The following is a 72,089-nucleotide window of genomic DNA, read 5'->3' on the forward strand; positions in this document are numbered from 1 at the left end:
TCCTTACAACTATGGCTGTTGATCACAGTGCTTCCAGGCAAACCTAAAAACATATTTATCCCCTATTTTAAAGTTTAAAATATAAAGAATGTTGATAATTCACCAAATGTCTTATTTTTCTTAAATCTAAACTTATTTTGTGCATCTATCCACTCCATTATGTCTTCTTGTAAAGTCACGCCCAAACATTCACACATTGAAATACAGAGTGTGTCATAAATTACTTTAAAAAATTATTCTTCATTTTGCAGTTAGAACAGTATGTTGAATTTTTAAAACTATCTATGAGCTTTAGTTCAGGAAAGTACAAGGGATGGTAACAAATACTTGTTATGCAAAGTGGGTGAATCTGATGGGGTCCAGTACCACTGTTTTAAGTCCTGGAAGCTTTTCTTTGACTGGATCCCTCTTGTTGCTGCAAAATGTTGTTTTCCATTTTCAGTTATTTCCCCCTTTTCTTTGAAGATAGAAAAGAGCTATTCAGACCACCTTAAATTTTTCTTCATCTTTTTCAAGTCCCAAAGTGTAAATGGGGTGATACCTTGTGCTCACCAGGTTTGGTATTCCAAAGCCTTTCTGGCTGTAAGTATAATTTTGCATGGCTCAAAGTTAAAATCTACAGTCCCAGGGAACCAGCCAAAAGATGGCAGCAGCTCTTCTGCAGTCTTTTCACTGCGGCCTCTCGAGTGCCCCTGACCAGCTGTGGGACTGGTCCTGCTTCATGATCTGTGGGGCCCCGTGTGTCTCCACCCCCAGAACTGGGGCCTGCTGCACTCTGCATTCCAGCCGTCACACTAATTCACCAAACTAATTAGGCTAAAGGCCCATAAAGGCAGAAATCTGTTGGAGTTTAGTCTCATTCATTTCTTTCAGAAAAACTTGCAAGGAAGCTCCTGTCTGCTTTTGGAACGGGGACAGAATCTCAAAGGTTTGGCATGAGAAACAGTTGAAGGTGCCAACCTTCCAGGCCAAAGATTCTAGTCACAAAGACTCCCAATTCAACCTTTTCCCTTGAGGCAAACTTCAAAGTATGCAGGACCCAAAAAAACACACACCCCTCATATAATGAAAATAAGCCAAGGGATAACACACTTAGCTGAGACTTGCTGAAAACACTTTTCTCCCACCATACCTCAATTCTCTCTGCCTCCAGACTGCCTCGTGGTACTTAATTACTTGTAAGGAGGACAAAGGCAGGTTTCCTAATGCTTACTTGCTTCGTTCCACTTGGGCCTGCAACGTTTTTTGTTTTGTTTTTTACTTGTGTTTTTAAAAAACTTGTTAAACAAAGCTATAGCTTCCTATGTGCCAGATACTGCTCTAAGCACTTTAAAATATTAAATCATTTAATTCTCATAACAACCCTGTGAGATAGACACTTTTCTTATTTTTATTTCATAGATGAGGAACTGTGCAAACACTGTTGCCTATTTTCCTTTAGTGGTGGTTTTCCCCCTTTGTTTTATTGTATTCTCTTCCCTTCCCTTCCCTTCCCTTCCCTTCCCTTCCCTTCCCTTCCCTTCCCTTCCCTTCCCTTCCCTTCCCTTCCCTTCCCTTCCCTTCCCTTCCCTTCCCTTCCCTTCCCTTCCCTTCCCTTCCCTTCCCTTCCCTTCCCTCCCCTCCCCTCCCCTCCCCTCCCCTCCCTTCCCCTCCCCTGCCCTCCCCTCCCCTTTTCTTTTTCTCTTTCTACATAAGGTCCTAGGAGAGTGCATAATTATGTTTCTAAAACATTTTTAATGATTGAAAAAAATCAGAAAATGACTATAGCAGAGATCAGAAGAAAGCATAATCTCAAGACACAATGTTTGGAGTTGTTTTTTTTCTTTTTTGTTTTAGGTGAAATATAAGCCACTTAGGGAAGTCCAGAGAAAGGCACAAATAAAACCTTAAGAGATTCTTTTGGCCATTAGGCTCAATTGAGCAGAATAAAGCAGCTAAATAAACCAGAGGTTTAATCTCTTAGATTTCTCTTTTTATATGCTCTTGGCATTGCCTATCCCTCACACTGCACGCCACTCACCACCCCCTCCCTCCCCAAACACACACATACACAATTGCTTACCTCCAGGCTTTTTGGGAGTGGCAAGAGAAGAATAGCATCCTCACTACCTGTGTAAGGGCATTGTTCACACATCAATGGCACACCCTGAAAGAGCAAATTTGGCGACTACTGCAGACAGCCATTCACACTTTTTGCTTGCACTTATACAGTACCATTTACCTGGAAGCTTTTGTGATGTTTTGATTAAAATTTAATGTATATTCAGCTAATTGGTTTAGAAAATTACCAAAGTGCTTGCAAAATCTTGAAATTAGTGGTCTGTTAAAATTAGAACTTTCCTATAGGAGCATTTTGAATTGTGCAAAAGGAGAGTATACAGGAGCAGCCCTTGTTACATAGATCTTCCCTTAAATAATTTCTGTAGGGTATTGAGATTTTCACCAGTTTTATTTTAGAATTCTGAAGCACATGTTATTTAGGTTTGGATTATTGTCAATTATCAATTAGCGGAGAGAGGTGTGGGACTGCTCTCTCTCTCTCTCTCTGAAAGCATTTTTTCCATGCCACTGGAATTGTACAGCAGGCCTCCTATTAACAGGGGATGTGGCAGTCTTGCTACTTGGAACAGGGAAAAGTTGATGAGAATGCCCTTTCTGTCAGAACTCTTGGACTTCTTTATAAAATTAATTAGTCCACTTAATGGCCTTACAAGATAAAGTGTGAAAAGGAGGACCTATGTAAAACTTTCAACAATAAATATTTTTAAAAATTAAAAAAAGAAAACAAAGTGTGGAGTATTCAACATCACTGAATCTTTCTTTCAGGGCACTGTGTCTTCTTTTGCCTCAGAGTCTTGGTTCTGAAGTTTCATTATTATTGTGCAGAACTGCAGTTAGAGAAAGGAGACAAGACTCCGCCTACATTGCTCCCCAGACCTACTTACCCTGGGATTCTTTTCATTTTATGTCCCTGATACAAGCTGGTTTTCTTATCAGCAAGATGCACAAGCTCTGAGGCAGTCTGCCAGCATTTAAATTCTACTCACTGTATCACCTTGGGCAAGTTAGCTATCTATCTGTTCCTGAGGTTCCTTATCTGTAAAACAGGCAAAATGGTAGGTCCCATCCAACTCAAGAGTGTTAAATATTCATGTAAAAGGAGAATGCCGCTTGGTATTAGCCAACTGCAAAGTCTACGGGCACAGTCCCCAAGACTGTCATCATTTCTGACATCAATCGCAAGTTCAGGGAGTTCTCAAAACCAACCCCAGGTTTGATAATGCCATAAAATTGGAAGGAGTCACAGACCTCACTGAAAGCTATTACACATGTGGGTAAGTACAGGGAAAGGATACATATTAGAACACGCTAAAGGAAGAGAGTAATGGGGGCAGAGTCTAGGAGGGTTCCAGAGGAAAGCTTCCATTGTCCTCAGGACAAGTCATCCTTCTGGTAGGGATGTGTGTGATAATACACATGGAGTACTGCCAACCTGGGATGTGCATCAGAGTTTTGGAGTCCAGAGTTTTTACTGGGGCTTCATTACATAGGCATGATTGATTGAGTGATTGCCCAACGGGTTGAACAAAGTCTCCAGTGCATTCCCCCAACCCCCACATTCCACCTCTGTCCAGAATTGAATAACATGAATAACAAAGACACTCTTATCACTTGGGAAATTCCAAGGGTTTCAAGATTACTTTTCTGGAGCTAGGGACAAAGCCAGACCTTTCCTGGGTCAGGCCAAATTCTTTACTACACAGCCTGGCACAGGGTAAGTGCTCTCCTGATGTGTATGACTATCATTATTAATTGTCCTCTTGCTCTGATAAGAGGATTAAAGAAAAACATTTCCCCCACTTCTAACTTTTTATGAAAATACGCATACAGAAAAGTATAAGGAACCCTTGTATACCTGCCACAAGATCTAACAATTAACATTTTGCCATATTTGTTTTATCTATGCAGATGGGTATATGTGCACATATGTTACATCTATCATATAAATTATGTATATAATTATTTGAAAGTTCCAGCTATCACAACCCTTCATTCCTAAAAAAAACAAAAACTTCAGCACACATTTCCTAAAAATAACCATAATTACATTTTAGAAAAACTAACAATAGTTCTCTAATATGCAATACCCAAACTATATTCTAATTAAAGGGAAAGTATAGGTTGATTGAGGGATCCAGTTAGCTGCCAGACTCCTCTTCCCTAGACATCATGCTCATCCTGCCTCTTCCCTGGGGAAAAAAATCTAGGGCGGCTCCATGTTTCTTGCTGAATTAAATCCAACAACTGACCCCCACTCAAGGCTTCTATGAGCACATGGATCTCCCATTCCTAGCCTACAATATCACACTCCCACATGCATTTACATAACATTCTCCAGTGCTCACTGTGCTAGGCATGGTCCTGAGTGTTGGATGTTCACAGTCCATTCCCATGCTTCCCACCATCAACTTTCTACTCCAGCCATGGTGTCCCTGTCCTTCTGCACAAACTGTGCACACTGATGGCTGGGCAGAGTCATCATGCCACCTTTAGAGACCCCCTGATTCACTGGCCTTCAAATTGTGTTCTGTTGGTCCAGCCAATGAGCCTTAGGAACGGCCTCAAAGGGTGAGGTCATGGCCAAGAAAGTGTGTCATCCACACCCAGAAGGCCCCACCAAGAAAGAATGACTGGTATCCTACTGCTTTAAAAACAATGGTTTCAACAAGCCATTAATAAAATCCAACCCAATCATTTTACAAAAGAAATGGAAGCAGGAGGCAGTGAATATCTTAAACATGGTTCTGCCAAAACCGGTTTGGCTCAGTTGATAGAGCGTCAGCCTGCGGACTCAAGGGTCCCAGGTTCGATTCTGGTCAAGGGCATGTACCTTGGTTGCGGGCACATCCCCAGTAGGGGGTGTGCAAGAGGCAGCTGATCGATGTTTCTCTCTCATCGATGTTTCTAACTCTCTATCCCTCTCTCTTCCTCTCTGTAAAAAATCAATAAAATATATTTAAAAAAATAAAATAAAAATAAAACATGGTTCTGCGAGATGAACCTACTCCAGGAATGTTTCACTCCGCATACTTCCTCCGGCCTTTAGAAAGGCTGTTACCTTGTCTGAAGGATCCTTCAGCTCCTTTCTGACTCATTCACACCTCCTTCATAAACGGGAGCATCTATGCTTTCACCACTATTAAATCTTTCCCCAACTGCTCAAGATGGTTCTCTTCTCTGGTCTAGAGTCTTTTGTCTGATCTTAACACATTTAACACTTAATTTTATACCCTGGAGTCTTTTGTTCCTTTTTTATATATTTTAGTTTTGCCTCCTCAGAGATCAGTAATACTTTGAAAGTTGGGAGAACAACGTGGACTTACAATTAGTTGATCTAAACATTCCATAAACATTCACTGAGTAACTACTATGTACACGCACCAGGTAAGTACTTGGAAGACTATAAGGAAGAAAAACTCCCTGCCTAAAGGGGCTCAAATTCTACTTGAGGAAATAAAAAAGAAACATTGTTTTACAGCAGTGGACAGAATGAAATAAGTACAAAATTTAGGTCAAGAAAAGTGCTGTGTGAATGCAAGAGGAAAAGCAACTCATTGTGTCAGAGAAGATCAGTAAAATTCTCATTTGCTTCTCTCCACCATGGGGAACAATGTAGACACTCAAGGATTTTACTGTGTCTCAGTTTTGATGAATCAGTATTAAACTTTCTATTTAAAAAATCTGGAAGTGCATATGGCCAAAGGCCTGTCTTATCTCATAAGAACAAAGCCAAAAATGACATCTCTTCTTGGGGTTGTTAATACTACTCTAGCAAAGTGCTCAGAACACAGTAGCTGCTTAACAGTCACTAGTTAAATGCAGCTTGTGGGACTTAGTATGTGCTGAATAAACCAGTTTTAAGAGTACCAGTCATTACCCATTTCTCAAATTGAATTCCATCAAAAAGAGTGAATGCATATTTTTAAATCACCTTATCCTGATTTAGAGCCTACTATTGGAAGATCTTAAAAATTCCCCGGGGGGGGGGGGGGGGAAACAATTCTTTGGAATTCAAAGGAGACTCGCCTCTAAGAAGGAATGGATATCAGATACTCACAAAGTTCTATCCCAGTTCTGTGATTCCCAACTCTGAGACCCTCTTCCTTCCATCCTCTACTCCCCTCAAATACTGTTTTACCTGCCAGGTCATTCAAATTCCACAGGTCATTTTGTGACAGACTGGACTCTTCTAGTAAAAAAGACAGCTGTGTAAGAGCCACAAGAAATACTCAGGGCCAATTATTTCCTGGAAGTACAACTAAACTTCCTTTATACCACGTCCAAATTGTCATTTGTTGGTACTCTATAACAACCAAGTGAATAATACTTAAAAAGCCATTCAATAAGTTAAGTTATTTAGTTTCTTGTGGGTTTGTGGCTAACATCTTTCTAAAATGGACTCCATTAGAGGTACAAGAAGGATGTACTGTGGAAGAGGTTAGGCTTCAGTAATGGTTCTTATTGAGAAGTTGAGACAATCTCCCACGCCTGCTAGGACTGGCAACCTAAGGAATAGCACTGTACCTCTAATCAAGAGTGGAGTCCTTGCCTGGCCTCTATGGCCCAGTGGTTGAGCATCGATCTATGAACCAGGAGGTCATGGTTTGATTCCTGGTCAGGGCACATGCCCAGGTTGTATTCTCAATCCCCAGTGTCGGGTGTGCAGGGGGCAGCCGATCAATGATGCTCTCTTATCATTGATGTTTCTCTCTCTCTCCCTCTCCCTTCCTCCCTGAAATCAATACAAATATATTTTAAAAAAAGTGAAATCCTCTAAAAATTGAGGATAAGAAAAAACCTTTGTTCCATGACCTGTTTCAAACTCTTTAACTATGTAAATGTACACTCAAAATTTTATGGGACAGTTCACTAGAGTTGGACCAAGGGTCTTGACTTTTGGTTCAGATGATCTTTTCACAGAATTTAAAAGTAGGAATTTCAGGGCATTTGCCTCTCAAAGCCCTCTCTTACTCCACTATGATTACAATCTGTGGGGCAGTATCCAGGAAGGATTTGAGGACATCACCTATGATTGTACAAGCAGTTCATTGCTTAACTACAGGGGTGCCATTTAACTCAAAGTCATTATAGATGCAAAGGGCTATTACAATTTTCCAGCAAATGAACACACACATGTTTGGAGAAGGGAATCCTTTTCCTAGCCTGTATAAATCCACCAAAGGGGTAGCAATGTGGCAGTAATGGGTACCTCCCACCTTCTATGTGTTTGCAGTAAGTACATCCATCAAGTTTTCAAGTTCTGGGTTATTTTGGTAGCTGTCTGCTCTATAGTCCCTTGCTTTGTCAATGTGGTAATAAGACCCATAAATTTTAATAGACACATATCCATGGCCTGCAGAACCCATGTTTGAAATAAAAGTAATGGCATCAATGGACACTGTAAATAATAATGATTTAAAACAGTGACTTCCCAGTAAAAAAAAAACAGGGGGAAAAATCACAATTCACAGAAGAAATTCAAATGACCATTAAACATATGAAAAACTCATTTTACTTGTAGTAAAATAAATTTAAATTTAAAATAGTAAGGCATTATTTTTCATTTATGAGACTAAAATAAGGTAAGAAGAGATGACATTTGCACGCTGTTGACAGAGTGGATGGGCACAATGCTTTTGGCGATAGTCAAATGTACCTTCCGCTTCAGACATTCCACTTGTAGGAAATTATTGGAGTAGAAATATATAAGTATGCAAAGCTTTGTGCACAAGAATGTTTATTGCAGTATCAATAGCAGCATTGCAATATTTGAAATCTGTCTCCAATTACAATTTATTGGTTGAATAATTATTAATAGGATGTATATTTCCTTCCTTTAAAAATCATGTGTACATGTTTATGTATGCACATATCTTCATACACACATATGCATAGTCACAGAGAAAATGGTGTGCAGTGATTACCTCTGGAACTCAGGAATGGGGGAAAGGAAAACTTTGACTTTTTCCTTTATTTATTATTGTAATGTCTGATATTTTAAAAAACTACCTGCACCTTTATAATTTTTTAAAAAAGTAAATCTATGGAGTTTATATTCCACTTCTGAATTGGAAGCTAGCCAGCAATACACCAAAAAATATTGAAAATATTTTTATGAAGTGCTCACAGGATACCAACTATTTTTTTCTTGGGGGTAAAAGTGGTTTTCAGCACATATAACACTCATCAATTAGGATACATTGCCTAATCAGAAGCAAAGGAAACTTTGAATGAGATTATTCTGTGTACTAAAGTTGTTATCTGCAGTAGATTAATGATAGATTAGGGACAATGACACAAAATATAAGCATGATGGAGGGATCTGGTTTTGTTGATAACCACAACAGAAAAGCATCTGAGGCTCTGAGGAACAGCAGACTTTTGGCAAGATTCCCTGAGCAGCACAGACACTATTCACATCTTAAAAATTCAGGAGGTCTTCATCTAAGAGGAATCCCCAGAATTCAGCTTCCCTGAGTGCTCATGCAGTTACTAAACTTCTCGGGAAATGTAAGCGAACAAAGAAATTTACATTTGTAAAATAGCTCCTCTGTTCCTAATACAGCCATGTCCTTCCAGATACAGAAGGCCTTTGCTATGGTCTGAATGTTTGTGTCCCTCCAAAGTTCATGCTGAAATCTTACCACTCAAAGATGATGGTAGTAGAAGTGGGCTTTGGGAGATGCCTAAGTCACGAGGGTGGAACTCTCGTGAGTGGAATTAGTGCCTTTATAGAAGAGGTCCCAGAGGCTCCCTGGCCCCTTCTGCCGCCTGAGGATACAATGAGAAGTCTGCGATCTGGAAGAGGACCCGCACCCTACTGAATGGCACCCTGATCTCGGACTCACAGCCTCCACACCGTGAGAGAGAAGTTTCTGTTGTTTATAAGCTACCCAGTCTGTCATATTTTGTCACAGCAGCTTGAACAGACTAAAATAGACACTACGTATAAAATTCAAGAGACCAGGTTCAAGTTCTGTTTTTCTTCTTCCCATGGGCCTGAAGTAAGTCACATACTCTCCATGTCCCTATTTCTTAGCCTAGAAAGGAGCTCTAATAATACCTATGCCAACTCCTTTCTCAGGCTGCTCCAAGGCTGAAATGTGGTCACGCTGGGTAAGTGTTTTCAAAGCTGCGAAGTCCTCAAAGAATGTGACTCAGTATTATTTTGAAAGTGGGGACTTTTCAAGGATGAGCCTGAGTTATGGTTTTTCACAAGTTCTGGTTTAGCAGAACACTATCTGCTTACAAGGACTTCAAACAAAGTGGTGTCTTATTGTTTTATATATGGTAATCATTGCAGGCCACTTCGGGTATGAAGTGTTTTAGATGTGATTCCACACTGGCACTCACAGATGACTTTATTAAAATAGTGGCATTTTTAAATGCCAGAAAATTAAGAAACAATTCTACTTGACTTATTAGAGATGCCCTCAGGGCACAGACTGCAGAAACTCTGTACATCTTCTGCAAAAATGAAACACTGCCTAAATTTAGTGAAAACACTAAGAAGCAGGTATTTTGCAGGCAAGAACACCTTTTTATTTTAAACCACAAATAGTCAGCAGGTGGCCACAACTATCCATGTTTCATTAAAATCACATAAACCTAGGTACAAAAGCACCACTGATTATTGCTCTAGAAAAACTGCATGAAAAATTCAAATATGCACAGTAAAAACACCACAGTATGCACAGGACTACATTTTTAAAGCGAATGCATGGAATGCTGAATCAATTTTACACACAGCTTCCAATGTTAAATTTATTTGACTTGAGGATGATGGAAATCTCCAAAAAGATGTATTATAAGAAGGTAAAATGTCCATCCTTATATATTTTTGTATGCCAACTAGTTGAGTTCTAAAAAATTAGCATTTACAAAAACTTGGTAAAAATAGCTTTTAAAAGTTGTCCCAAGAGGTACATAAAATCAACCCCAAGTTTTCATGACAATTCATTCTCCCTCGTTATCTACAGATTCAGTTTTCTGTACCTGTGGGGGAAAAAAGGGGGAAAAAATATAGTTACTATTAAAACGACTATAAGCCAAATAAAAGTCCACCCTGCCAACACACACACTTTAGAACATCTGTTTTTTAGCAGCTCTACCCACAAAACCTATTTCAACTCTGGGTGTGAAACAGACAAGGCAGGAATATATTACGCAAACACTTTGCTGCATTTATTGCTTTCTGCTTTTCCAACGACCGCAGAAGCTTTCCCTGCAAGCTCCCACTGCTCCGAAGAAACAGCACCACACCACTATCTGATTCTAGTCACTGCAAACATGCAGAATTTTCTACTGTACCCTTAACTCTCACTGTTTCAATCTGCCCCTTTACTGACAGTGTGCTGGGTGGGGTACCTCTGGAGGCTGAGACACTAACAGTTGAGCGAGAGATGTGGATCTGCAATAACATTACAGGCAATGAAAAGAGACATTAAGAACATGCTACCAGCAGCTGAAGGATCCAGCAATTTCTCAAGACACTGATTCAATCAGTGGGAGGTATTTATGCAAAGTACCTCTTCAACTTTAGTTTCACCATTTTCAGATGGTGCAGTACCTTCCTTTCCAGCTTCCTGCTTCTCCTCCTTCTTCCCTTTAGCACCTTTGTTAATCTTTGTTCCAGGTTCTTTCTAACGGAGGATCAAAGCACAGACAGAGTATGTTAGACACGGTGTGCTGTTAGCTAAAATAAGTCAGTCCCCGTCCAAACACAAGGTAAAGCACAACCATGGCCAACTCGGTGGCTTTTGGGGGGAAAAGGAGAACCCAGTTTTTCTGGGCATCAACTGAGTTCTGCGGAGTCTCTGAAAATGTTAACAGGCTGCTTAGAGTCCATTGGACCTTTCCTTCTGCGAAAACACGATGATCCCCCTCGTGTTTTTGTTTGGTGGACCTCCTCTCCTGATGAGGTGGGAGGTGGTTCTGGCACGGAGAGAACAGCAGCAGCTGGTGAAGGATGAGGCAAAGCCAGGGAAGAACCCAGCACATGAAACACCTCACGTGGGGACACGGGCTTGAGTGACTAGAGAGCTGAGAGAGAACTTGAAAATGAAGACCCAGATCCTAGTTTTAAGACCAAGCTACAGAAGTGAGCGCTGCTTCGGCATCACCTGTTCACCCCACAGCACACAGAGTTTCAAACAGTCCACAAGACGGGACAATGCTCTGAAGGGCAGAGTAGAGAAAAGCCAGGTTGGGTCAGTTTCTGTGCTTTAGTTTCCTCATCGGCAACACGGGCTATTGGTACCTACATCAGTAGGACTGATGTGAGGGTTATATGAGGAAAGCAATCAGAACAGGGTCTGGCATTGGACAGGGCCATATAAATGTTTGCTGGTTTTAGTCATTAGGTGATTATTATGAGTTATCAGACTGGCCGACGAAGACCAGTGATGTGGAGTCAGGAGCCCTTTCCCGAGGTCCTCCGCTCTCGGCAGTAGGACCGCCCACGGCCAGGACCACCCTTCTGAGCACCGTGTGAACAGCATGCTCCCGAGGAAGTACCAAACCCCCACGGACACGAGGCTTCCCAGAGCGTCGTTCGCTGGCTTTCTTCGCTTTACTGACCAGCTGGTAAAAGCATTAAACTGTGCTTCACGCCTGTTGAGAAAGCCTGTAGCAGGGTTACAGGTTTTCAGTCAGTACATTTAGCCTGACGCATTACATGTGATCTTTCCTCAGATGACTTTTGGATATGAAATTATAATTTATTCATTGTTTAAAAAGCTGAAGTGGGAGTGGGAGCACCTCTTACCTTAGCAGATGCTTTTCTTGCTTTAGGTTCAGGTTTTGGTGGAGCAGGTTTCTGCAAAGACAAATTAAATTATGTGAATGCTGACAAAGGCAACCCTCAGTACAACGCCCCCCCCCCAAAAAAACAACAACAACAACAACAACACACAACTAAACCAGAAAGACACAGAAAGGCTACAAAAGACAACAGTGCATTTTGACTATGATTTTGTTCATTTAAAAAATATTTCGTTCTATTTTCAGCATCAGCTAACAGCATAAAACTCTCTGCAATTTCATAACTACTTTCATCTGGGCCCTCAAGTGAACGGCAGGTGAGATTTAAAAGCCGACTCATTATTCCCGAGTCCAGAATAGCTCTTCTCCGGGAACAGGTTAAGCTTCTATCTCTGATGCCTGGTACTTCCTTTTATCACAGCACAGCAGCAGGAGGAATGACTCAGGCTCTCGGCCAAATGACTCAATGAATTCGGTCACACTAGCCTTCCCAACAGTCTAGGAGTCACAGCATAATCACAGGCAAAGCCCATCCGGTAATGAAGACTGCTGCCTGGGAAGGATTTCAAAATCCTTTCCAAACCCTTTCACCTCTGATGTAGATTTCAAGTCCTGGAGCCAAGCACCCTCTTACTTGCATCGTCTCCAATGCCAGCTCGAGGTGAACAGAATCTCCTGCCCACCCAGATGCTGGCTCATTTTGCCCCTAGAGTTTCCTGTTAAGGACATGATTGTAATGAGGAAATGTCTATTGCTAGCCCCCGAAGTTTAAGATTTTTCACAGATCGCATTAACCAGAGAGCCCACGAGGCAACTATGTTTCTGTTGCCTCATATGGTTCTCCTTCCCATTCCCGTGAGCAGTGCCGGCGTGCCCTGTGGTCCCCTCCACACAGGGCCCTGAGAGCCGGCGGCACATGAGGACGCCGGGGGAAATAACCAGTGTAGACCTCTAGTTTTCTATAGCTATTTTAGGGTAAATATTTCTCTCATTCAGCTAGGAAAAAATACATGTACATCTCTCCTGGCACTAGGGGGGATGGTTTTTTAATAGAAAACACTGGCCAGGGTCTCCCGCTGTGGAGAAAAATACACGTTCCTCCCCAAGGCCTCTAGGTGTTTCGGGTTCATACTGAATCTGGCCCTTTTCATCAAGGGCATAAAGTAAAATTGTAGACAGTTCAATTCCTGAAGGGTGGGCTGTTAGACATGACCTTTCAAATGAAAAAAGAAAACTGAGCTTGAAAAGTCAGGAATGTTTTTATTCATCTTCTTACCACTCTAAATCTGTGTCTGTTCCCCAAATACAGCAGCTTGCATGGCCCCCAAACTGTCAGGATTTTAAGTTTTATTTTTAGCTTTGATATATTGTATTAATATACACTTGTTTTCTCAATTCATAGCGAAGAATTTCCCTTTCTAGTATTTCTGTAAGACAGCCTCCCCCCACCCCCCACCCCCAACTCAGCATTCACGTGTTTTGATGGGACAGGAAATGACGAGGTTTCTAAGTTTTGGGTATTATGTGACTTACAAGGTCTATCCCCTTAATGCGCTAGAGATCCATGGAATACAATGGTTTTCAGTAAAATCTATAGTTAAGCTAAAGAGAGTTTAAACTAATGCCCGAGCCTCGCTGGAAGTTACTCTGAGACAGAGCACACCATCTTTGAGGGGTTTCGGGAGAATCTGGAATAACTGTACACACACAACCGCACCTCCCAGCTCTCCCTCTGATACCACTTCTTTAGGCTGGGACTCGTGTGAAACACTGGCTCACTCAACTCAAACCCAGTTACACTTCTGGATCTGTGACCGGTCCTAATATCCATTTCCGCTTTGATTTCCTAACCTGTGCCAGGCACGGGTGTTGGTGGAGGATGAATGCCATGCTTCCTCAAAGGCCAAAGGAGCTTGCAGCTCCTGTATGATCTAGTATGGGGATATAAGCTGTCAGCTGAGGTCAAAGCCTTTCCCTTACATCTCAGTGGGCAGTGTGGGCTGCTGGTATTTTAACCAGAGAGCCAGGCTGACCTGTCTTCGCAGAATGAAGACCGGACACCAATCAGCAGCAACAGGGAGGAGCACAAGAGCCAGCGAGGAGCCCAGTGTGGTGAGAAGAGCTGGAAAATGCTCACCACCGAGGCCTGGCACACCTGCCATCCCTGCTTTACTGATCGAACCCTCACCTCTTCCCTGGGCCTGGCCCACAAAGACAGACTCCAAGTGGCAAAGTGGAATCATTCCTTTTTCAAGGATTCTCTAGTTCTGGAATGAGGCTAAAGCATATGGAGTCAGATAACTTTCAGAACACTTTGACTAAAGTATGAGTTGTAGACAGAGAATCAGAATTCTTGTCCACTTTAGCACATCATAGGCTATGACTTTGCTTAATGTACTTGTTTTGTTTCAGAAATCTAGCAATGTCAAACAACTTCCTGAGCTTTATATTCTTGGTAATGGGGCTGGGCACTGTTTTTCACGGACACATCTGATCAAGGGAATTGCTTGGCAACAATGGTTGAATTTGCTATATGCTGTGACCCACGTAATTTCCAAAAAGCACATGAAAAACTCAAGGGAAGCTTCCTTCTGCTGCTCTGCTCTGGACACGGGGAACACGGACTCAGAGGAGCTAATACCAGGGGTTCTAGAGTACTCACCGCTGACAACCTGGCAGACCGTCTTGTGGGCTACAAAGGGAATGGAAAAAGACATATTTTTGATGATTATGATGCCATTGTAATAACCTGGTTATTATTTAACAGGAAAGGAGGCAAGGGAAGACTGGATAGACGCATGCCCAGTAAGGTCTGAGTGACGTGGGAAGGCACTTGCCTGTCAGTCACACCTGGAATCTCGTCAGTGGTCAGATGGGCGTGGCCACTGCCAGTGCTTGGGGGGCGGGGGGAACTGAAGATTCCAACCAAAGGAAGTTCACTCTCTTTCTCTCTGGTGCGCGGGGTTCCGGGCTCTCCCGTGGCAGCGGGTGCGCTCCCCTGTGTCCATGTGGCTCATGGCCATCTGGGACTACACAACGGACTGAACCTGGACTTTAATTAGCTTGGATGCTGAACCACACCCAGTAGCAACATGGAACGAAAGCTCTGGACACTGGCCTTACTTTTGGCTTTGCTGCACTCCCAGCTGCACCTTTTCCAGGACTGGCTTAAGGGCAGGGACTTTGGAACCCAAGAAAAGTAACTTCATGCAAATAAGGCCTTTTCCACACCCCATCCTCCCCTGGGGGCTTCTGAAAAATGCGTATTTCAGCAGTACCCCAAGAACCTCATTCCCACTCATGAGTGGGAAATCTGGCCCAGTAACTCCTCCTGCAACAATTATATACAACCAAGTTGATTTTTAAAAATTCTTTCTTGATATCTTATATTTGTTGAAAGAATGTAATGTATGGCTCCCATCACGCTCTCCAGGTGAGTACAGTCACTCTGGGCACCCTAATGCTCAAGAGGAAGTTTCTGAAGGGGTGTGGGCAAAGAAATGGCCTCTACCGACTAGGGCGTGGCGACTAAGGAAAGAAAAGGAAGATGTGTTTAGGCTCCGAACCATAATCTCTACTTTTCATAATCTCTACTTTTGTGATAAAATTGACAGCGGGAACATTGAGGTGCTATTTAAGAACTAGCTTCCAGTGTGACTCTTGTTCCTTACAAATGGAACTAAAGCTTGTAAGTTAATACAAGAGACTTATATAATTGTGTAGAAACCAAAATAATAGGAGGACCCGGCCTTGTTACTACGTTAGAAAAGAGAATGACAACAAATCTTAGGCAGTTAATGACAAATGTTTCCTTTAACCTGAAACAAAATAAACACATTTATGTCTCTACTAAATGTATATGTTTAAAGATTTAAATAGTCTCACTAATCTTTTCCTTTATTTTGGAAGTTTATTGAATTTAGAGAGAAACTGTGCTGAGAATGATGTGTTTCAGGAAATCTTTTCTTCTTCAGTGATGGTGCAAGTTAGCAAATAAGATGGCAAAGAAAACTTAAAATAACAGAACACTTCCAGGCATTTTAGAAATAAGCACACAGAATTGATATTCCACTTACCACCAGCAAAAGATGGCTCCCCAAGGGATTTCACATTCTAAAAGTACGACTGCCTTTCTTTACACGTCCTAGAAGTAAACACTCCACGCTTTGTGTCTGTTTTATTCCCTGCTCTAGCTCTAGTAGAATAATATGCCACTTAACATATTGTAAGTGCACAATAACATTTGCTCAAAAAATGAACTCAAGCTTTTTCCTAATTCTTGCTGCCTTATGCAGACTTTTCCTCATTCCAATAGCTTAAATGTTTCAAATAATTCTTTAAGGAAGTTAGCAAAAATGATCAGTAGCAGCCCATGCCATGAGTGCAAAGAATCATGAAATCCTTGAAGTTGTGCTGAGGTCAGTCTAGGTCAGCTGGTCAGGCCAAACTGGAAGAAATATTTCTTGCCATCTCTACATCTAAGAAATTTCTTGCTGAAAATAGCCACAGGAAGCTAAACTCATCTTTCTTTAAACTACAGAAAAAATGAAGGGCCAGAGCCTTCATGAATAGTTTTAACCCTGGGGTCTCAAGGAAAGATCAGAGCTGGACTTCAGGCGGCCAGCAGAATGAGCCGGGACTAGGGGGCTGTGCAGGTTAAGTGGTGGCTGTGATATGTTCACTGCATAGGGAAAGGGGATGTACCGCTGGGCATCCTAACAGCACAGGGGCCTGCCTGTGTCAGATGCTCCCCGGGGAACACCACCGTGTCTGTTAGGGGTATCATGACAATGCACCACGTGTCACTGGAACCAGAACCCAAATCCTGTGATGCCTTTCCCAGGGTGGGGAGTTGCATAAATTGGTATTATGGAAGGAAAGGCAACATTATCAGTTAAACCGGGCAGCACGTGGTGAGTTGTTCTTCAACGCAGAGTCAGAGCATGGAGGAGCAAGGAGCACCTGGCAATTACCAAACAGAGCTCAGCTTTGATGCTTCTGTGTGGCCTCAAGAACTACTCCCACTGTCTCACAGTAAGGCCAACTCAGCATGAAAGTGCTTAGAAAGATAGTCTAGGAGAGGAAACGTGGCAGCCTCTACGCTAAAGAGGGTGAACAGACCTTGTGGTTCCCTCTCCACTTGTGTACCACGCTGGCCTCACTGCACTGTTCGCCTCATCTGTCTCACGCCTGTGCCCCTCCTGCACAGGACCTTCCTCTCTAACAGGAGCTCCAGTGCCTGCTGGGCCCTCAATAAACGTGGAGGTGGACACTAGAAATGTGCAGCAAGTGTGCACTTGGGAGGGGTGCTAAGGTCACCACCTCATCTTACTGCACTTCACAGACGACTGTTGTCATGAACAGCAAGGCAAGACCCTCGACCAGCACAAAGATTATGACTCCCTGAAGGCTCCAGTGATGGCTAGCATTTTTAGCAATGAAGTCTCTTAAAATTAAGGTCTGTACGTTGTTTTTTAGGCATAATGCTCTTGCACACTTAACACATGACAGTATAGTGTAAATATAACTTTAAAAAAAAATCCTCACCTGAGGATATATTTTGATTTTTAGAGAGAGAGAGAAACATTGATTGGTTGCCTCCTGTATAAGCCCTGACCGGGGATTGAACCAGCAACCTAGGTGTGTGCCCTGACCAAGAATCGAACACACTACCTTTTGGTGCATGGGACAACGCTCCAATCATGAGCCACCCAGCCAGGGTGTAAATATAACTTTTATATGCACTGGGAAACAAGAAAACTCATATGACTTGCTTTATTATATTTGCTTTGTGGTCTAGAACCAAACCTGCAATGTCTCCGATGTATGCCTGCACTCAGTCAGGTCCTATTCAGTGTAGGGCCTGAAAGGGGCTAAATATGTTAAGCATTACTCATCACTGCCTCCCTAACCAACTCGCTGTCCTGATAATCACTGAAGTGAGGCCAAAGCACATGAAAAATTCCCCCACATTTGCTATTGCTCCTTTCCTCCCAATGTGAACACCCAAACACACAAAGAGACGGGGTGATGTCAGAGAGCCCTGTGGGATTTCCAGAGAGACATTCCAGCCAAAGCCCTGCTCTGCGGGGCCTGGGAGCTGCTCTGATGCAAAGGCTCCCTACCCTTTTATAATCCAGGTCCAGTACCGGAGCTGGAAAATCAAAAGCCTAGGAAATTAATGCAGAAACAAAGTTTGTTTCTCTGGGCTGTCTAAAGTAACTAATCTCTAAAAAGCACATCTTTTACTGTAAAATCATTTTATGACTTCCTGCCTACAATTTACCAGCTCTTCTTTCAATGCTATTAAAAAAAAGAAGAAGAATTTTCTTAAATTTTCCTTTCTGGGAACCATCAGAAGAGATTTTCTCTTTCACTGAAAACAGTGGAGGCTGAGAGGAACCTTTCGCTCAATCAGCAGAACTGGGTACATGTGCGAGTTTCACATGCTTGGTGTGCACCTTCCTGGAAAGTTCTACTAGCGTTCATAGCCTTAAAATCTGTAAATGACTGGACTATATTTATTAGACATAAAATAGACTAGACTGCTATTTCTTTCCCCTTTGAAACACTCGAATTTGAAGTATTCATTTGAGACTCAGGTTATTGGGCAGGACCACTATGGAAATAAAGATAGTAAGAATTTCTCTCGATTTGTTGATTGTGAATCCTCGGGAAAAGTGGCCAAAAGAATGGTCCTCAAGGAAGGAAGGAAGGCTTTCAGAATGATAGGTCACCAAGAGAGTTACAGAACAAGATGAGGATTTGTCACTGTGGTATATAGGTGCTGGTCACAATGGAATTATTCAGTATTCATTTACTAACTAGCTTATCATTCCCTGGGTTGGAGACAATTCTGGTGAAGGCTACTCTGAAAGACATGGATTCTTTTACTTTTATGTCCTAGAGGCAAAAGCAACATGAAAGTCTAATCTTGTTATGACAAGGTTCACTGGGATAAAGATAGCTAGATTCAAGTAGAATCTTTGGACTTTGCTGAATACTGCTTGAAGCATATGGGTCATTCCTTTGGAATCTGTAAATATGTTTATTTTTTATGAGATTTCTTCATGCTCCTGAGCCTGACCAGGTACTTTAGAACAAAACTCAAAGTTCAAGCTGCTTTTAATTCCCCCAAACAAATGAGGAACTAAATAGAAATGACCTTTGCAAAACTGGGAGGTAGGGAAAGATGTAAATCAGCGCCTTAGCAGAGAAAAAGCACTGGATGCTCAGAGTGTTACGATTACCACAAGAGGGGCATGAGGACAGAGGACTTGGAAGCGGGACCTTTCCTGGTTCTGCAATTCACGGGTTGCGACACGTGGGAAAATCATCTATGTCTCTTGAGGACACTGTTTGCATTAGTGAAAACGAAGACAATAACATTGCCTATGATCTAACAGCACTTCTCTGACATTCGCTATCCCCTTCCCTTGTTTTATTTTTCTTTATAGCAAATATCCCATTGTTTTATTTTACTCTCTCCCCTGCTAAAATGGAAGCTCGATGAAGGCAGAGATTTTTGTTTCTTTTGTTCACTGAGGACTCTTGCAGAGCCTAGAACAGAACTTGGTGCATATGGGTGCTCAATACAGTTCTTTCAAGGAATGAATCTGTTTTGCTCTCATTTCAGGGTTATTGTAAGGTTCAGAAAAAGTAATGTATGCAAAAGGGCTTTGTAAACGGCCACGTGTAATGACTGTAATATATTGTTTTGGTCATTTATTGCCTAAATACTAAGCTGAACCACACCCTGCAAATATCACGGAAGGAATAGAAGCTTTTTAAATCCTTGGTAAAATGATCCCTTCGCTATAGTCAGGGCCGTGCACACTCAATGGCCTAACTAGAAAATCTAAACAATTCAGTGGGGGTAAAATCAATCAATAACTGTTTGACAGTTCTTACCCTAAACCCTAAATCACTAACTCACCCACTGACCTTTTCACTTTTCAAACAATTGTGTTGATGTCTTGAAGAGATATCATGAGTTTTAATTTGGTTTTAGTTTAAATGACAAGTAGACTCTTGTCTAGTAAATATTTTTGTTAACAATACTATAATACATATAAAGATATTAAATAGAATATTAAAAATAATAATAAGTTAGAAATAACAATACAGGCATACCTCTCAGAACACTTCAATAAAGTAAATATCTCAGTAAAGCGAGTCGCACAAGTTTTTGATTTCCCAGTCCATATAATAGTTGTGTTTACAGTCTATTAAGTGTGCAATAACATTATGCCTATAAAAACAATGTACATATTTTAATAAAAATACTTCACTGCTAAAAGATGCGAATCATCATCTGAGCCTTCAACAGTTGCCATAAACCTTCAATTTATAAAATATGCAAGATCTGCAAAGCCCAATAAAGTGAATCACAAAATGAGGTGTGCCTGTAATATAAATAATAAAAATTCCAGGGCCAAAGCAATATGTATGAGACAGCTGTATAAGCAAAATTCTTTTACATATATTCTAACCAGCGCTATTGCTTTTAGTGAAGAAGGATCGAAAAGACTGTTTTCACTATTCAAGATCTATTGTGTGCAGTGGTTTCTAGATTTTCTGACTGACAGATCAATTTCAATAGCAATCCCTAGGGAGAAACCCAAATGCATTTCATGCCCAAATCTAAAAACATTAACGTTCGTTACACTTAGCCAACTGTCCTACAGATTATATTTTTCCATTTTCAAGAAAATTCAAACATTCATAATTTTTTGGTTGGTTCTAACATTTGTATAGTGACTTGATTTTGGATCACAAACTTCACCTCTCAAACTGTTAGACTGAATGCTCGGTAGGTGGATGGTGGGGATGTGGTTATAGGCAGTTTTGTTTTGCTTTTAAATTATTTCTTTATAGATTCTGTTAAAGGTTTTCCACTTGGCTGAATGAATTTCCTTGTACAAATCCTCTGTAGAGATTTTACTACCATGATAAACTCTTCTGGATTATTATCTACAATATGAATCACCCAATCAAAGAATCTTTAACTAGACATTGTTTTTTATCTATCTCACGACCCATTTTAGTTTATAAGTTCATTACTAAGAGCTGCAGTTTTGCAACACACTGCGAACTCTGTGCAAAAATGAATGACTGTCACCATAGTTACCAAAAAGTCACTTGCTACTTTTTCATCCATCTCCTTTAGAAGTTCATGATATTACCACAGCAGGTCAAATGCAAGCATTTCTTCCAAGATCCTAGCTGTTTGGAGGTTTCTGTATATTAATACAGAGCTTCTTTGAATTATTGCCTAATTAACTATCCTAAGCCCTAAGACTTTTTCTGATTTAAAAAACCCAACTTTTTAGTATTTTGACATCTTGTGTATCCTTCCATAGCTTTTGGCTTTAGACATGACTCCTTAGGCAAATTTCAGAACCTAAAAAGTAATATATAATTCACTCACTGGAGCAGAGAATTTATTAAATCAACAGTCTTTGATTTCCTTGCTGTGAAAGGCAGACTTTGTTCTCCTTGATGAATTTACCTATTATCTCGATTTTTGCCCAGAAGGAATTCTCAGTATCTGCTTTAATAAGACAGCAGGACCCACAGGTAGAAACATAAACAACACAGTAAGTGGAAAATGACTCATCTGTGAACCGACTGAAATATACCTAGGCCAAGGGAGACTACACAGTGACACTCCCTGGCTCATGTAGTCTCAACAGCCTTGTACAGGAATAGTATTCATTCAGATGCAGACAATCATAACAATATTAAAAATTCCAGTTACATAACTGAATACAGGATGTCAAAGATACACTTACCTCCTGTTTAGTTATTTTGGATCCATCCTTGCCCTCTGTATTCTCTGGAGACTAGAAAGAAAATATTTCAGTAAATTGTATTTAAATTGGGAAACACACATTAGAGGGAGATATTTTTTTTTAAAGCTATTTAAATTATCTGCACCACATATACCAACAGATACCTTGTGGGGGAAAAAGTAAGTTTATAAGAGGATATGTTGTTTACACACACACACACACACACACACTGCATAACTGCTCTCATTTTTAAACAAGGAGTGGTGATGAGTCCTTGTTCTCAATGTACATTCACCCTGAGCAATTTTCATTCTTGTGGGTTAAAGAACAGGAACCCAGCAGTCAGTGGCAGGGGTGCCTGGGATCCGCCTGCATGTTCCAGTTGCTTTGGTTCTCTGAGATGAGGGCAGGATGTTTAGCTTTGATTTCTAGCCCATTTCTTGATATGACTTGACTTTATACTTATTATTTTTATAAAATATTACTATTTTTTGCCCTAGCCGGTTTGGCTCAGTGGATAGAACGTCGGCCTGTGGACTGAAAGGTCCCAGGTTCTATTCCAGTCAGGGCACATGCCTGGGTTTCAGTCTCGATCCCCAGGAGGGGGCATGCAGGAGGCAGCTGATTAATGATTCTTTCTCAATATTGATGTTTTTATCTCTCTCTCTCTCTCTCCTTTCTTCTCTGGAATCAATAAAAATAAAATTTAAAAAAAGTTACTATTTTTTTATTATCATCTCCAGCATCTCTGCCGCACTCCCAGCTTCACAGGACAGCCAAGAGCCCTGCCATCGAGCTGATTTGCTCCCTGATGTTAATCCTCCCCTGTGCAGCACCCACCCACTCTCGTGACGGTTTAAACCTGCCTCTTTTATAGGCTTGCATACAACGGGGAAAGTATATTTAGATTTACATGACATACGAACTACCCCAATATATTTTTATATGCCCCAATATATTTTTATTGGCTAAGACAATAAGTAAGATTAAAACAATTAGAAAATTAAACTACTTAATATATGAATAGAGTTCCCATTAGAAAAAAATACAAATAGCAAACCAATGTTTGGCACAACATTTGGCATAGCAAAATAAAGCAACTAATGCCTTATCTAATATGAGGGGGGGAAAATAAGATCATAAAACCCACTGTTTGGTGGGGCAGGTGACACTGTAAATTAATGTAATATTTTCAAAGAATAACCTGGGAATATAAAAAAGATACATACAACTAATCATATAATAACCCAATAATTCCAATTTTAGAACCAGGACTCAAAGAAAGACTCTGAAAAAAAAATATGGTTTTATTTGTATTTTTTTCTAATATGGAATAACTGGAAATGACTTACTAGAAATGTTTAAATAAATACACTATGTAACTATGAGTGCAATGAGATTAAAATATTTAGACTATATGACTACATAGGAAGTACACATAAAATAACGCTAAATTTAAACACAAAATACTATATAAAATATAGGTCAGAAGTATATAAAGTCTTTGAAAAAGACAAAAGCTTTTTTTTCAAGTCAAAGGACCTAGTAAATCTTCTCTTCTTCCTAGGGTTTCCTGTTACCCAGTAGTTCAACCTCTCTCTAGAACTCCCTAGACCTATGGAGTTCTCTTCTGTTTCCTAAATCAATGAACTTTTTTCTCTCCTCCAAGGGACCCCTTCTATCATAAAGGGAAACTGAGCCTCCCTTTTCTGTTCTCCACGCTCTTGCACAGGATTGTCTGGTTCACAGATCTAGTGCTACATCAGTCAGCCGAGTTAGGGAGGGCAAGTCTTAAAAAGTCTGCCCACATGAAGACAATCCCCAAACGGGCCATTCAGCTGTGCTCACATCCTCGGCTCACTTCACAAACTCGACCCTTCTGGTCACAAACCAGGCCCTCTGTTGTCAAGGAGTGCTGGACTGCCCTTCATACCTGTCAGGCCACTAGGTAGATTTAAATCTGGGGTACTCTCTACCTGTTACTGATAGGCATTTAAAGAAGCAGCATAAAGCTATTGATGTTAAATGACATTAAAAAAACAAAAAATGATTAAATGGCATTATTTTCAATATTTTTCTAAGCAGATTAGTGACAGCAATGTGACTGAGAGATCACTCTCTAAACACTGACCTAATAATGTTTGAATTGGATGTAAGTTACTGAAAAAGAGAAACTTGAAAAGATGCCACATTAAAAAACCAGGTGTAATTGAAAATATTAATGCCTTCAGATGAATGAACATAAGACTAGAGATGTGAAGAACTATAACTCTAGGCGAAGCTGGTTTCTCTGGCAATCTCTCCACAAGTGCTTTCTACTAACAAGCAGGTAACAAATTTGCAGTCAGGAACAACCCAACTGATTTTTACCCTGGGATTAGTGTGGTACTGTGCTACGAATGCAGGTCAGGACATCAGCTTAAAAGTTTCAGTAGAAATTCTAGATCAGTGCTGTCCTATAGAAATATATAATTCTGAATTTTCTAATAGCCACATTTAAAAATAAAAAGTAGATGAAATGAATGTAATAATATTTTATTTAACTAAATATATCTAAAATCTTATCACTTCAATGTATAATCAATATACATTGATTATAAGTTTATTACACAAACTTTTCTGTACTAAATCTTCAAAATCTGACATGTATTTTATCCTCATAACACATCTTCATTCAAGTGCTAAGTTTTCACTAGGAATATCTATTATGTATTTAAAGTTCATAAAGTTTATAGTGGTTTTACATATCCAGGTTGTTTCAAACATATTACAATTTCCCAATAACTGAATCTAATATCAGTTTTTTAATTTAAATAGATTAAAAATAAAGTTTTAAAAACTCAGCTCATTTTTTTTTTATGTAGTTAGTAGCCTCATAAAGCTACTGGCTACCATAATGGACAGCACAGTTCTAGACAATAACCACCACAAAAGATGAGGGTAGAATAGATCAGAAGTCAAAGGTCTTGGTTTTGTTCTCAAGGACAATAAAGACAGAACAATTTTAGGCTTTGTTAAAATAAAATTTAAAGACAGTCATTAACATTTTAAAGAAAAGAAATAGGATCTATAAACTTACAAGTCAGGAGAAGTGAAAATAAGCAAATTTTACAAATAAAAGGCAAGGAAGAAAAAAACAAAGCAAGGAAAAATACATGATAAATAGAAACCACAAAATAAGTCATTAGAAAAGATCCAAATACATTAAGAATCACAATATAACTAAGCAAACTATACTAATTCATTATAATGTCAAGTGACAGAAGGAAGAAAACAAGAATACATGTATATGATTCCACTTTCACAAATTTTAAAAGATGAACAAATCAGTATTATGGATTTGTATATGTCATATGTAATCTACACTAATAAAAGAGAAAGATGCAAACTGACCGTACCTTCACGACGCCCACCAGCTAATCAGGAGTGAGTATGCAAATTAACCCAACAAAGATGGTGGGTTAATTTGCATACACAGGCGCGGAGCGGCCGGGGGCAGGGCGGGACGCTTGCCGTGTTCCGCACTGCCCCAGCAGCTCTGGGGCTCTGGGCAGCGTGGGAAGGTGGAAAGGCAGCTCCGGGCCGGAGTGAAGGCAGTGCCCGCAGCCAGGGGAAGGAAGGCTCATTTTTGCACGAAATCTTCGTGCATTGGGCCTCTAGTATATATCATAAATGCATAAAATCATGGACTGAAAGGATACACACTAAATTCATAATGGTTGTCTCTAGGGAGGCTGACAAGAGAAGGGAACAAAGGGTGTTTCAAACTTGAACTTTATTGGTAATATTTTATTTATTACAAATATCTGAACCTAATATGCTAAAAAAATAAGTCAAATTCATAAATTCTGAGCAGTGGGTAAGTGGGAATATTATATTATTTCCTGGATTTTTCTGTATTTAGTTTTTTTCAAACAATATTACCAATACTGTGGGAATAGGGCGAGAAGTAAAACCCAGTTTAACAGTTCCACGTCTATTCTCTACTACAAATTCCATGACTGGGTTTACTCATAGCATATTCTGTGTTCTTTCAATAGCTTATAAATCTGGTTCATACAATGCCTCTTCTTTTTCTGTTCAAGACACATAGTTCACAATCGCTTCATCTGTGCTGATCTGAAGGAACTGGAGAAGGGCAAGACTGGAAGCCTATAAACACTGATTCAAAACTTTCCCTCTCGCACTAGTGTGGGAGGAGAGTGGGGCAGAGAGAGCATGGATTCCTTCAGCAGCTGGCCAATTGTACTATACCCTTTCTTTCTTTACACAAAGATGCCTGGATCCTGCATCTGAGGGCACTGAAGTGTACTGAAGGGGACACAACTATATTTTCCTTAAGACTACAACAGGACCAGCAGTCCTTATCAGGAAAGCAAGAAGAGAACTTTGGAATTTTTATTCTATAGACCAGGGGTGGGGAATCTCTTTTTTCTGCCAAGGGCCATTTGGATATTTATAACATCATTTGTGGGCCATTCAAAATTATCAACTTAAAAATTAGCCTGCTATATTTGGTCAAACATTGAATTAACTCACCCCTAATGCTTTGGCAGGGCTAGCCCAAATAATTTTACGGGCCTTATATGGCCCTTGGGCCGGACATTCTCCTCCCCTGCTATAGATCATCCATATGGAATCAACAGGAAAAATTACCCAATTGCTGAGCTTCTCTTTCAATAAACAGCAGATACCACCTTACAGAAGGCACTGTTGGGGTCATGAGCCAAATTTTCTCCCTCCAAACTCAGGAAGGGATCAGAGAAGATGAGAAAATCCTTTCAATAGTTACTTGGGAACACTTCCAGATGGAAATAGCCTGCGCGTTTGCAGAGGAAGATATACTGAGGGTGTGGCAGGAAGCTGGCAAGTGTGAGCCTAGTACCCCTGGTGCCATGTTTCTCAGTCTCACACAAGAAAGAGGAGAGTTCAGGACTCTCGGCAACGTGTGCTGGACCTGATATTAAAGTTCCCCAAAGTCTTTCCTGGTAAGTATAGGCTCTCAGAATTTTACTTCTACATTTTTAGTGACAGAGGCTATTGCTTTATAACTTAAGTGAATTAGTTGCATTATTATAACCATTTACCAGCAGCCATATAACAAATCCAGTCTCAACAACTGGGTTATCCATGCTAATGTGTAAAAGCTGGGAATAGATATAACCAATGATCACTTCTTTTAACCTGGGGGATGTATTACTTGGAGGTGATTTGTCTTTAATTTGTTGGCCAATATTTTAAAATTATTATTTGAAATTTCTTTTGAAGTTAATTTACAATTTTTGTTACAAATGCAGGGCTGGAGGAAGAAATGAACTGGTTAGCAAAGGACAACCATTCTAGGACAAAAAATCCAAATAACCCATCCAGAAAAGACTGAAACATGTCTGTTAAAATTAACACATAACTCAACTACTTGAATAAAGCAATGTTAATTTCCCTCTACATTGTCCATGAAATCTTACGAGGTTTTTCAAATAACAGTTCCCTTAAATTCAAATATTCCTATACACATGAAATAGACACTAAAAGTTTTATTCAAAGCCATCAGTACCCTTGTTTTACATTAGTATGGCTGTTTTTCATTCATCCTAAAAGTATATTTTGGGACCTTCCAATATTATACTGCTTTTAAAAATAAATAAATTATTTATTGTTTAAAGTATTACATATGTCTCTTTTTTTCCCCCATTGACCTCTCCCCGGCCATCCACCCACCCGCTCCCGCCCCAGCACCTGCCCTCACCCCCTACTGTCTGTGTCCGTGGGTTATGCTTATATGCATGCATATAAGTCCTTTGGTTGATCTCTTACCCCCTTCTTTCCCCACGATACTGCTTTTTAAAATAAATCTTTAAAAATCCAATACTGGAGTTGAGAGATCATATGCAGAGGAGTAATAATCAAATTTTAAATTTTTGCTACTTCCTCCTTTGCTTATGTCAATTAATTTCATCAACTTCTATAAACCCAAATTGTACTTATTGAAGTCATATCAGCCTGTCTCTTCCCAAAGTAATATTTTGTTGTTTAAGATAAAAGTAACTAGGTAATAATTTTGCTTTAAAAGACTTTGGATGAATTGAAATAAACAGCAGCTCTCTCTTTCCTCACATTTTAAAAGATAACTGAAAGTAAAGAAAAAGCCATATTCAACTAGGTTCAGTGAAATTTTATTAGCATAAATATGCATATTCAATAATGGGAGTTTATTGTTAATATGAAAAAATAATTCAAAATATTTTACACAACTCTTTGGGATGCGTTGCCTCTTTCATGAGAGTTACCTTTTTCCATGTGTTGTGGTTTTGTATGGGGTGAGATTATGGAGGAAGCACCTGCCTGGGGTCAGAAGCCTGCATTCTATACGGTCTCATATCTCATGTGTGGTTGGATCATTGAATTCTTTGAGTTGTCTAAACCTGATGGAAATCTCTTGATGTTTGAGTGGCTGCTGAAAGGAATTTAAAAGCCTTGCAAGGATACAATTGCTAGGGAGGTTAATAGGATAACTATGAGGAGAATAATAGGCAAGGAGTGAAAAATTTCCCAAAGATTCCCGGGGGCCAAGATTCAAATACATCAACGGGGTTATAATCAGATTCAGGTTTTACACTTCTAAGTCAGTTTACGTTTTGGGGAATAATGGGTCATTGGGCTTCAATATTTTCTGTTATTTACATTGCACAATATGATGTATTAGCAATCACATATACTCATGATTACTTAGGACAAAATGAACATGAGGATATTTCATTTCATAAGGTGGTGTTGCAGGTGAGCTTCCACCTAGATTAGGCCTGTAATCATGTGAGCAATCAGGTAATTTAAGAAGAGAAATTTCTATGGAAACAAAAGAAAAACAAAGGTTAACAGAGTAAATTATAAACTCAATTTCTGAGTTTGGAGAGCAGTCAATTGAGAAATATTTAGATTTCAGTACAAAGCATCTTTAGATGGTGGGATGAGAGTAGCAGTTTCAACCTGATGGAGTTTCCTGGTTTGCACTTTGCCTGTCTTTGATGATGCCCTTGGGTGTGTGGTGAGTGGCCCAGGCAACAAGCATGAAGGTTGTCCATACATGGTCTGTTGTGGTGATCCTCTGGCTTACAGGTAGATTAAAAAAAAACAAAAAACCTCCAAGATAATGAATACAACTAGAATCTGATAACAGGTGTACTATAGTTTTCTATTAAAACATTTTTTGCCCTAGCCAGTTTGGCTCAGTGGATAGAGTGTCGGCCTGTGGACTGAAGGGTCCCGGGTTCGATTCCAGTCAAGGGCACATGCCTGGGCTTTGGGTTCAATCCCTGGCATGCAGGAGGCAGCTGATCAATGAATCTCTCTCTCCCTCTCTCTCCCTCTCCCTTCCTCTCTAAAATCAATAAAATATATATTTTTTAAAAAGAAATAAATATTTATGAGAAGTATTATGGAATGGTTAAGAGCAAAATTCTTTTTTTTTTAAATATATTTTTATTGATTTTTTTACAGAGAGGAAGGGAGAGGGATAGAGAGTCAGAAACATCGATGAGAGAGAAACATCGATCAGCTGCCTCCTGCACACGCCCCACTGGGGATGTGCCCGCAACCAAGGTACATGCCCTTGACCGGAATCGAACCTGGGACCCTTCAGTCTGCAGGCCAACGCTCTATCCGCTGAGCCAAACCGGTTAGGGCAAGAGCAAAATTCTTGAGTAAAAGAGGGCTGGGTTAGAATTCCTGATTCTATCACTTCCTAGCTGTGTGACCCAGGGAAATGCCTCAATCTCACTAAATCCTTATATTCTTACTGTGTATGAGAAAGGCCGAGGGCTCAGTGGTTAAGAGCACAGGCTCTGGAACCATGTTGCCAGGACCACAATCCCAGCTCGGCCATTCCCCATCACAGGGGCCTTCTGCAAAATGGCAGTGTGAAGAGTACAGACCTTACTGGGAGGATTCAGTGCATTAAAGAAAGCTACCCAACTGTTATTTATTGTGGCTGTCATATCATTATCTGTGAGATGAGGACAACCTCACAGGACTGTTGTGAGAGTAAAATGAAGTTATATGAAATTATACTTTAATACTTCCCACGTATATTTTTATAACTTCACATAATTTTATTAAAACTAAGGTGCCTAATGAATATAAAGCCCATAGCTCAGGACTGGTACATCCAGGCATTCAATAAATGGTAGCTATTTAAGTTTTAATAGTAACAAATGTATTTATATGTTGTTATTGATGTACATTTCTCTTCAAATATTAAATTTTAGAACCAATTTTGAAATTTAAAGTTGTTTTCTCTATTCTTTACTGGTGAATATGCATATCATTTACTTTATGGGCAACTTAATATGCATTTGCCTTGAGCATATTTAAATGGCTGTTTCTGGACATGTCCACAGATATAAGAATAGATTCTATAAAAATCCTGACGAGAAATACGTGATTTGACTGAATTTTTCTGAGAAGAAAATGAAATGTACAATAAACAAGCAGCCAGTGAAAAAAGAATTCAACATTTTGATTTGGTTTGTTATCTTCAACACTGAATTTTAAATTACTCAGGAGACGAACCTCATATTTCAACATACTAGGTACTATGAAAGCAGACAATTTAAATGATGTTTATTTCAGTCACCATTTCCAAATTGTACCCTGAAGGAAAGTGGAATACATTTAATTTTGGTGTAAACAAGAGCAATGTTTTAGGAGGAAAATATAAGAAAAGAGGATCACTTGATAACTGATTTGCTTAGGGAATTTTAATGTTATGTGAAGATATTTTTAAACACATTTCTTTTCTGTAAGAAAATGAACCAGATTAAAGCTTGTGTTCTTTCAAAAGCACTACATTTTTATTTGGTTGCTGAACATTTACTCCTATAATTTCAGTAAATTAGACAGCCAGGGTGAGATGCTTACTCCCTATCCACTGTGTGTGCCATTTGTTCTCCTACTAAATAGAAGGTTGGTGCTTACTACAAGCCTATTATTTCACAGTAGTTCTCTTAATAATTAAAAATATCATATCACATAATGAATATCTCTACTGTTTTACATGTGCCAGGTACTGTGCTAAGAACTCTGCATTCACTATGTCATTTAATTCCATCAACAACCCAATGAGGTAGAAGATAATTCTATTCTGGTTTTATAGATGAGGAAACTGAGTCTTAGAGATTTAGGAACTTAGAAGCTTAGAAAGAAGAAACCTGCCCTAAATCATATATCTAGTAAACTGGACAAACTCACCAACAAGTATATGAAATAATTAAATTTATACTTAAGTATAATTATATTTATACTTATTGAAAACCATTCATTCATGTATTCATTCAACAGACAGTTACAGTACCTGTGCTAGGAGCTATGGGGATAAAAAAGATCAGAGCCATCAAAGACTTCATGCTAAAGTGGAATTAGGATTACAAAGTTAATTCAAAATTAGATAATCAATCAAATACGGTGAGCCAACTTAGAAAGGTGGTTCCAGACAACCATCTTTAAAACATAAGAAGGTCATTAACAGAAAGGCATAGGGACCAAGAAGTCACTGAATCTCTACTAAAGAGAAGGATGGCTACTGTTCACAATTCAATCTCAACTGTATTAACAGGCCTTGAATTTAACTTCCTCACACAGCAAAGAAAGCAATACTTCATAGAAAGACCAATGACAGATCACCTGTAGTAACAAACTACCACTCATCCTCTTAATAATAATAGTAATAAAAAAAAAGCTATAACCCCAACCATTTAAACCAAACAAATTTTGTCAGGTTTTTTCTCCCCAATTTGGACATGTATTCTGGCCAATCCTTGAAATGCTCCATAGCTCATAGCTTTTCTTGTGCCTTATTATTACTTCTTGTCATGAATTATAAATACTTGCATATGTATATAACCTACCCTGTCAGACTGAAAGATCCTTAAAATAGGGCATTTATTCATTTACTTCAAAAGGATTGATAAAAACAATAATAACTTTCCTGAAGTGATGGTGCCTTGCATAAAGATGATGCTCAAGAAATGTTTATTTAACATGGAGTGAGTGAATCCATATATATAAAAGCCTAAGCTACCGAATGCCCGAACAGCTGGTCGACTGGTCGCTATGACGTGCACTGACCACCAGGGGGCAGACACTGAATGCAGGAGCTGCCCCCTGGTGGTTAGTGCGCTCCCACAGTGGGAGCACCGCTCAGCCAGAAGCCAGGCTCACAGCTGGCAAGGGCAGTTGTGGCAGCGTGAGCCTCCCCTACTCTGTGGCAGCACTACCAAGTGGTGGCAGCAGCAGGCACAGCGGGGCCTGGATGATCAGGAGCGGTGCCCAACTCCGGCTTGGGCTCCTCCCCGGACACCTGCCGCTTCGCGAACTGCTATATCCCGAGGGGTCCCGGATTGAGAGAGCGCGCAGGCCAGGCTGAGGGACCTGACCCTACTGGTGCACAAATCTGCACACTGGGCATCTAGTAAATAAATAAAATGAACAAAGACTGACATTCGGGAGTCTTTACTCAAATATAGGCTCCATATCAATATTAACTCAAATTCAGTAAGCACTTATGGATGGCATACTATTTGTCAGACCCTTTCATATTCAGACCAGGAAACTCAATATAGCTAAGATGGCAATTATCTCCAATTAATTTATAAATGTAATTAAATTCTCATCAAAATCACAACAGGCATTTCTGTAGAAATTTACATGCTGCTCCTAAAATTTATATGGAAATGCGAGGGATGTAATAGCCAAAACAGTTTTGAAAAAGAACCAAGTGGAGAATTGACATTATTAGATTTCAGATCTTACTATAAAACCAAGATAATGTGGGATTAATGTAAGAATAGACATGGAGAGAATGGAACGCCACTTAGAGCCCAAAAATAAACCTTTACAATCATGATGAATTGATTTTCAACAAAGGTACCTAGGCAAGCCAGTGGAAAAGAATTATCTTTTCAACAATTGGTGTTGGGCCAAATGGATATCCACATGTCAAAAAAAAATTAAACCTTTATCTCACACTATATCCAATATTAATTCAAAATGGATCATAGACCTAAATATGAGATAATAAATCTAAAAGAAAATACCTGTGGCCTTGGATTAGGCAAAGATTTAAAACTCTGTTCTTTAAAATATATCATTAAGATGTTGTTTTTTTTAAAAGACACAGACTGGAAGAAAATATCTACAAATCATACATCTGATAAAGGACTTGCAAACAGAAAATATAAAGAATTCATACAACTCAATAGTAACATAAGCAATACAATTTAAAAATGGGCAAAATATCTGAACAGACATTTCGCCTAAGATATACACTGAGCTAGTAAGCACAGGAAAGGATGCTCATTATCATTAGTTATTATGGGAAATCTAAATTACATTAATCAGAATGGCTATAGCAAAAATACTAACAATACCAGGTATGAGCAAGGATGTAGAGAAGCTTGAACTCTCATGCACTGATGGTACAATCACTTTGGAAAATAGTGCAGAAGTTCCTTAAATGTTAAAGACACTTTCATGCTACCACCACTTCTACCTTTTGAAAACTTCCCTAGAGAAATGAAAACATGTCCATGAAATACTTATATAGAGTAATCCAAATGTCTATCAAACTGTGAAAAGGTAAACAAAAAGTAGTATATCCACCCAATGGAGTATTATTGGGCAGTAAAAAAGAATGAATACTGAGATGTGCTATAATTCAAAAACATGCTGAATGAAAGAAACCAGACACAAAAGACTACATACTGTTTGACTCTTTTTATATAAAATTTCCAGAAAAGACAAACTTAAGGAGAGTAGATTAGTGGTTGTCTGGGACTGGGGTGGGAATAAAGACTGGCTGCAAACAACATAAGAGACTTTTTTTAGAGTGATAGAAATGGTTTAAAACTGAATTATGGTAATGTTATACAACTCTATAAATTTATTAAAAATCATTGATCTGTATACACTGAAAAGATGACTGAACTTTATGGTAAGTAGATCATAGCTCAATAAAGTTTTTTTTAAATATATTTTTTTTATTGATTTCAAAGTGGAATGGAGAGGGAGAGATAGAAACATCAATGATGAGGGAGAATCATTGATCGGCTGCCTCCTGCATGCCTCCACTGGGGATCGAGTAGGCAACCTGGCATGTGTCCTGACCAGGAATTGAACTCTTGGTTCATAGTTTGATGTTCAACTGGCTGGGTAAAGTTTTTTTGTTTTTTTTTGGTGTGTTTTTTTTTTTTTTTTAAGGAAATTATACTCCCAAACACATTACTTGAGAGTTGCATGAAGTCTCAATATCACTCAGCCACGGGCAGTGGTACTTTCAATCTTTTTAAAAAACTGCATCTCATTATTCTTAATAATATACATTTCTTTGATTTATAGTACAACTAAACATTTTCATCTATTTGAGCCTGTTATTTTCTTGTAAGAATATACATCTTTTCCATAAGGACATTTGAGACTATCAAACTAAAAGTTTCTGCACAGCAAAAGAAACTGACAACAGGCAGCCAACCAAATGGGAGATGATATTTACAAACAGTAGCTCTGACAAAGAATTAATTTCCAAAATATATAAAAAACTCATAAAACTCAACACCAAACAAACAACCCAATAAAAAAATGGGCAGAGAACCTGAACAGACACCTCTCCCAAGAAGACATACGGACAGCCAATAGATGTATATGAAAAGATGTTCAACCTCACTAGCAATTAGGGAAATGAAAATCAAAACTGCAATGAGATACCTCCTCACACCTGTTAGAGGGGCCATTATCAACAATACAAGTAATAACAAGTGCTGTAGAGGTTGAGGAGAAAAGGGGACTTTCATTCACTGCTGGTGGGAATGTAGACTGGTACAACCACCATGGAAAACGGCCTGGAGATTCCTCAAAAAATTGAGAATAGAGCTACCATACAACCCAGCAATCCCTCTCCTGGGTAAGTACTCGAAAAACTCGAAAACATGTATTTGCAAAGATATATGCACCCCTATGTTCACTGCACCATTAGTCATGGTGGCCAAGACATGGAAACACCCCAAGTGTCCTGTAATAGAGGACTGGATAAAGATATGGTACATATACACAATGGAATACTACTCAGCCATAAGAAAGGATGAAATACTGCCATTTACAATAACATGGATGGACCTTGATAATATTTTGCTAAGTGAAATAAGTCAGTCAGAAAAAACTCAGAACCATTTGATTTCATTCATATGTGGGATATAAAACTGAAACTCGTGAACACAAACAGCAGTGTGGTGGTGCCAGAGAGAAGGGAACGGGGAATAAAAGGCCCACTATATGGTGATGGTAGAAGATTGGACTTTGGGAGGTGGGCACACAGTGCAATATACAGATCTTGTAACATAGTAATCCACTCCTGAAACCTGCATGATCATATTAACCAATGTCACTCCAATAAATGTAATAAAATTTTTTAAATTAAAAATAAAATAGCAAACTTTTTTTCAGTGATACCTGGTACAAATAATTCCCCCAGTTTTTCATAAGTTTTTAAATTTTAACAGTTCTTTTTTTGCCATATCGAAATATTCCTTTTCATATAGTCAAATGTATCTGTATTTTCATTTATAATCTGTCTCTGGTGTTATAATGTGTGGTATTATTACGAAAGATTAGTCAGGAATCTTGAGTATTATTAGTTAAGCATCCCCTGTGCCAAGCCCAGCACTACGGAGTCTTTCCATTTTAAGAAAAACAAAAACAAACCTAATTTCATATTTCAAAACAGGAGGCAGAAAGCCTTCCTCCCATCCCCTTAACCCTTTATTTTAAGTATAAAGAAACACTAGTGTTTACATCCCAAATTCATGGAAAATCTTCTCATGAGAGAATTTCTGATGTGATACACTAGACATCCTATCTAATAAAAGAGTAATATGCAGATTGACCATCACTCCAGCACACAAGATGGCTGCCCCCATGTGGTCAAAGATGGCTGCCTCCATGTGGACACAAGATGGCCACCACAAGATGGCCAGCAGGGGAGGACAGTTGGGAGGGACCAGGCCTGCAAGGGAGGGCAGTTGTGGGTGATCAGGCCAGAAGGGGAGGGCAGTTGGGAGGGACTAGGCCTGCAAGGGAGGGCAGTTGGGGGCGATCAAGCCTGCAGGGGAGGGCAGTTAGGGGTGACCAGGCCAGCAGAGGAGGGAAGTTGGGGGCAACCGGGCCTGCAGGGAAGGGCAGTTGGGATGGACCAGGCCTGCAGGGGAGGGCAATTAGGGGTGACCAGGCCTACAGGGGAGGGCAGTTAGGGGCAAACAGGCTAGCAGGGGAGCAGTTAGGCATCAATCAGGCTGGCAGGGGAGTGGTTAGGGGGTGATCAGGCTGGCAGGCAGGTGAGCAGTTGGGAGCCAGCAGTCCTGGATTGTAAGAGGGATGTCCGACTGCCCACCGGAATCGGGCCTAAATGGGCAGTTGGACATCCCTTGAGGGGTCCCAGATTGAAGAGGGTGGTCCCAGATTGGGCTGAGGGACATTCCCCCCCGCTTCAACGAATTTCGTGCACTGGGCCTCTAGTCTATATATATAAAAGCCTAAGCAACTGTTATGGCAGAATGACCAGAACGACCGGTCACTATGATGCTCACTGACCACCAGGGGGCAGACACTCAATGCAGGAGCTGCCCCCTGGTGGTCAGTGCGCTCTCACAGGGGTAGCGCCACTCGCTAAGAGCGGGGCCCATGGCTGGCAAGCGCAGCTGCCGTGGCGGGAGCCTGTCCTGACTCGGCAGCAGTACTACTGAGCGGTGGCAGCAGATGCAGCAGGCCGGGGTAAGCGCAAGCAGCATGGCGCCTGGCCCAATTTGGGCTCCTTCCTGGCTACCTGCCGGTTGGTGCACTGCTACATCCCCCAAGGGGTCCCGGACTGCGAGGACTGCGAGGAGAAAGAAAATTAGTACCTGGGTGCATTAGAGGGAAACTACAAAACAAACAAACAAACAACAAAAAAACCACAAAGGCAGAGAACATCTTAAAAGTAGTTAGAAGAAAACCAGCAGGCTGACACCCCCCGAGGGGTCCCGGACTGCAAGAGGGCACAGGCCGGGCTGAGGACACTCCCCACCTACCCCCCGCACGAAATTCATGCACTGAGTCTCTAGTTTCTAATAATTCTAGCGATGAGAAACTGGGGAGGGGGGCGGGAAGAAGGATGTGAAAATGTGTTTGCTATTGCTAATCATGCCAGGACTCTAGGCCTCCCTGGCTGATACTCTACAGAACATCAGATCATCATCAAATAATGTGACCACGGCAGACATTCATGGAAATCTGACCAGAACAGCCTAGAACTCAGTCACACACTGTCCCACCACCACCTTAGTCCACAAAAGGAATATTGTCCTTTTCCCTGCCATTCCACTCACCATTAATGAGTAGTAACCCATTGAGCCACCACCCATTAGGTAATAAATAGATGGGAAAGTCAATTTTATTTAAATCTCACAAACTCAGAAAGAGATTTAATGTAACTGAAGAACTCTTCACTGTTGAGTGATGTACTACTTAAAAAAAAATACTACAGCAGTAATAAAAAGCCAATTGGTTTAATGTAGTCATCACATGCAAATATACAGATAAAATAAAGATATGTTAAGATATGTAAGGCCCGGCTGGCATGGTTCAGTGGTTGAGCATCGACCTATGAACCACGAGGTCACAGTTTGATTCCTGGTCAAGTCAGGGCATATACCTTGGTTGCAGGCTCGATCCCCAGTGTGGGAGGTGCAGGAGGCAGCCAGTTTATGATTCTCTCTCATCATTGATGTTTCTCTCTCTCTCTCTCTTTCCTCTCCCTTCCTCTCTGAAATCAATAAAAATATAATTAATGAAAAAAAATGTAAGAATGTTTTACATTAATATAGATATTATGGGCTTTGAGTTGTGTGACTGAGGCCTTATCAAGTTAAGATACAATCTGAAGAGGCATTCAAATGCCTGATAACAGAGAATGACTGTTTTTTTCTTTGTATATGAGTTCTACCCACATTTTCAAGACCAGCCCAAATTCAACCTCCTTTCCTTTTCTATCCTACAGTTTTTAGAATCTATACTACATATTCTAGAACATATACATAAACTTAATATTATTCAATTGTTTTGTATCTGCTACTCTAGTTACCTCATTGAATTAAATATAAGCTCCATGAGAACAAACTGTGCATCCCCATGGCATTAAAGCACTGCGAGGATTCCAGATGTTTTTATTACTTTTAAATTTTATTATACTTTTATTCCAGATGGTTTATGCCTCTTCTTATTCTGCAGAAGCCTAAACATGTGCTCATTAAGTAATTTTTCTTGATTTCTGGGAACAGGTTAAAAAAGAGGTCAAGATGGCAAAAAGTATTGTGAGGGCCCTTTTACAACTTATTATAACGTAGAATAGGCAGTCCTTTAGTAAAAACAACAACACAGAGAATGTAAATGTTTTGACAGTTACTCCAGCTTTACAGATCTCCAAAAGCTATGCACGGATTACATCCAGTTCTTTTCTTTGCATCTAGGCAGGCTTTACCTAATGACAATGGCTTCCAATATAAATTCCAGTGAACTCCAGGATTCCACGAGGCAGCTATAAAGTATAACTGATGGACGGAATGGCCAAGTAGCCATGTTTAATTTGTGGCTGCACCCATCCAGGTCTTTGAACTCTAGGTGTAAATGAAGACCTTTCTATTAATCAAGGAGAAGTTTGTCATCTCTGAAGAACACTCTGATGTCCTGAGGGATGATACACAGGTGCCTGTACACAGGTCTGTCCCTAGTCCCAGAATGCCTGGCTAGTTTCTTCAAAGCGTTTGCTGCCTTCCAGAGAAATAAAACAATAATCAAAAGCCAGCTCCTCTCCCGTTTTTCTTTCCTTTCCTTCTATTTCCTTAAGAGAGGTGGACAATGAGCGAAAGAAAAAAGTAATGGTTTCACCAACTCTGGCTCTTGAACAACAAGGATTCTACCATGTCAGGGTCCATTAAACATAAAGGGTTTGTGCACATCTAACCTACTGTTTATCTAAGTTTGTTAATAATTCTAAGGAAAGGAAATGGCACCAACTAACCCTGTAACCCATTTCTCGATCATTAGTTCCTTTGACTCTACTAGAATTCCAAGCCTTGTCATTAAAGCTCAGATAAAATGCTGACAATGGTGACATCACTTTAATATCCTTATTTTAATACAACTGGGCTGGAAAAAAATACTTTCATAAAAATTAAGTTCAAATAAAATGAATCTCAAGTGTTAGCACCCTCAGTAAGCCATCCATCTTCTAAGGCTGGTCGTATCTTGGATTTCCTAAATTCCTCTTGACCCACCCAGCACTAAATGAGGAGAATGAGTCAATCATGTTTGAAGGTAAGAAATTTGGACCTACAGAATCTAATTAAATCTTTGGAACTAGCTATTGGTTGGTGAGACAGTGGGTGCTTCAAGTTTCTAATCCCCACTGCAATGGTGATAACACTCCTCAAGGTGTTCGGAGGATTAAATGAGATAGAAAATGCAAGCCAAATATTCTCACAGTCAGAAGCACACAGCATGTGCAAAATAAACTAAGATTTTAAAAAAAAACTGGTTTAATTAATATGTTTTTTTAAAAAAGGAGTACAGACAAGTTTTCATCATTTTCAATAATGACCGATAATGCAAAAGCTGCTGTATTTTTTAGCTTCAGTATTTTTAAGTCATGCATTCACTTAAACACACAAGTCAGCCCGCAGTCTTTCACTGATAAAACAGGATATTATTTGTAATTATGCTTCAAATGGAATACCCTCGCTGGTTGACACTGCTGGGAAGGTGGGTGCAGGCAGCGGGAGGGTGCAAAGCCTTTTCTCAAGAACAGCCGCCACACACCTGTTTCCTCCGGGTGGCGGGGCGCCCTCCCGTCCCTCCCCGGGACGGTGACCAGTGGCCGCGCGGACTCCGAGAGGAAGACAAGTCCCTGAGCGAGAGACCGGGTGTCCAGTGCCCGCGCGGAAGGGGACATATAGTCCGCAGGGAGAAGATGAGACCAACATGACCCCCGTCCCCCGCTACGCACGGAGGGGGGCCGGAGAGGGCGGACCCCGCCTCCCCCGACTGTGGGTTCGGGGCGCGGGGGCGGCCTGGGTGGCCTCTGCCCTGGGCAGCCACAGTGGGTGACCCAGGGCCCGGCGCCGCCCGCTCGCGCGTCGCCAACTCCGCCGCTCTCTCCGCGGACGGCGGGGGCAAGTGCGGCCGCCCCGGCCCCGCCTCGGCGTCCCGGCCCCGACTGACACCGGAGTGGGCACATACGGGTCTGCGGCGGGGCGAGCAGGGGGGTGAGTGCTATTTTAAACACGGCTTTCCCTCGCCCGCAGCCTCCGGAGCCATCGCGGCGCACCGGCCGCGGGCACGGCCCACTTGGGGATCACCCCAACATCTGTCCGACTTCTCTTTCCCGGCCTCCTTAGGCGTGCGCCCGTTCCCCCCCTCTCGCCGCTTCTTCCTCCGCACCCACGACGACCTGGCCGTTTGCAGAGGAAACTCCCCTCCGGGAAGGGGAAATGTAAGCCGCTTTGGCTTCTGGCAGGAGATGGGAACCATGCCGCAGAGAACGAGTTCCAAAGAGAGGGGACGCCGCGTCGCTGGACAGAAAGTAACATTCAGAGATCGATGGGGACGGACGGAAGGAGAGAAATGTCCACAACGAGCATCTGGAAACCAGCGGAGAGAGCGAAGAGATTCGCAATCGCCGACTCGGTCCTGAGCGCCTTCTGCGCAAGCCATTGCAATGGCAAGGTTTGCTGGAAGCACGATTTGAAGGCCTTTGAAATCTTTTTTTTTTTTTTTTTTTTTTGGTAAGACTTACCTTTCTCTTCGGCATAATGACTATGTTCGTGCAGCTAAAAAGTAAAGCAACGGGCTGGAACTGCTGGTGCCGCCGCTGGATGTTGCCGCCGCTGCTGCTGCTCACGCGCGGGGCACGGCCTCTCCGACCTGCACCTCCACTGCTCCCTCGGGGGGCCCTTTACTCGCTGGCCTCCCCGCTCCTCCAATGAGAAGCGCCGGCAGCTGGCCGCGAGGCCCCATTGGCTGCGACAACGTTCTAAATTCCACGAGGGCACGCCCACCGCTGCGCGCTCAGTAGGCGCTGTTGTAGTTTCCAATTCACGGGAAAAAATCTGCCTGGCGACTGAGCATGCCCAGTTCTACTAGTAAACCCCAAGCCACCGGATCCTGGAGTTTCATTGTTTTGCTGCTCCCTCTTTGGACTGTGCCAGTGTGGGCGGACCTTCATAGGGAGGAACAATATTAAGGACACATTAACTTTGTAATGTAAGTATATACACAGCTGACACATTATACGTTTACGACTCATAAAGGCTTGTAATGAATGTTATATGATGGAGACCTCCTAAGTGTGGAAAGGTGCTCTGTTCTGGAAGTCTGGCAATCTCGAAGGGTCTTGGTTTTCGCCTCTAGATATCTAGTGACATTAATCCCTAAAATTGTTTAGCTCTTATTTCCTAAAAATTTGTGATTACAGGAACATGTATGCATATATGCATAGCCCATGGGCACAGACAATAGTGTGGTGAAGGCCTGGGGAGGGGCGGGGGCTGGGTGGAGGGGGACAAAGTGGGAGAAAATGGGGGACATCTGCAATACTGTCAAATTTTAAAGAAAATCTGTGATTATAAATCACTCACTAATCCAGGCTATTTCAAACTAGGCTTGAAGATGAATAGTATATATTGGTAATGGAAATTTAAAAAAGAATGAACAAGTCAGAACAGATTCTTTCATATTTGAAGCATATATTTTCATATACATGATTTAAATATGCATGGTTTGATGTTTGATCTCAAAGATCTGCTAGGCATAAAATGGGCATTACAAAAACACTTCCAAACTTATTTATGAGATCAGTTTTACCCTGATACCAAAAGCCACTGCATGGCCATTTCTTTCTTAAAAAGAAAAGAGAGCTAAGACCAATATCCTTCATAAACACAGACATAAAAACCTTGAAAAATCTTTAGTATATCAAACCCAACAACATTTAAAAGGATATTACATCATGACCAGGGAGGTTTATCCTGGGAATGCAAAGTTGGTTTAACATCTGAAAATCATCTAATGTAATTTACCATATTAATAGAATAAAGGAAAAAGCCAACATGATCATTTCAACAGCTGTAGGAAAAGCACTACTGAATGGATAAACAAAGTGTGGTAAACACATACAATGAAATACTACTCAGCACTAAAGAGGAACACAATTTCCTACATGGATAAATGTCAAAACAAAATGTTGCCTGGAAGAAGTCAAATACAAAAGCCTATGCTAATAATTTCATTCACGTGAAATTATAGGAAAAGCAAAATTAGGCAAAGTTAGTTTCATAATTATATTAGAAGACAAAAGTTTCCATCAGAGGAAAGTGTATTGAAGTCTTATACTGTAAATATGACCAAATCCACTTTGGAAACAGGCTGTAAATACGTATAAAACAATGTCATAGAGTAATTTTAATGCTTGATTTTTTCTTTGTTAATTTCAGAATAGTTCATTGGTGTCCTAGCAAACTTCAGAAGTGATCAATGACTTTCTTTTTTTTTTTCCTATCTCAAGGAACCTGTGGATTTTTATATATTTGATGTATTTCAACATATTGCCATTATTGCTATTTTGTTAGGTTCAGATTGCCCCAATATGAGAACCTTTTCAAACTAGTGCTTATAGATTCTTTGCTTTCTGTGGATTGCAATATACTCAAAAGAACTGGGATAAAATCAGTTCTTTGCTCTAAAACTGGATAGAAGCTTCAAGGTAATAATTTTATGTAAAAATCATATTTATAATGAAGTTGTCTTAGAAGAGAATTAATTTGCAAAGTGCTTGATGGTTTAAAAAAAAGCCATTGAATACATGTTTTAATAAGATGTGTATGGAGCCGAAGCCGGTTTGGCTCAGTGGATGGAGCGTTGGTCTGCGGACTGAAGGGTCCCGGGTTCGATTCTGGTCAAGGGCATGTACATTGGTTGCGGGCACATCCCCAGTAGGAGGTGTGCAGGAGGCAGGTGGTCGATGTTTCTCTCTCATCGATGTTTCTAGCTCTCTCTTCCTCTCTGTAAAAAAATCAATAAAATATATTAAAAAAAAAAAGATGTGTATGGGAAGGAAACTAGTAGCAAGTGAAATCTGGGTTGAATTGTTGTTTTTCTTTAGTCATTTTTTTTTTTTTTCTTTTTTTTTTTTTTTTTTTTTTTTCACAGAGAGAAAGAGAGAGGGATAGAGAGTTAGAAACATCGATGAGAGAGAAACATAGATCTGCTGCCTCCTGCACACCTCCTACTGGGGATGTGCCCGCAGCCAAGGTACATGCCCTTGACTGGAATCGAACCTGGGACCTTTCAGTCCGCAGGCCGACGCTCTATCCACTGAGCCACACCGGCCAGGGCTCTTTAGTCATTTTTATTGATTTTTAGTGAGAGAGAAAGGGAGAGGGAGAGACAGAAACATCAATGTGAGAAGGGAACATCGATCAGCCACCCTCTACCCGGGATGAGCCCCCAACCCAACATATGCCCTAACCGGGAATAGAACCAGCAACCTTTTGGTGCACAGGACAACACCCAACCAATCAGCCAGGGATTTTTGTTTCTCTTTATGGAGATAAAAAGGTGTCAAAACAAAAATGGGGCTAGGGTGAGTTTTTTTCTTCTGTGATGAAAAGTGACTCATGAAATTGGCTTCTTTGTATTTTTCAAGACTAAACACAATCAACAGCAGAGAAAATTGTGAATGCTTTTACTGCACATAGGAAAGTGGCTGCAATGAAAATGAAGCTTGCTAGCTGGATAAAGAAAGTTGATTGTGGGGATCTTGGGTCATTTGAGTCTCTTAGTTCATTTACACATGATGGAAATAAGAACTTTAGCAGTAAAATAAATAAGAACATAGATTCTCTTTCCTTTGAAGTAGATTGCACCTGCCTGAGCTGGACACTAAGGAATGGAGGGTTCTCCCTGTACCTTCAGTAACCTTCAAGGTCTAGGAAAAGAAGTGCAGACCTCTCTGGCAGCCCTGGAGGGAAGAGGAATAGGCAAAGAGAATGGTTTGGTGGGTAACTAGAATTACAGGTTAGGCAATAAAAGAAAAATGAGACTACCACGTGCAAGACAGTGAGGAGGCCAACCTGGTAGGAAGTAAAGACTCGTTTGTTATCAGTACATTCCGCTGAGCATTTTTCCTGCTTTGATATATCAACTCTAAGACCGAAGTCTTCTCTACAGTATGTGGATACTATCTAAGCCAAGATAGACAATGGATGGATGAAGGGAGTTACTGCCTGAGGAAGAAAGAAGGACAAATTCGTGAGCAAGCTTCTTTTCCAATTCCAACTCCTCTCCCCTTCTTTCCTACTCCAAGGGGCTAGAATCCTACACCTACCTCAGCAGTTTTAAAACAGCAGGACAAAATCATTTATGCTATCCTGACTATCATTAAGGAAGGTAGGGAGAGAAAGACAGAAACAAGAGAGAGAGAGAGAGACAAGAAAAGGCAGAGCATAGAAAGAATCAGAATGCATTTCACATGGTAAAGGTAAGTAGTGTCTTATAAAATGTTTTCATTTGTCCATACATTCCCACATAAACATGCACTACACACAAATACAAGTACGTAGTGTGTTGGTTGTGTATTTTATAGGTTGTGACTTGAAATGTACTTTTAGGATGAGTTAGTGCACAAACTTTAAAGCTACTGCATAGCCCTAATGAATCTTCTGAATCTTTGGGGCTCCATCAGTATGTTCCTCAGAAGAGAGGTCTTTAATGTTCAAATCTTGAAAGGAAATTTTGAAAGGAAATGATCACTTGCAAATCACCTCCCTCTTGATTTGTCCCTCCTTCTCTCTTTCAAGGAGGCTCACTTAGGATTTTGCTCTAAGTAATGGCATATTACTGGAGAAGTCAGATTTAGAATTTATATACTGTTGCTCTGACAGGTGTGTGATTCTGGGTTGTTACTCTTCAGTAAACAGGCCAGAGGTGAATAAGATTAGGAGTGTAACAAAACAACAGCAAAAACAACAAACAAAAGGTGGCAAAAGAATATTCTATTTTATTTTTATTTGTCAAGTCCCTGATTGGATGATAACTTCTGAAGAATCCACATTTTGTTTTTACAAAGTCATTAGGACAGTCTAAGAGCCATCCATCCAAAATCACAGGAGCTGCCTGATAATAATTCAGAGTCTTTATGGCTGGACCTAGGAATCCGCATTTCAAACATGCGGGTGTTTTTATACTAGAATTTGAGAATTCTGGACTAGGCCTTAGCTCTCAACAAATATTTGCTGAATGCTGGTTCTTCAATTCTAATGATGTATATCTGTGAAAGCCTATTGATTTCTTAGCACACTTTCAAAGCAGGAGCTTAGTTCTGTGGGTGAAACTCCCACAGACCTCACTTTGTGCTTGTGCTTTATCTCTTCTTAATTCCAGTTTTGCTTGGCACTACCTGCTTCCTTCACATTCTTCTTCCTCTTCTCAACTTACCAGGACCCTGAAGGGTGATTAAAAGCTGCACACCTCAGATCTCTAGAATAGCACCCCCTCCCATCTTCCCAGGCAGCACTGAAGGAGGCTCCTGGAGCCCCTGACAAGATTACATTCCCTGGCCCTGCATCCTCAGTAGGAACCTACCCTGCCCAAACCCCTACAAGCCACACCCTCTCAAGGCTTTATTATTTCAATGATTGTACAAACATACCTTGTAATTGCATTAATAGCAAGAGGGACCAGGGTGTCCTATGATCTTCCAACAGGAAACCCAGTTTTTGTTTTTCCCAGCTTTCAATCAGATTCTTTATCTCAAGTATGTTTTACGCAGGTTTCCCACCCCCAGTCCTTTTCAGGTTCAATCAATCCCTGTGTTATTTATGTCTCCTTCTTGTTGCTGATGTTTAAAGTCACAGGACTGTAATTAATTTGCTTTTTGTAGCTCCCAAATAACTATTTGGGGATGAATTAGCCATGCTCTGTAGATAGAACCAGGGATTAGGCTACATTCGGTCACCCATCCCTTTCTGCCAGATTGTTAGCAAGTGCCCAAAGCAGCCATGTTTAAGGAGGCAGAAGTGAAGGGAGGGACTTCCCGAGGTTCAAGGTGAGGACACAATAAGGTTAGGACATCTCATCCCCTTGGAAAAGCCACAAGCTGCAAGGTACCAAAGACCAGTTAGGTGTTGCTGCGGAGTTCTCAGGCTGAGTAATACACTTTTATAGGTAGCTGCCATTGCCAGCACCCTCTCTCAAAGACCACACCCCGCCCTCTAAGCTGGGGAACTTGGCTCCCCATTTCTGATTCTTTTGCATTTTCTTCAAACCTCAGAATTCTTGAGAGCTTATAAGAAACATCCAGCACCCCTGTCCTGTCATTATTCACAGCAGGCCTGCCTTTCAGGGCAGAGAGGACTATTTCCTTTTCTCAATGAAAGCAAAAAGAGAACAGAAAAATCCAGGCTTGGGGAAATGAGAATCAGACAAATCATTCTGGAAAATACCATATAACAATTAGAGATAATTTTTGGCTTAGCTTAGTTAATAACTATTATAAATCTCAAGCACCAGGTCGCAGTTAATGCAGGCAATAAAATGAGTTTTGCCAGGTCATAATGAATCTAGTCACAAGGCAATACATATTTACTCAGTAGTGGAAAATTAGCCTGAAAATGCACCATAATCTTTAAGTCTGCTTTAAAGCACAGTGGGTTTTTTGTTATTGTTGTGGTTTTTTTAAGCATGGGATCATGCTATTCCCACCGAAAATATCATTCTGTCCCCCTTTCTCATTTCTATTCCTACTTCCGCTCTTTAGAATCTTTAGTAAATGGGTGTTTTTTTTCTGAATAATCTGATTTGCCTTTTTATATGTAAAAAAATAAGTTTAAACTACTTTTAAAAAAATGCTTATCAAAAAGACCTGGATTTGTAGTCATAAGGCTTGAATTCAAATCCCAAGTCATTGTGCTATGATCAAATGACTTAACCTTTTTGAACCCTGTTTCCTTGTAAAATGAAGGTAATAATGTTGATTTGAGGCAGACACTGCTAGTTACCTGCCAGTGTTCACACTAGCTTTCTTCCTCGCTGACAGAATTCTGATTCTGGCAATAGTCCTGGCCCAAAACAAAACACAAACTTTAGTTCCCCAGCTCCTCAAGCAGAGAGAGGTTCTATGTGACACTGTTCTGGCGAATGAGATGTGTGTAGAAGTCACAAGGTAGCTAGAATAAACACCACCTATAAAAGGGGCAGACCCAGCCCCGCAGCTGCCTTCTGCCTTTGTTCTTCCCCTTCTTCCATCCTGGAAGTTGATAATAATGTCTGGAAGTAGAACAGCTAAGTTATGCCTATGAGGATGGAGGCTACAAGTTTAGGGGAAAGAGCCGAAAAACAGGCGTCTCAGTCCCTGTACTGGCCCTGGATTGCCCACCTCCAGCCTACTTATTACATATGAAAAATGAACACCATGCGTGACGAAGCCACTGTAGGTGGGTGTCTGTGACATGCAGCTGAACGCAATCCTTAGCGGACACACTACCTCATAGAATTGGTGTGAAATTGATGGTGACAAACTAGGGGATTGCGCATATGCCTGAAGCATAGTGCTTAACATATTTTGTTTGAAGAAAGTATTTTATATTTCCCCATGAATTATAAAAGAGAACACAGGAAAATTTTAACTTTTCCTGAATCCCTAAGGACCTGATTAGGAACATTTAGTGTAAGCCTCTTAAAATAAGTGGGGATAAAATATTATATACAAGTATTACAGTTGCTGCAGAATGCGCTGCCTTATATGTGGCCTATTACTACATAGAAAGGGAGGAACATGTTTTTTTGTTCAGCTCCATCTTTGCTGTAGTGTTTCTCTCTGTATGCAGATGCTGGAGCCCACTGTAACTAGGCTTCTGGGCATGATTTGGATTTGACCAGTTGTATGCACTAGCATGAGATTTGGAAAGTAAAGATTAGGAGGAGGCCACATTTATTTATTTTTATTTTTTGTTAATCCTCACCCAAGGATATTTTTCCATTGATTTTTAGAGAAAGTGGAAGGGAGGGGGAGAAGCACAGAGAGAGAAACATCGATGTGAGAGAGACACTTTGATTGGTTGCCTCCCACACGAGCCCTGACCAGGGCTAGGACACAAGCCTGCAATTGAGGGATATGCCCTTGACTATAATCGAACCCAGGACCCTTCAGTCCATGGGCTGACACTCTATCTGCTGAGCCAAAATGTGATGGGAGGAGACCACATTTAGCTATGTCTACTGGGTCTGGTGTTTTCCATTTTCCGACAACAATATCAGCAGAGGCACCAGCTTTGTGGGTTTGGAGAGGCAGGACTCCCTGCATTCTCTCTGCAGACATGGACTGTAGCAGAAGTGGTGTGGCCCGGAACTGGCAGCAAGAGTGACCTCCTGATTGAGACTGACTTTATTCTCATGGAATGCTGACACTGGTGGATTCCGATTGCAGACGAGGCACAGCTCCTTTTGATGACTTGGTTCTGGGGTGTGACTTTCGGAGAGTTTTTCTGAAAGCTCAACCTCGAGTCTATTTATTTATAACGCCCAACTATCCAGAAGCCATTGAATCCTTGACTCTATCTCTTCCTCCTTAAATTAGATACAGTGGGATCTGTTCCCTGCATCTGAACTCAGAGCTATAGAGCTTCGATTGTGCTGCTTACCAAATAGTTTCAGCGTTAAGAGGAGCCCCCTCTTCCCTCTGAAGCTATGATTCTGGAGAGGGGTGTTGCGATGGAGACTGTCTGTGGTGTCCCTGAGTGACCATAGTGAGCAGAGCCTTTTGAAGACACTTCCAGAGGACGTAGGGCACAAGTGAAAATAAACCTTTTCTTTAATCTGTTAGTATTTGGGGGAAATTTTATTACCATAGGATTATTTAACTTATCCCTAAATGACACAGAACTTAGAAATAAGAGTGAGGTGCTGCTTTAATAATAAAATAAGCCATGAAATCTGTGGCATTGGCTTAACAGCTGGTCAGAGAGAATCAAGGAAACTAATAGTAAAGTCTGGAAATCCAGGTTTTCTAATGGTGAAACATTTGGCAAAAGTGTGTCCTGAAGTAAATTGGAAGGTAAAAGACTACCTTACTTTAGGAAAGAGATGGAAAACAAATTATTATTACTACCTAATTGGTTGCTATTAGCTGCATTCGGCAAGATATTATAAGAAGGAGATATGTTTGGAGAAGAATCGATCAGTTTGTAAGGATAAATAAAAGAGATGAGAGAGACTACAAATTCAGAACCTATCAGGTTGGAGAAGGCAGCCGCTTCTCAACACAAACAGTAAAAGATAAAATTGATACTTTAAACAACAAAGGCCTATTAAAACTCAGCTCTGCAGCACGGATCAGATCACTAAACATGGATTCGGGAGTTGTAACCTGGAATTCCTTTCAATTGGACCAAATGACTCAAAGTGACTTAAAACGGTTCAGAATTTGAAAAGGTGTTGCTCTCATTGCTCTGCTCAAGGAACCTATAGTTAGGGAGGGAGGGCAGGGGTGGGAGAGAGAGAGAGGAAGAGAGAGAGAATAAGAGAGGCATTGGGGCAAAAGACCACAGAAGTACAGCCAAGAAATATGCCTAGAAAGGAAATGTGGGAATAGGTAAGTCAACCAAGTTTAAGGTTTGAAGACAGTTTTACAGCTGAAAGAGGCACCAATCTGGATTAAGTGCAATTGTGGCTATTGTTACTTAAATGACTCTTGGATTCCGTACCATTGATGGGCAAGAAGTATGCTGAGAAAACTGCTCAGCCTGTAAGGCAGAGATATTCTTCAATGCCTGCTTCAGACAGGGCCAGAGGATAATGGAAAGAAGCTCCCAAAGAGAAAATCCAAGGGCCATGAAGATCAACAGCCTGGGGAGCCCCTCATAGGAAACGCCCATGGGCTAGGACAGTGGTCGGCAAACTCATTAGTCAACAGAGCCAAATGTCAACAGTGCAACGATTGAAATTTCTTTTGAGAGCCAAATTTTTTAAACTTAAACTTCTTCTAACGCCACTTCTTCAAAATAGACTCTCCCAGGCCGTAGTATTTTGTGGAAGAGCCACACTCAAGTGGCCAAAGAGCCGCATGTGGCTCTCGAGCCGCAGTTTGCCGACCACGGGGCTAGGAGAATTAGAACTTCTAACCAGTCTAATATCAGAATCGCAACAGGCCATGGATGTCCCATTCTTCCTATTTCTAATGTGAGCCTTTATTCAAGGTATCCCAACCCTGCTCCGCCACTAGATTGTCTGTGTGTGTGTGTGTGTGTGTGTGTGTGTGTATGTGGTGAGGTGAGGAAGGGTCTATGATGAAGAGGAGTTGCACATGGACTTATTGTAGCGGTTACTTGCACATTATCCCCTGATATAAAGACTACTATGCCTCACCCAGAGATCCTGAGCTTGACTGACATCATCACTGGGACTTTTGAGTTATTTTCCTTGAAAAGGGAGTGAGTAAATTCTGTGTGCAGGAAGAAATATTTCATTCCCAGAAGAGGAGACTGTGGTAATAATTAGTCCTGTTACCAAATATATCTTTTCCTTGTAAGACTTTGCTGGAGGCAGCAAGAAACATTCAAAACATACCTATATTCTGAATTAAACATTGCTCCTGCCTGTCCTAGGTTTCTATGGTAACTTTACTACCAAATATTTGCCACAGCATTCTAATTTGCTTATTTTTCACTGTTTGGCCACTTTCATTAAGTCACATGTGTAGTTCTGTTACTTGTAGCACCAGACTTCTAGCTACCAAATTCTAATTAGATTTGTTGTGTGTCAGATATCCAAAATGACAGTGACTTAAACAGGGTGGATTTTTATCTATTTCTATCATATACAAGAGAGGTCTGGGGCTAATTGGCACCTTCACAATTATTGGATCCCAAGGCTTCATCAATTTTCAATATCCAGATTCTATTTTGTGGTCCACGATGGTTGCTCCACCTTTTGCCAACATGCTTGCATTCTAGCCATCAGATATGAGAGAGAAAAAAGAAAAGAGAAGAAAAGGGTTCACTGTTTCTCTTTAAAACTATCTTCCAGAAAGTTGCACCCACTGTTCCATCAGTGAGAAATTATTGACATAGCCTCTCCAAGCTACAAGGAAAAATGTAGTCCTTATTTTGGGTGTCCATATACCTAGCTATTATTTGGGGCTTTCATTACTGAAGAAGAATTAGGGTGTAGTTAGCTGCATTCTTGCTGCAGTCTGCTTTGATTTGTGGATATCAGCTAAGTCACAGCATGGAATTTGGTGAGTAGAACTAGCTAGAGCTGCATTATAACAGGTGGTGCTGCATTTCTGAAATGATTGTTGAGGAAATGTTGCCATTCAAATGTTTTGAGAGCTCATAGTGATGAAACCAAGAAAAGAACTGGAGGAGGCATGGCTGGCATTTCCCAGTCTTTTATTAGTAGCATTTTGAGTACCTTAACTATTCTCTACATTGGCTAGCCAATAGGTAAATGGGAATGTAGAGGTGTTCAGCTATGCCTGTCAGCTTCCCAAAGACCCACATAGGTTTTGCTTTCCATGGTCTACCTCATGAATACTGGATAGTGTGCATCCTAGCTTACAGAGTTCTGCAAAGCTGAGGTACCAGAGTCAGCATGATCTTCACATGGCTAGTCATCACACAAGTACATCCCTTTTGCTGTAAGGAAGACCAGATGCCAGGACAGTTTCTTAATATTAGATCCAACTCTGTAATATTATATATGAAAAACAAGCTGTTTTGCTCTCTTAATGACTGAAAAAGCCTTGAACATTTTAAGTTCCCAACCAGTTTTTGTATTTTGGACCCTGAACAAAATTGGGAGTTTCATTTGACTCTGTTTCCCAAAGACAGGGAAAGAAGCTTAAGGAGCTTTGCTTATGCCTTTGGCCTTGAAGAAAAGCTTTGAGACGTGATCAGTGCTTTCCAAAGAAATATTTTAGAGTTTTAGGATGAAGGCAGGAAGAAACATGCAATATAATAAATCTTATTACACAGTAAAATGATTATATATTTTTTCTGTTCAGATATTTTACACACAGTTTTCAGCTAACTCATCATATTCTTTACTTGGTGTACAAAACCCCTCAGTTCAGGGACATGATCACTTACCAGAACACACAGCTTTAGGAGGACACATGCTCTGCCTGGTTCTGGGCCTTAGTAACTGGTGCCACACACAGGGCCACCATGCAGGGACATCAGGAGCTAGAACTCCTTTCTAGCTCTTTGATCTGCATTTTACACAATTTTAGCCAACATCTTCTACTAGACCAAAGATAAAAGACTCCAATGAGGCTCCGCACCTGTGTTTGACCCTAAAAGGAAACCATGAGAAATTTTAGTTCAAAGATGAGGACCAACTAACTTTAAGAAGGATTTGAGAATCAGCATTGTCTGCAGGGTTATGGCTCATTTCTAAAAATTTTCTTTTGGCTACTTTCCTGTACTGAGACCCCCTTCAGGGTCAATTGGCTGGTGTGTCAGTGTTTTTAGAAGGAGAAGTAATCCTCATCTCAGGTGCCCCTCTGTCCTTAAAAGGTTTAATTCAAGCATATAAAGTCCCTGTATAGTATTTTTTCTTCATCAACATGGTAAAATTAAGATAAGTGGCATTCTGCTCCAGTTAGGACATAGAAAGTTGTGACAATCATGTTCATACTTGAATTGAAAACAATTTTAGAAAAAATAAGAAAACATATTTTTTAAAAGATAGCTATTGAATGTAAAGAATTCTAGAGAGGAGACAACACCTAACAATGTATATAAATATGTATAATGATAGTAATGTAACTGAATTAAAAAAATAACTCAAAGGGTTATTTTTCCAGCAAGAGTGAAATAATTGAAAGGAATAAAATTAATTTCCTAATTATTTAAAAAATATTTTTATTGATTTCAGAGAGGAAGGGAGAGGGAGAGAGACATAGAAACATCAATGATGAGAGAGAATTATTGATTGGCTGCCTCCTGCACTCCCCACACTGGGAATGGAGCTTGCAACTCAAGCACCTGCCCTGACTGGGAATCGAACCATGACCTTCTGTTTCATAGGTCAACACTCACCCACTGTGCCGGACAGGCTTCTAATTATTTTAGCAAACATAACTTTAGACTTTTGCTTGATATGAGAATATACTTATATTTTATTTATTTATTTTATACTTTTTATTTTAGCTGTTAGCTATTCATGTAGATATTGCTGGCATTTTTTTCAGCACTTGACATAATTAGTAATGTATTAAATGCTTTTGTTGAATTAAATAGTAAGATATAAACTTTTAAAATTTAATTCTCAAAATACAACTCACACACAAAAGCATAAAGAACAAACATAAAGACATTCACAAGATTAACAGCAACCCATAACCAATGCATAGGCCACTTCTCACAATATGACAGAGATGGAGCAAGAGAAAATCCTCAATTCACAACCTTTTCAAAGCCACAGTTTTTTAGAATTGATCTGGCATACGTTTTGTGTATCCTTGTTGAAGTCATCAATGCTGCTCGTGTGATACCCCTAAAAAACAAAAATCTAACAAGAGGAATTAAATATTAAGGAATAAGATTTTATTAGGGAGAGTTGAGTTTCCAAGGGCCATATCTATTGTAATATTAAGATATTTAGTAATACTTCCCAAGGAAGAACTTTTGTCCTGTTGGATGCAGTATTCCTCAGTGAGAATGCATAATGTAAATGAATTTAAACCACTGATAAAATTATTTATAAAAGGAATACTTGCACATAAGATATATTTTCCCTTGAATTATATAATTTAATTTTTTGCCTTCTTACGTGTTTTTTTAATATGTTCAAGGGATAATTGCTCCCTTCCAAAAACAATTTCCCTTCTTTGATTACAGAAGGCAGTAATCCCAAAGCTCATTTAATGGAAACTTATTTTGGACTACACTTTTTCTAGGGATCTCAGGGACTACACTTTTTCTAGGGATCTCAGGGACCATCTTGTACAGTGGTGTCTAGCCTGAGATCTTAAATATATATATGATTGATTTCAGAGAGGAAGGGAGAGGGAGAGAAATATAGGAACATCAATGATGAGAGAATCATTGATCAGCTGCCTCCTGCACACCCCACACTGGGGATCGAGCTCACAAACCGGGCATATGCCTTGATCGGGAATAGAACCATGACCTCTTGGTTCATAGGTCAACTTTCAACCACTGAGCCATGCTGGCCAGGCTAGCCTGAGATCTTTTAAGTTATTCTGAAGGTGGTAATAGGATATCATAAGCTATTTTCAATATTTCAAAATGCCTAGACAAAGTAATAGATAATCTTGCTGGGATTTATTTCCTGATGTGCCAAGTTTTATAAGATTTTGTTCCATAAAAACAGAACATTAAAATGTTGCTAAATTACCTGAGGAAATTGACATCTCCTTCTAGCCCAATCACCTACCCTCTTCTCTGTCGAATGTAGTTTCCCTCGTTTGAGATACCACCATTCCTGATCCCCGCTTAGAGATTGGCCAGAATTTTAAACAAAATAACAAATGAAACAATTATTGCTCATCAAGTGACTTTTTCTATTATCTAAATATCATTCTACATAATATTTTGAAAGACAAAGTGCGTGGTTAAATATTATTAACAGGAGAGCTCAGTAGTGAAATGTTTCAACTACTTATCTGATTTAATGTTCCACAAAGGTGTAAAAAGGTCAAATGCATTTTCCAAGGTCATCAAACTGGCTAATGATGAGGCAGGAATGAGTCCTAACTTTCTGACTAAAACCTGTCATACTTTTCACTACATTAATGCTGGCCTCAGCATGGAGGGCATTAAACACTTGTGCCGTAACTGGCATGAAAGCCATTTTCTGTTGATAGAGGTTAGTGGCTGCCTTCACACCCTAAGGCTTGTGAGAGCTACTCTGACTGCCGGTTTGTGAGCCAGGGCATTATCCTCAGCCCAAAGCGCAGCAAAGTCCGGGAGGCAAAATGCTGGTGCAGCAGTTTTGACAGATCCCTTAAAGCAAGCTCCTGTTGTCTGTGACTGCTGAGTTGTGCTATGATAATTGTGGTTTGCAATGTCCTAAGGCACTGCATATTTTCAGGAGTGATCTAAACAAAGACATTATATTTGGAACAATTTTAGTAATTACTACATGTGCTAGCATTCTAAGGTGACAATATGGCAGCTCTCAGTCAAACATTATTTGTATAATTGGACTTAAAAGTAAGATTTCCAGAATAATATTTAATAACAGTCTCAAAGTCTAGAGTAATATTGCTCATTTTTATCGTTTATATTTGTTAGAATAGTTTACTTTTACCTCATCAAGCTTTGCTGACTATTAAGTTATGGCTTTCATTGATTTTTCTTTCTTACTGATTTGAACTACTCTGTTTTTTCAGTTCTTCACTACACAGTTAATTCATCAATAATACATTCATTTAATAAATTCATTGATTACCTACTATGTGACAGATTTATGCTAGATACTGGGGAGATACTGGTGAAAAATGTTAAAAAACTTATTAGAGTCTATGGAACTAATAACCCAAATGAATATAAAATTACAACTGATGAGTGTTATTGAAGGGAGGGTATGATGGTATCAAAGGTTTTTAAAAAGGTAGATTTGGTGTTATTGGAGATATTGGGGATAACAGGAAATGATTCTTTGAAGAAGGAATTATTAAGCAAAATTCTGAAGAAAAAGCCTTTAAATAGCAAGTTGGCAGAGAAGAAGCTTTCAGGCAGAAGAACAGCATGTGCAAAGTCCCTGTGGCCAGAGTTCAGATAAATGAAGGCCAGTGTTACTGGAGTGCAGCTTGGGTTGGAGGTTGTTATATGAGATGATGTGAGTTAGAACCAGGACATGCATGATTTTTAGGCATTTGGGCATTATTCTGACAGTCACTGGAAGTATTGAGGGGGGTGGGATGATCAAGTTTATGTTTTTGGAAAATCATTTGATAACATTCTGAAGAATAGATCAGAGTGGCAAGAAGGAGGTCTTGAGATGTAGCAGCAGATTATTTTAAGAATGCTAGTAATAAATGATGATTGTTTAGACCATGAACTCTCAACAGGGGTGACTATCATCCTCAACAAGGCAAAAATTAGTTCAATGGGAACAAAAAAATCCCCCTTAATTATTACATTGATTTGTGGCCGTCAGGAGCTCAGACCTAACTGATAAAATCTTATGCCTTAGTAATTAATTTCTCTCATAGGGTTTTTGTGTTTGGAGGTATCATATGAGCAGCACTGGCATTGAATTCATGGAACATATACAAAGTATATGGACGATCAATGCTAGATAACTATAGAAGAGATTGCTATGATTGGGGACTTTCTTTTGCATGGTTATTTGATCCTGAGTTATATTGTAACAGATGAGCCTAAGAATGGCTATGGGCTGCTATTGGCCAGTTTGTAGATGTTGTTTATGTTTGATCTTCATGCTTTTGTGTGTGAATTGGACTATGAGAATTTAAAAGAACAGTTTATATTTTATTATTTAATTAGATAAAAGTTAATCAACTCATCATCCATTTCATCAAATGCTAAAAAAGAAAAAATCAGTAATATTTGAATGTATATCTAGCAGCTAATTAAATTAACATTTATTTTCTCATATCAAGCAAAAATTCACTAAATATAATTTTTAAGAAATTAATTAAAAATTTTAATAGTTTTATTTTTGCTGGAAAATATAGTTTCATGTTATTTTACAACTTAATTTCACTGTTGTTATTATTATGTATTTATGTATATGCATATATTTGACACATTAAAATATATAAGCATATAACTTGCATTCAAGATTACTCAGCATATACAGGTTTTTAAAATTTTGTCTTTATTGTTCAGAGTATTATGATATTCCTCCATGGCCCTCCTCCACCCCCCAGGCCTTCACTGCACTATTGTCTATGTCCATGGGTTATGCATATATGCATATTAGTTTTTTGATTAATCTCTTCCCACCCTCCTCCCCACCTCCCTCGGAGATTTGCCAGTCTGTAAAGTTAAGTTAAATATTGATAGCATTTAATTTATCTTATAACTTGGAAATTCTACTTAGTTATTATTCATCTAATATTGAATAAAAATATTAAGCTTTATATGTACTCTTTTATGTATAAATCACAGCTACACTGTATTATCTGTAGTATTAATATTTCTTAGGTGGGACAATTAGCAAAAATATCTTAATAGACTTTTTATGGCATAATAGTGAAAAAAAAGTTAATAAAAATGGCTTAGATTAGGGTGAGGGAGTAGAAATACAGAAAATTTGGAGGAGGTAAATCACTGGAATTGGATGATGAATGGGATTTGAAAAGTGATGGGGGGAAAGTTTCAAGGATTACTTCTAGGTCTAGTTTACTCAATTGTACTGATGATTCAGGGAGCCACTGAGGTAGGGAAGCACTGGAAGAATATCAGGAGTTTTTCATATGCTTATTTATTTTGTGGGATCTATTAGTGTGTGTGTGTGTGTGTGTGTGTGTGTGTGTGTGTGCGTGCGCACACACACATATTTAATGAAAAGGTCTTGGACATACTGGCATACAGGTACCTATTATAGGCAGAATAATGGTCCCTTCACTATGTCCACCTCCTGATCTCTGGAACCTGATAATAAATTATGTTACATGGCAAAGAGGAATTAAGGTTGCAGATGGAATTAATATGACTAATTGAGTGACCTTAAGATATTAATAGTAATCCCCAGGAAACTACTAAAGAAATAATTCAGAAATATATAGTAAAAATACTAAAAATAGTACAAGAGAATTAAAACGGCACAAGATAGAATATATATTTAACACAAAGAAGTCAGTAATGGAGGAATTGAGAAACACAAAAGACATAAGACATACAGAAAACAAGTAGCAAAATAAATGCAAATCTTATCGTACCAATAATTACATTAAATGAATTAAATTCTCCAGTTAAAAGACAAAGACTGGCAGATGGATTTAAAAAAAACATGATCCAACTAGTTGCTGCCTACAAGAGACTCAGATAAAAAGACACAACTAGGTTGAAAGTAAAATGATGGGAAAGAGATACCTGCAAATAGTAACCAAAAGAGAGCTATACTAATATTAGACAAAATAGACTTAAGGTAAAAACTTATTCCTAGAAACAAAGATGAACACTTTGTAATGATAAAAGCTTACTCTACCAGGAAAATACAACAAATATGCAGATAGTCTCTGACTTACAATAATTCGACTTAAGCTTTTTTAAACTTTACAATGTGCAAAAGTGATACGCATTTAGTAGAAGCCATACTTCAAATTTCATTTTTTCCTGGCTAGTGATGTATGGTATGATGCTTTCTTATGATGCTAGGCAGTAGCAGCGAGCCATAGCTCAGTCTGCCGTGTAATAATGAGGGTAAGCAACCAATACTCTACAGTATACTGTGCTGCCAGCATTTTTTGGATATTTTGTTTTGTGTTTTCCCCTCATGTCTACAAAACACCCATATGTCTCCTGCTTCTGGTGAGAAGAAAAAGAGAAAGTCAATTACTCTTGAGGGGAAGGTAAAGATAATGGCCTACCATGAAGATGGCAAGCCATCATTACATAAGTTATATGAACGATTTAATATTTTATTATAAAATCGGCTTGGTGTTAGATGATTTTTCAACTGTAGACCAATGTACGTGCTTTGAGCATGTTTAAGGTAGGATAGGCTAAAATATATTTGGTAGGTTAGGTGTATTAAATGCATTTTGACTTATATATGATATTTTCAACTTACATTGGGTTTACTAGGACATAACCCCATCATAGGTCAAGGAGCATTGGTAGACATATATGTACTAAACAGAAACTCAATGTATATGAAGCAAAAACTAACAAAATGGAACAGTGAAACACACAATTAAACAATAATACTTGAAGGTCTCAATATCTCACTTGCCATAATGAGTAGGTAAGTAGATAGAAGATTAGCAAGGAAATAGATTTGAAAAACTAGACTCAACAGACATCTATAGAACACCCCATCCAATAAGAGCAGAATACATATTCTTCTCAAGTGCTCATAGAACATTCACCAAAATAAACCATATGTTAAGCCATTAAACAAGTCTCAATAAGTTTAAAAGGATTGAAATCATACAAAATATTTCTTTCAACCACAATGAAAGGAAATTGGAAATAAAACACATATGGAAATTTTGAAAATTCACACATATGTGGAAATTAAAAAACATACATCTAAACAACCAATGATTTAGAAAAGAAACCACAGGGGAAATTAGAAAATACTTTGAGATTAATGAAAGTTAAAACAAAACATACCAAAGCTTATGAAATAGAGCAAAAATAATGATCAGAGGAAAATTTACAGCTATAAGCACCTACATTTTAAAAGAAAGAAATATATCAAATCAGTGATGTAAACTTGTCCTAAAGATATAAGAAAAGAACAAACTAAACCAGAAAAATGGCACTAATACAGATCAGAGTGGAAATAAACAAAATAGAGGGTAGAAAAATAATATAGAAAATCAATAAACCCAAAAGTTGGTTTTTTGAAAGACCCATACAATTGACAGACATTTAACTATACTGACCATGATTAAAAGAGAGAATATTCAAATTACTAAAATCAGGAATGAAAGAGGGAACACAAATTACCAACACTGACTCATGAAGAAATAGAAAACACATACTGGTTTATAACAAGTAAGGAGTTTTAATTAGTAATCAAAAACTTTCCATCAAAGAAAAGCACAGGTGTATATGGCTTCTTTGACGAATTCTAGTAAGTATATAAAGAATTAGCACTGATCCTGCAAAAACTCTTTCAAAAGTAGAAGAGACAAGAACACTTCCTAATTCATTTTAACCTGATATCAAAGCTAGATAAGGGCATCATAAGAAAAAACCCCACCACAGATCAATATCCCATATGACTCTTCAACAAAATACTAGTAAACCAAATACAACAGTATATGAAAAGCATTATATGCCATGACCAAGAGGGATTTATTCCAGAAATTCAAAGTTGCTTCAACATACAAAAATGAATCAAGATACATTATATTATAGAAGAAAAAGCCCCACATGATCATTTTTAAAAATGATCATTTTAAGAAGTAGAAAAAGCATTTGACCAAATCTAATAACCTTTAATGATAAAAATACTCAACACACTAGGGGCAGAAGGGAAATTTCTTCAAACTAATATAGAGCATCTGTGAAAAACCCACAACTGATATTATATTTAATGGCAAAAGACTGAAACTTTCCCCCCTAAGATCAAGAACAAGCAAAGGATGCCTGATCTTACCACTTCTGTTCAATGGGGGTGGGGGAACAACAGGCATCCAGAATGGAAATGAAGAAGTAAAACTATCTCTTTTTGCAGATGACATAATCTTACATAGAAAAACACACAAAAGAATCTACAAAAAAGATAGTATAGCTAATTTCAGTAAATTTTCAGTATATAAGATCAATATACAAAAGTGAGTTTTATTTCGTACATTAAAATAAGCGATCTGAAAATTAAATTAATAAAAGAATTTCACTTACAATAGCATAAACAAAGATAAAATACATGTATTTATACATAAGTTTAACCAAAGAGGTACAAGACTTGAACACTGAATACTATAAGATTTGGTGAAAGAAAGTATAATAAAATAAATGGTGAGACAGTCTGTGTTCTTGGATTGGGAGACTTAATATTGTTAAGATGGCAATACCACCCAAATTAGTGTATAGATACAATGCAACCCGTATCGAAATTCCAATTGCGTTTTTTACAGAAATGAACAAGTTGATCCTAAAATTCACGTGGAATTTCAAGGAACCCAAAATAGAAAAAAAAAAAAAAAAAAGAATCTCAAAAAAGAACAAAGTTAGAGGATTCACTTTCTGATTTCAAACCCTACTTCAAAGAAACAGTACTCAAAACAGTGTGGTGCTGGCATAAACATAATCATATGTATCAGTGGCATATAGTGAAGAGTTCAGAAATTAACTCATATATCTATGGTCAATTGATTTTTGACAACGGTGCCAAGACGATTTTATGAAAAAGATATAGTCTTCTCAAAAAAAATAGTGATGAGACAGCTTGATATCCATAGGCAAAAGAATGAATTTGAACCCCTTTTTCCTACAATATAAAAAAATTAACTCAAAATGGATCAAAGACCGTAATGTCAGAGCTTAGACTGTAAGACTCTTAGAAGAAAAAAGGTGTAAATTTTCATGACCTTTGACTAGGCAATAGCTCCTTAGATAGGACATGAAAAGTATAAGCAAAGAAGAAAATTGGTATATTGGACTTCATCAAAATTAAAAACTTTTGTGCATCAAAGCACATTATCCAAAAAGTGAAAGACAACCCACAGTGTGGAGAAAAATATTTTTTATATCTGAGAAAGATTAATATCCAGAATATAAAAATAATTTTAACAATTCAACAATAAAAATGTAAGAAACTCAATTTATGAGAAGCAAAAGATTTGAGCATACATTTCTTCAAAGAAGATATATCCATGGCCAATAAGCATATGAAAAGATACTCAACATAATTAGTCCTTAGGAAAATGAAAATGAAAACCGCAATGAGATACTACTTCACAGCCACTAAGATGGCTAGCCTATATAATAAAAGCCTAATATGCAAATTGTCCCCTCAGGCAGGTGGGCAACAGAGTTTGACAGCTTGCTATGATGTGCACTGACTACCAGGGGGCGAGGCAGAACATGCTGGGCTGCGGCGACATGGCGCTGGCAGTGGGCGGCAGTGGAGGGCCTGCTGGCTCCGATGGGCCCCGATGAGAGCGGGATCGCAGCGGGATGGTGGAGCAGGTGAGCAGGCAGTGCCAGACCAAGGCAGGTGTGAGCGGGGGCCCAATCACCCCGCTGATTGCCCTGCAGACAGTGACCAATGGTGGCTCTGACACTTCCATTACAGAGAAAGGGCAAATAGCAATATTAAAATATTTCTTCTAATTATTTTCCTTCTAATGTGCATGAATCCGTGCACCAGGCCACTAGTAGAAATTATAAAAAGAAAAAGAAAAGGTAAATAAGTGTTAGTGAGGATTTGGAGAAATTGAAATCCTCATGCACTACTAGTGGGAATGTAAAATGGCTCAGCCACTTTGGAAAATGGTTTGGCACTTTCTGAAAAGGTTAAATATAGTGTTATGATTCTACTAGATTCTTCTCAAGAAAGTTGAAAATACATGTTCATACAAAATCTTGTACATGAATGCTCCTAACAGCATTATTCATAATAGCTAAAAGGCGAAAATAATTCAAATATCTATCAACTGATTAATGGATGGACAGTATGTGACTATATCCATACAATGGGATATGGCTGAAGTACTGACACATGCTACCACATGATGAAATAAGTGAAAAAACTAGACACAAAAGGCCATGCATGTATGTTTCCATTTATAGCAAATGTCCATAATAGGCAAATTTATAAAGACATAAAATAGATTAGTGGTTGCTAGGGGCTGGGGGAGGGAGAAATGAGGAGTGACTACTAAAGGATGTAGGATGTCTTTTTAAGGTGATAGAAAAGTTTTGGAATTACTGGTGATGCTTGAACAACTTTGTAAATATACTAATGACCACTGAACTTTACACTTTAAAATAGTGAGATTTATGGTATGTGAATTACATCTCAAAAAAAAAAAAAAAGTGAAGAGAGTCAGAGAAAGGAATGCAATGTGTTTGGCTTTGAAGATGGAAAAGAAACCATGACCCAAGGAATGCAGGAAGCTGGAAAAGGCAAAAAACAGATTTTCCTCTTGAGCCAGAGGGGAAATCAGCCCTATCCATTTCTTGATTTTAGCCTATTGAGACCCATGTCAAACTTCCAACCTTCAGAACTACTGTAAGATAAATTTAAGTTGTTTTATTTTGTTATTTATTATTATTATTACACAGACATTCATTCCTCACAGTTCTGGAAGCTGGAAGTCTAAGATCAGGTTGCCAGCACGGTCGTGTTCTGGTGGTCATTTATACTGTCAGCCAAGCTGGGACTGTTTGAAAGTGGAAGGGCCCTATTAATGAAACACGAGGACAGCAGGCATAGTCCAGGGCCATCGCTGGTAAATGGGAATATACAGGCACCTGAATTACACCGTTCTCACAGTCACACTGCACCTGTGGTCAGTCCTTCCCTGCAAGATCTCATCTGCCCCCCTTAAGCAGAATTTCCCATCCTTACTTGTCCTGGCACATGGTGACTCTAATTACATTCAGCAAGAAATCAGAATCCCATTTGCCACAAGCAGGAGCTCTAAATATGACTCAGGAGGGGGCACATTCAAGCATGTAGCCACTAGCCCAGCGGCTGCTGATTCCCAGCTGTTTAATGGGCTTCCTCAGAGCAGTGCTATATCTGGCCCTTACTAGGACTGGAGGCCCCGCTTTATCTTAAACCAGGGAGGTTCACAGCTCTAAAATTATTTTTAAAATATATTTTATTGATTTTTTACAGAGAGGAAGAGAGAGGGATAGAGAGTTAGAAACATCGATGAGAGAGAAACATTGATCAGCTGCCTCTTGCACACCCCCTGCTGGGGATGTGCCCGCAACCAAGGTACATGCCCTTGACCAGAATTGAACCTGGGACCCTTGAGTCCGCAGGCCGACGCTCTACCCACTGAGCCAAACCGGTTTCGGCTCACAGCTCGAAATTTAATGTGTGAAAAGGCAAGAGGTGCTGGCAGATGTGGCTCAGTGGTTGAGCATCAACCCATGAACCAGGAGGTCAGGACACATGTCCGTGTTGTGGTCTCCCTCCCCAGTAGGGGGCATGCAGGAGGCAGAGGATCAATGATTCTCATCATTGATGTTTCTTATTTTATTTTATTTATTAAACTAGAGGCCCGGTACACGGATTTGTGCACCAGTGGGATCCCTCAGCTTGGCCTGTGGGGATTGGGCCAAAACCGGCTCTTTGACATCCCCGAGGGATCCTGGATTGCGAGAGGGCACAGGCCAGGCTGAGGGACCCCACCGGCACCGGGCCTCTAGTATGCATATAAGATCTTTGGTTAATCGCTTCCTGTCCTCCCCCCTCCTCCTTCCCTCTGAGATTCATCAGTCTGTTTCATGTTTCAATGCCTGTGGTTTCCACTCCTGTGTTGAGTGTCTGCCCCCTGGTGGTCAGTGCATGTGCATCACAGCTACCCATCGCTTAGGCTTTTATATATATAGATTAATTGGGGTGACATTCGTCAATATGAACATAAAGGTTTTAAATCACTAAGTTTGTGGTACTTCCTTACAGCAACTATAGGAAACTAATACAGTACCTTTGAGATATCCAAGTGGAAAAGATAGTTCAATACATGAGTCCAGCATGCAGTCCAGAAATTTGGGCAAGATATAAAATTGTGATTTCTAAGCTCTTTTGCAATTAATTTATTTATGTGTGTAAGATAATTAATGCGTATGATATTTATGGATCTTTGAGGTTAGTTATTACGTATTATTTACATTTTTATAGGATAAATCCACAGCACAGAGAGGTCCAATAAGTTCTCTGAGATGTAGAGTATGACGTGATAGAGATATGACTCAAATGTGGGGAGTCAAGCCTCAGAATTAGGACCACCTTGCACAAATGGATCTTTGAATTGTTATTGCACAAGTGATAACTGAAGTTCTCTGAAAACACCTATTGAATTTAGCTACGTGGAGCACATTAGTCTCATCTACTAGTGCTCTTTTGGTGGAGTGGTGGTGCCGAAGCCAGGCTGGATTAATGAGTGAATGAAAGTTGAGGAAGTGGAGACGGAATGTGTAGACAACTCTGCGGCCCAATATGCCTACGAAGGGGCAGAGAACATAGCGTAGTCTCTTTAGGGGAAGGGAGTTGAGAGCAGTAGTTTTTAAAATATATATTTTATTGATTTTTTACAGAGAGGAAGGGAGAGGGATAGAGAGTTAGAAACATCCATGAGAGAGAAACATCCATCAGCTGCCTCCTGCACACCCCCCACTGGGGACGCACCCGCAACCAAGGTACATGCCCTTGACCGGAATCGAACCTGGGACCCTTCAGTCCGCAGGCCGACACTCTACCCACTGAGCCAAACCGGCTAGGGCAAGAGAGCAGTAGTTTTTAAATGGAATTCTTAAAGATGTTTAAAAACTGTTGGGAAATTATAATAGAGGGAGTGAAAAAAGAGGTTAAACAAAGTAAGAAAGAATAGGTATCCCTATTTATAAATTCTGAAAAGGAAGAGATGGTACAAATCTATCACATTATCGAGGGAGGATTTTTAGCCTTACACTTTTACTATATCAGAAAAGAGTGAAAGAGACAGGGATGGGTTGATGTACAGTATTTGGCATTAGGAGGATGTGGAAGTTTCTGAGGGCTTCTATGTTTATTTTCTCTCCTGTCAGTTAAGGTCACCCTATGAGAGTGGGGAAGGTGCTAGGAGTATAGGTGAAGTTGGTGGTTATGACAGTGGCAGCTACAGCATTGAATCAGGAGTTGGAGGAGAGTGGAGAAGATGTAAGTGCTAATTTTGGAGAACGGGTGAACAAGTGGATCAGAGGGACCATATGTAGTATTTTTGTCAGTTTTAGGGCCCATTTCAGGATTTACCTGGTTTGCTACTATTGTCTTAAATTTTTCACAAATTACTACAAGTGTCTTAGATTCTCCTCTCCTCCAATTGTATTGTGAAATCTTCTGTTTTCCTCTTGATGTCCAAGACAGTGTTGAGAAAGCATTTATGAAATAATTTTGGATTGATTAACTATAGTATTCAATGAATCAGAATACTGTAGTTCTAAACATTTCCAGATAAAGTTAGCTTACTATAACATGTTTGTAAAGGCACATAATCTAGCTGTCTCTCCCAAACCCTGATTTTAGTAGAAGTCTTTCATTAAAAAAAATAAAATAAAATCAGTTAAAGAGTATTTGTTCTAACATTAAAAAAAAAAAAAAGCAGCAACAAAAAGACCATATCCCACAAAAGCTAGAAAACAGCTTCAGGGGAAACCAAGATGGCGGCATAGGTGAAACACCTAACCTGCAGCCGGGCACAACAATTTCAAAGGCACAACTAGAGGTCAGAACGGACATCGTCCAGAACCACAGGAGAGCTGGCGGACTGAAATGCCCACAGCTGGGGGGAAGGAGAGGGCCACGGGGACAATCGGGGGAGCCGTAAAAGCCTGAGGTATGGAGAAACTGGCGGAGACACGAGCGCGCGCGCCTGCGGGGAGGATGGAGCCGGAGAGGAGGGGGCGGCTGACGGCCTGGCCGGCGTTCACTGGCAGGAAGGAGATAAAGGCTCCGGAGTGCGCTAAGCGCCGGCTCCGACTGCACTGAGCGCCAGTTCCGGGCGAAACCCTGGGAAGCCAGGCGCAGGCTGGGGGAATGAATCTGGGCTGTGGGGCGCAGGCACAGAGGAGCGGGGGAAGGCAGAGCTCCAGAGGCGCGCACGGGAAGGGGCGCAAAGGACGGACTGTTGCCTGCGCCACTGAACTGCCCTAGCGGGAAGGAGACATAAGCTCAGGACCGTGCTGAACCCCAGTTCCGACTGCACTGAACCCCAGTTCCGGGCGAAACCCTGGGAAGCCAGGCGCACGCTGGGGGAATGAATTTGGGCTGTGGTGGCGGAGGCACAGAGAAGCGGCGGCTCCAGACGCGCGCACTGGAAGGTGCGCAGAGGACGGACTTTTGCCTGCGCCACTGGGTGGCCCTGCTGGGAAGGAGACAGGGACGCCAGACTGCGCTGAGACCCAGTTCCAACTGCACTGAAACCCAGTTCCAGGCGAGAATCTGGGAGTCCAGATTCATTAGGGGAGGGACTGGACTGTTTGGCAGTGGGCGAAATTCCAGGGCGCGTTTCTCTCAGAGGTGTTTGCAAGGAATACAGAGGGACACAGACACAGGAGCCTCATAGGGCGGGGCTGACAGGAAGCCAAGGTTGTAGGCTCCACCCTGTAGCTCCGCCCCAGCCAAGCTGAGCAGAAGCTTTTTCCTGCTGAGTGCCTCAGGTAGTGGCTGACCCACACTGCATTGGAGACCCAGAAACGAGGGCATCTAGTGGTTGGTGGGAGATGACACCAGATTTCAATCACTTGCATAAGGGAGGCATTCTAGAGGCAGACTCAGTGAGCGCCAAGGCATTGCTGCATCAAGACCCGGCCCACAAACATATCTCCTGCACAGCAACTCTTCCTATATGGACAAAGAGGGTCCTCACGGCCAATTGGCCTGGAGGACAATTCCTCCCAGTGACACCAACAACAATCAAGACTTAACTGTACAAAGGAGGACCAAGATGGAGACATAGGGCGGCAGCCTGATCGTTGCCTACCACAACAATATTGAGACTACGACGGGAGAGCAGAGCAGACACCAGCCAGAAAGACCGGGGGGCTGGCTGAGCAGATGCTCTACAACTAGAATAAAAGAGAGAGGTACGCAGGATGATGCTGATGCTGGTGACCCAAAGTCCACACTTTAAGAACTATGGCTCAGGCGACACAATGGTGGCCTGGAACGTGCTCGGCGCAGTTCCCCCGGCGGTCTCCGGCTGAGGGGACGGCTCCACTCGCTGCCGAGCACGGACAGACGAGCCCCTGGGAGACATGGGGTGGGAGACTCCGTGCTTGCTGACCTCCGAGTCCTTCAAGAATCTCAATGCCCCGAAGTGGCCAGGTGCGCACGCTCAGTGACTGGCCACCTTTGCAGACCCAAGGGCCGACGCAGCGACACCGGACCAGCCCACCGCCGGGCACCGGGCACACCGGAGCCTTGCCGAGCCCGCCGCCCAACGAGTTCTGCGGCAGCCGCCCTGGAGCTCTGAGAAAATGACCGAAGGAATTGCTGAGAGGGAATTGACCAACAGGAATTGGGATCAAGAAGACGAAACCCCGCTGAGACCCGAGTCCAGGCGAGCCTGCGAGCCTCTGGGCTCAGATGTGGTCACACGCCTCTGGGTCTAGGTGAGGCCTCACGCCCCTGGGTTTGGGTGAGGCCACACGCCCCTGGGTCCAGGTGAGGCTGGATTCCGGGTTCGGGTGAGGCCATGTGCCCCTGGGTCCGGGCGAATCTGAACCCTGGGACCGGGTGAGGCCGTGGGCCCCTGGATCCGGGTAAGGCTGGGTCCCGAGTACGGGTGAGGCCGTGAGCCCCTGGATCCGGGTGAGACCACGCGACCAGGGGTCTGAGAGAGGTAACGCGCCCCTGGGTCCGGGTGGCTTCGTGCACCTAGGTCCAGGTGAGGCCACGTGCCCCTGGGTCTGAGAGAGGCCACGCACCCCTAGGTCCGGGCGAAACCATATGTCCCTGGATCCGGGTGGGGCCTCGTGCACATAGGCCCGGGTGGGGCCGCATGCCCCTGGGTCTGGGGGAGGCCAGGCGTCCCTGGGTCCGGGTGAGACCGTGTGTCCCTGGATCCGGGTGAGGCCTCGTGCGCCTAGGCCCGGGTGAGGCCACGTGCCCCTGGGTCTGGGGGAGGCCAGGCGTCCCTGGGTCCGGGTGAGACCGTGTGTCCCTGGATCCGGGTGAGGCCTCGTGCGCCTAGGCCCGGGTGAGGCCACGTGCCCCTGGGTCTGGGGGAGGCCAGGCGTCCCTGGGTCCGGGTGAGACCGTGTGTCCCTGGATCCGGGTGAGGCCTCGTGCGCCTAGGCCCGGGTGAGGCCACGTGCCCCTGGGTCTGGGGGAGGCCAGGCGTCCCTGGGTCTGGGTGAGACCGTGTGTCCCTGGATCCGGGTGAGACCTCGTGCACCTAGGCATGGGTGAGGTCACGTGCCCCGGGGTGTGAGAGGCCACGCGTCCCTGGGTCCGGGTGAGACCATGTGTCCCTGGATCCGGGTGAGGCCTCGTGCACCTAGGCCCGGGTGAGCCCAAGTGGCCCTGGGTCTGGAAGAGGCCAAGCGTCCCTGGGTCCGGGTGAGACCATGTGTTCCTGGATCTGGGTGAGGCCTCGTGCACCTAGGCCCGGGTGAGCCCAAGTGGCCCTGGGTCTGGGAGAGGCCAAGCATCCCTGGGTCCGGGTGAGACCATGTGTCCCTAGATCCGGGTGAGGCCGCGTGCACCTAGGCCCGGGTGAGCCCAAGTGGCCCTGGGTCTGGGAGAGGCCAAGCGTCCCTGGGTCCGGGTGAGACCATGCGTCCCTCGATCCGGATGAGGCCTCGTGCACCTAGGCCCGGGTGAGTCCAAGTGGCCCTGGGTCTGGGAGAGGCCAAGCGTCCCTGGGTCCGGGTGAGACCATGTGTCCCAGGATCCGGGTGAGGCCTCGTGCACCTAGGCCCGGGTGAGCCCAAGTGGCCCTGGGTCTGGGAGAGGCCAAGCGTCCCTGGATCCGGGTGAGACCATGTGTCCCTGGATCCGGGTGAGGCCTCGTGCACCTAGGCCCGGGTGAGCCCAAGTGGCCCTGGGTCTGGGAGAGGCCAAGCGTCCCTGGGTCCGGGTGAGACCATGTGTCCCTGGATCCGGGTGAGGCCGCGTGCACCTAGGCCCGGGTGAGCCCAAGTGGCCCTGGGTCTGGGAGAGGCCAAGCGTCCCTGGGTCCGGGTGCGACCATGTGTCCCTGGATCCGGATGAGGCCTCGTGCACCTAGGCCCGGGTGAGCCCAAGTGGCCCTGGGTCTGGGAGAGGCCAAGCGTCCCTCGGTCCGGGTGAGACCATGTGTCCCTGGATCCGGGTGAGGCCTCGTGCACCTAGGCCCGTGTGAGCCCAAGTGGCCCTGGGTCTGGGAGAGGCCAAGCATCCCTGGGTCCGGGTGAGACCATGTGTCCCTGGATCCGGGTGAGGCCGCGTGCACCTAGGCCCGGGTGAGCCCAAGTGGCCCTGGGTCTGGGAGAGGCCAAGCGTCCCTGGGTCCGGGTGCGACCATGTGTCCCTGGATCCGGATGAGGCCTCGTGCACCTAGGCCCGGGTGAGCCCAAGTGGCCCTGGTTCTGGGAGAGGCCAAGCGTCCCTGGGTCCGGGTGAGACCATGTGTCCCTGGATCCGGGTGAGGCCTCGTGCACCTAGGCCCGGGTGAGCCCAAGTGGCCCTGGGTCTGGGAGAGGCCAAGCATCCCTGGGTCCGGGTGAGACCATGTGTCCCTGGATCCGGGTGAGGCCGCGTGCACCTAGGCCCGGGTGAGCCCAAGTGGCCCTGGGTCTGGGAGAGGCCAAGCGTCCCTGGGTTCGGGTGCGACCATGTGTCCCTGGATCCGGATGAGGCCTCGTGCACCTAGGCCCGGGTGAGCCCAAGTGGCCCTGGGTCTGGGAGAGGCCAAGCGTCCCTCGGTCCGGGTGAGACCATGTGTCCCTGGATCCGGGTGAGGCCTCGTGCACCTAGGCCCGGGTGAGCCCAAGTGGCCCTGGGTCTGGGAGAGGCCAAGCGTCCCTGGGTCCGGGTGAGACCATGTGTCCCTGGATCCGGGTGAGGCCGCGTGCACCTAGGCCCGGGTGAGCCCAAGTGGCCCTGTGTCTGGGAGAGGCCAAGCGTCCCTGGGTCCGGGTGCGACCATGTGTCCCTGGATCCGGATGAGGCCTCGTGCACCTAGGCCCGGGTGAGCCCAAGTGGCCCTGGGTCTGGGAGAGGCCAAGCGTCCCTGGGTCCGGGTGAGACCATGTGTCCCTGGATCCGGGTGAGGCCTCGTGCACCTAGGCCCGTGTGAGCCCAAGTGGCCCTGGGTCTGGGAGAGGCCAAGCATCCCTGGGTCCTGGTGAGACCATGTGTCCCTGGATCCGGGTGAGGCCGCGTGCACCTAGGCCCGGGTGAGCCCAAGTGGCCCTGGGTCTGGGAGAGGCCAAGCGTCCCTGGGTCCGGGTGCGACCATGTGTCCCTGGATCCGGATGAGGCCTCGTGCACCTAGGCCCGGGTGAGCCCAAGTGGCCCTGGGTCTGGGAGAGGCCAAGCGTCCCTGGGTCCGGGTGCGACCATGTGTCCCTGGATCCGGATGAGGCCTCGTGCACCTAGGCCCGGGTGAGGCCACGTGCCCCTGGGTCTGGGAGAGGCCAAGCGTCCCTGGGTACGGGTGAAGCCAGATACTGGGTCCGGGTGAGGCCGTGCGCCCCTGGATCCATCCGGGTGAGGCTGGGTCCCAGGCCCGGGTGAGACCACGTGCCCCTTGGGTATGGGTGAGGCCACGTGCCCCTTAGTCCGGGTGACGCCGTGCCCCTGGGTTCGGCCGAGACCAAACCAGAGGGAGTCGGACCTCCATTACCACCATTTGTCCACCATCCAGAACTGAGGGGTCAGTGCTGACATGTACACATAAGGAACTACTGGACATTGAAATTGGGTCTCAAAAGAACTGTTGGTCCAGGGGGAAGCTCGCTACAGATTGATTCATTTGCCTGTCAGCATAACTATTATTGCTCGTCTCACATTCAGTTCTTATTAGTATATATCTAGTGACATATGATCTCGCTCATCTAGGGGAAATGATGAACAACATAGACTGAGGAACAAGAACAGAACCAGAAGCAAGGAGGCATCGATCGGACTATCGGGCCTCAGAGGGAGGATAGGGGAGGGTAGGGGGAGGGTGGGGGGAGGGGGAGAGTTCAACCAAAGGACCTGTATGCATGCATATAAGCCTATCCAACGGTTAAGTTCAACAGGGGATTGGGGCATGCGTGGGGAGAGGGGTGGGATGGGAATGGGGGGACGAGGACAAATATGTGACACCTTAATCAATAAAGAAATTTAAAAAAAAAAAAAAAAAAAAAAAAAAGAAAAAAAGAAAACAGCTTCAACTCTCTCATTTTATTTTGAGGTTAATAAACTTCCTCATTTTTTTTTTTAAGTTTATCGATCCATTACCAGTTGGAATAAACATTCAAACCGGAGTTGAGCAGTGAGAAAGAGAGATCCTTTTTGAGGAAGAAGCCAATGAAACAAGACAGGAGGGCTGCCTCTGGGCAGAGATAAGGAGATGCCTGCCAAACCCCTTCCCTGCTTGTTACCGTCCACAAATATATGTGTGGTTGCAATTGAGCTTCTCCGAGGCCCTGTTCCATTCCAGAGGCAGAAAAAAAAAAAAAATGTGACCATTTAGCTACAGATAGAAATCTCATACTGTGAAGCATAGCAACCAGGAGGGAGTCCCAAGGAAATCACCCAGCAACAATCAGAACCTTGAAAACAAAGCAACCCAGTAACCAAAACACAACCCAGACACACCAAGGAGCCAAGGAAACGCTCAGGCCAAGTGGAGGTGCAGCAGACCAGGTTCCACAGCAGCACAAGACTTGTCCTTTCTCACTCAGATTTCGTGGGTGCTATGTGCCAGTGCTTTGCCAGGAGCTAGGCATTCTAGGTTGAATAAAATATAGTTCCTTTCTACCATGAAATAACAATAATATTTTTAACCCTTTGCACTCGCTTGCTTTTTCTCGA

General features: G+C 41.6%; 1 protein-coding gene across 4 annotated transcripts; it reads right to left on the reverse strand.

Moving 5' to 3' along the window:
- Window positions 1-9,448: 9,448 nt before the first annotated feature.
- On the reverse strand, window positions 9,449-40,742 carry HMGN3 (high mobility group nucleosomal binding domain 3). Of its 4 annotated transcripts, none has more exons than XM_028158924.2 (7): window positions 40,486-40,742; window positions 21,618-21,668; window positions 14,486-14,515; window positions 11,828-11,878; window positions 10,590-10,703; window positions 10,385-10,471; window positions 9,449-10,056 (listed from the first exon to the last, which is right to left on the reverse strand). In XM_028158924.2, exons 1-7 carry the CDS (start codon window positions 40,498-40,500, stop codon window positions 10,018-10,020), a joined length of 387 nt encoding a protein of 128 aa, XP_028014725.1. In that variant the 5' UTR covers window positions 40,501-40,742; the 3' UTR covers window positions 9,449-10,017. The 4 variants fall into 4 exon arrangements, with proteins under 4 accessions (XP_028014725.1, XP_008140961.1, XP_028014818.1 ...); XM_008142739.3 differs by having other exon boundaries at window positions 10,379-10,471; XM_028159017.2 differs by having other exon boundaries at window positions 9,450-10,056; window positions 10,429-10,471; window positions 40,486-40,739.
- Window positions 40,743-72,089: the final 31,347 nt, after the last annotated feature.

The sequence above is a fragment of the Eptesicus fuscus genome, chromosome 10 (genome assembly GCF_027574615.1).
Source record: "Eptesicus fuscus isolate TK198812 chromosome 10, DD_ASM_mEF_20220401, whole genome shotgun sequence".
Taxonomy (NCBI): domain Eukaryota; kingdom Metazoa; phylum Chordata; class Mammalia; order Chiroptera; family Vespertilionidae; genus Eptesicus; species Eptesicus fuscus.

Coding starts and splice junctions, on each gene's coding strand:
- HMGN3 (XM_008142739.3), bottom strand. Junction 11,879..14,485: donor GGTCTGCCAGGTTGTCAGCG/GTGAGTACTCTA, acceptor TTGTCTTTGCAG/AAACCTGCTCCACCAAAACC. Junction 10,472..10,589: donor GTGAAACTAAAGTTGAAGAG/GTACTTTGCATA, acceptor ATGTTATTGCAG/ATCCACATCTCTCGCTCAAC.